The 71,758-nt window shown below is 47.0% G+C and overlaps 1 pseudogene and 7 gene segments (V, D, J or C); all 8 read left to right on the forward strand.

Annotated features, from left to right (window-relative positions):
- Positions 1 to 268: 268 nt before the first annotated feature.
- On the forward strand, positions 269 to 1,017 carry LOC131489671 (immunoglobulin lambda variable 5-37-like). The segment is given in 2 exon segments: positions 269 to 391; positions 513 to 1,017. Coding segments are annotated over 2 exon segments (462 nt in total).
- Positions 1,018 to 6,538: 5,521 nt separating this feature from the next.
- LOC131489697 (immunoglobulin lambda variable 5-37-like) lies at positions 6,539 to 7,127 on the forward strand. The segment is given in 2 exon segments: positions 6,539 to 6,647; positions 6,769 to 7,127. Coding segments are annotated over 2 exon segments (390 nt in total).
- Positions 7,128 to 15,242: 8,115 nt separating this feature from the next.
- LOC131489692 (probable non-functional immunoglobulin lambda variable 5-48) lies at positions 15,243 to 15,801 on the forward strand (annotated as a pseudogene).
- Positions 15,802 to 24,847: 9,046 nt separating this feature from the next.
- LOC131489682 (immunoglobulin lambda variable 5-39-like) lies at positions 24,848 to 25,601 on the forward strand. The segment is given in 2 exon segments: positions 24,848 to 24,976; positions 25,098 to 25,601. Coding segments are annotated over 2 exon segments (420 nt in total).
- Positions 25,602 to 36,200: 10,599 nt separating this feature from the next.
- LOC131489664 (immunoglobulin lambda variable 1-40-like) lies at positions 36,201 to 36,861 on the forward strand. The segment is given in 2 exon segments: positions 36,201 to 36,349; positions 36,461 to 36,861. Coding segments are annotated over 2 exon segments (513 nt in total).
- Positions 36,862 to 43,591: 6,730 nt separating this feature from the next.
- On the forward strand, positions 43,592 to 44,909 carry LOC131489668 (immunoglobulin lambda variable 1-44-like). The segment is given in 2 exon segments: positions 43,592 to 43,694; positions 43,808 to 44,909. Coding segments are annotated over 2 exon segments (438 nt in total).
- A 13,532-nt stretch (positions 44,910 to 58,441) lies between these two features.
- Positions 58,442 to 59,541, forward strand: LOC131489676 (probable non-functional immunoglobulin lambda variable 1-50). The segment is given in 2 exon segments: positions 58,442 to 58,563; positions 58,685 to 59,541. Coding segments are annotated over 2 exon segments (450 nt in total).
- A 4,473-nt stretch (positions 59,542 to 64,014) lies between these two features.
- On the forward strand, positions 64,015 to 64,625 carry LOC131489691 (probable non-functional immunoglobulin lambda variable 5-48). The segment is given in 2 exon segments: positions 64,015 to 64,166; positions 64,258 to 64,625. Coding segments are annotated over 2 exon segments (399 nt in total).
- Positions 64,626 to 71,758: the final 7,133 nt, after the last annotated feature.

Here is a 71,758-nt window from a genome sequence, read left to right on the forward strand (position 1 = left end):
GCTGGGCAGTCCTCCACTGACAGAAAGCAAGGACTGGGCGTCTTGTGTCCAGTGGGGCCAGGGCAGTTGTGTCCGCTCAGGACCTGGAGGAGTCCCTGGACCTGGGGCTGTGTGTGGTCCCCACAGCTGCTGCTTCCAGGCCCACCCAGGGGGAACGCAGTGCATCAGGAAGTCTCCGAGTCCAAGGGCCACAGACCCTGTGTGTGCACATGGAGAAGAGGGAGGGGTGGGTCTAATTTGCATGAGCAGCCCCTCCTCTGTGACCCTGTGGACAGGGGATAAGACAGGCCAGGGGCAATCCAGCCCCAGCTCTGTGGCCTAAGAAGGGCGTCTCTGTGTGTCACCATGGCCTGGATCCCCATCCTCCTCGTGCTCCTCTGTCACTGCACAGGTAGGGACAGGATACAGGGCACCAGGGTGGGCCCGCAGCCAGAGTCAAATCCCTGTGGCTCAGCTCCCTAATCTCATGTACCTTGTCCCTTGTCTTCCCTCTGCTGTGTCTGTGTTTGCAGGTTCCCTGTCCCAGCCTGTCGTGACTCAGCCAGCCTCCCTCTCTGCATCTCTGGGAGCCACAGCCAGACTCACCTGCACCCTGAGCAGGGACATCAATGTTGGAAGCTATTACATATACTGGTACCAACAGAATCCAGGGAGCCCTCCCCGGTATCTCCTGTACTACTACTCAGACTCCAGTACACAGTTGGGACCTGGGGTCCCCAGCCGCTTCTCTGGGTCCAAAGATGCCTCGGCCAATGCAGGGCTTCTGCTCATCTCTGGGCTGCAGCCTGAGGACGAGGCTGACTATTACTGTGCAATCGGGCACAGTAGTGCTGGTCACAGTGACACAGACACATGGGGAAGTGGGACAAATATCTCAGCCTGCTCAGATCCCTGCACTCTGACTCTCTTCCAGTTGAAAAGAACTTGAATGCACACTGACTGTCTTTGGAAGTAGCTTCTAGGTCACAATACACTTCCTCCTCCCAGTGTCCTATTCAACTTCTTTGTACTGTCAGGAAAACAAACAAGCCAACAAACAAACCGGCAACAAAGAAACCCACGATGTGCAGACATTTTGTCTGGTGGTTAAAGTGTAAAACTCAGAGAGTGTTGAGCTGGCCCTTTTTCTCTTTATAAAGGCACATCCATTGTCTTAGTTTTCTAGTCAGAGTCTGGACCATCGCGGCAGGTGGACAGTCCTCCAGAATGTGGACTCTGTTCCTCCAGGGATTGGGGCAGAGGCTCCCTTCCCTCCAAGCTCCTGTGCTCAGAGTTGGCTGAATAGCTGTGTGTTCCAGGTAGGATGTACTAAATAAGACTGGTGCCGAGGGAGGACTCAGAACAGAAGAAATAGCGGGCACAGAGCTGGCTGGGCAACCAGGCCAGCTACTTGCCCTTTAAATTGTGATGTCGGGGGAGGGGGTTAGCCAGGGGAGAAACTTTAGTTGTCAGCAAACCTCTCAGTGGTGTTTGTGAAGGTAACAAGCAGGGCTCCATCATTGCTACAAAATGCTGGGTCTGCTCTTGGGAAGGTGGGAAGTAGATTCTACAGATGTGAATTTACCAAAGCGGACACCATCAGGCACTTTGGGTACCCCTGTGGCTGGTTTCCTGAATTCCCAGGCCCTGACTCTGTCCTCCTCTCTTCTCCTGTGACATCAGGGCTCATCAGTGATCCAAGCAGCAGGGAGGCTGTGGGGCGACAGGGCAGGATGTCCCCTATCTGTGCACAAAGAAGTCCAGTCCTATATCTTTCCAGAAAGAAGTTCTTCCATTTGTGACAACATGGACGAACCTGCCAGATATTACCCTAGGAGAAATAAGCCCTACAGAGAAAGAAAAAATGCTATATGATCTTATTTATATGTGGAATCTATAGGAAAAATAATTTTAAAAATTACTGTCAAGTTTTACTGATGATGGTAAGTTAGAATAGGGTAACACATACCAGGACAACAAGGATATTTGTATAAGTACAGCTTCTTACATATAATTTGATTTTGAACTGATAATTTATAGTGATGAGAATAAACACAACAAGATTTATTATTTTAATCACTCTGTATTGTGCAATTCAGAGATACTGAGTATACTCACAATGTTTGTAACCACCACAAGTGTCCATTTGCAGAGCTTTTTCATCATCCTGAGCACCCAACAGGGGAATGGGTAATCTGGAATGGCAGAGGAGCCAGGCCCCAGGAACCCATGCCAATGCAGGAAGCAGCAGAGGGCAGAGGGCAGCTCCCATGGGGGCTCTTGGCAGATGTGGCCTGACGCGGCTGAGAGAGTCTTTAGGCTGGGCTTCTTACCCCAGATTGACCATGTGGATGCATGCTGACCACCATGGCATGCGTACCAACGTGTCCCATTGCAAGGTGTCCAAAAATACCAGCTTTCTCTCCCAGAGTGTGTCAGGAACACCAGTGAGAACCTTAGGATCTCGATTGGGTCACCTGCTGTATGATTCATGCATATGCCTATCTGAATCCCCTCCAAACTCCGTGTCACTTCTCCTCTAGGAACCTTGCAAAGGCCCTGTTTTCAGTGCACTTGCTCCCTGGTGGTCAAGGGGAACTTGCATTACCTTCTGGTCTTTGTATTCTGTGGCATCTATCTATGTGTGGCTTTCTAGGCCAGTTTCATACTGTTTGTATTCCTAGAACTTTGTTATAAATTTAAGCAGGAAGTATGGTGCCTCCAGATTTATTCTTCTTTCTCAAGAAAGCTTGGGCAATTTTAGGTCTTTTTCTGCCTCTATACAAAAGTCAGGACTTTTTTTTCTATTTGTGTGAAAAATATCATAGGAATTTTCATAGGAAGCCTTGAATCTATAGATTGTTTGGGGTAGTATGGACATTTTAAGGTTACTTTTGTTGTGGAAAACACTGGATATCGGAATTCTGGATGAAATACATAATACACACAGCTTCCATTATCTGCAATAGTCACAGATAAGATTCAGATTATTCTGTGACTTCTCATGTGCTTCAGCATTTTGTAGTGACGGATGTGAATTGATAACTTTTCTCTTAAGTTTTAGGTCTTCTTCTTCATCTTGAAATCTGATGCATATAATTACACATTAACCACTGTCTCAAGAATAAATATGAATCTTTTTTTGACATTTATTTATTTTTGAGGGGGTGCAGAGAGAGAGGGAAACAGAGGAACAGAAGCAGGCTTGGCATTGATAGCAGAAAGTCCGATGCAGGGCTTGAACTCAGGAACTGTGTGATCACGACCTGAGCTGAAATCGAAAGTCAGATGGTTAACGGATTGAGACACCCAGGTGCCCCGAATTTACTATAAATCTTTACGTCTGATGTGAGTTAAGTCTCTGAACACAGTTGATGACAAAGAAAGCAATGGCCGTATACATATCACGAAACAATCTACTAACCATTCAGAAATGAGCATTGGATCACATTCTTATTCCACAGTGGGATGAAGTCCAATTAGTGGCTTTTCTTTCACCTATTACTCCAGAAATTGTATGTTTTTCCATTTCCCCGGCCACCCTTTGGGTTCTTTCTGCTGCATAGCGACTACACAAGGCAAGGGTATTTTATAATGCCTCGGGTCACACGATGTTTTCAGACAGTGCCGTTTTCCTTCTGATTCTTTTTTTCCCTGATGTTTGGAGAAATCTCATAATTTAATGGTGATATGATTACCTTCCCCTCAAAACCAGCAGTTACATTGTTGCTACTTCAGATAATAGATGGCTTCCAAGAGCAAATGAGGATGACTTCCACAGCCTGGGGTGCCTCTGGTGTAGACTCCCCCACCTCTGGTCTTCTGCCCCATGGCTATCAGGAGACAGGGACTAGGACTGAGTCAGAAGAGACCCTGTTTGTTCATACCCAGCACGGGCTTTGAAATTTCCAGTGGACTCACTCCTGGAGGACTGACCACTAAGTTTCTCCAAAGAGACAAGAGGCCATTTCACTGGGGAGGGCAGAAAATATTCCCAGGGATGGGGTACATGTGGAATGAACTAGAAGCATGGCCAGGATGTGAGAAGCAGATGCATGCCCTCAGTCTGCCTTTCCAGGGAAGAAACTTGGGACTGAGGCCACCAGGGACATGGAGGAGATGACTCGGGGCAAGATGTCACCCTGTCACTCAGTGTCCCAGGCTCCCTGCAGTCATTGATTCTGTGTAGTCCCAATATATGCCTCTTTCAAGGTCTCCCCCAGGCGACATCAGGGTGACCAAGGGGCAGTAAAAGAGAGGAAGTTAATTTGCATGAAGCACCTCTCCTCCTCATAGGTCTACAGGCATGAAAAGGCCCAGAGGAGACCCCAACCCAAGAACCTGAGGGGGCAAGACCTGTGAGGACCCCCACCATGGCCTGGATGGTGCTTCTTCCTAGGTTCCTTGCTTATGGGTCAGGTCAGGGGAAGAGACCCTGCTTTCTTGGAGGGCACATAAAATCAAGGTTTCAGGGTGACCCTTGCCTCTCATATTAACACATGTGCCTCCTTTTGGTTTTAGGAACCAATTCTCATACTGTGGTTATCCAAGAGCCATCACAGTCAGTGTCTGCAGGAGGCATGGTGACACTCACCTGTGGCTTTAGCTCTGGGTCAGTATCTATCAGTAACTTCCCTGGCTGGTACCAACCAGACCCCAGGCAGGGGTGCCCACCCCCTTATCTACCACAAACAATCACCTGTCTCAGGTCTTTGATCACTTCTCCAGGTCCATCTCCAGGAACAAAGCCGTCCTCACCATCACAGAGGCCAGCTTGAGGATGAGGCAGATTAGCACTGTATGCTGTCTCTGGGTAGTGGCATTCCACAGTGATGTCAATCTATGGAGAAGTGCAAGCAGGGCTCAGAATGTCTCAGCCCTGAGCAGCAGGGGAGCAAGCGAGGGGGAGGATGGTCAACACCACCATGGGAAGGGAGGCTCCCTAGCCTGATTCTGCTGTGCAGTGTTTCATCCCGATGTGCCCATCCCCTCTCTCCCAGTGTGTGTCCATCTCACCAGTGTGACCCCAAGACTGGGCTTCCTTTCTACATCTGCACATATAATGAAGGGGAGGGGGTTCAGCACCTAAATATATCAACAAATGGTCAGAGTCAGCAACCTCAGCAACCTGTTCCCTGTGAGATGCTTATTCAAATGACATTAAGAGCCATGTTGTCATTCAATAATCTGCTGATGGGGACCAACTGAATAAGTTATGCAGGCCAAGCCGTCAGTCAGGCAAATACCGTAACACCCACATCCTTCCTATGGGGGACAGAAGGCGTCGCTGCAGCCCTGGTTGTCTGTGATGTTTCCACGCCTCTCAACATGTCACACCGTGGTCTCAGTTTGACACGGGACAACAGACCCACCACCTGCCCTCCATCTGCTCTCCCACCTGACATCCCCTGTGTCAGTCAGGGCATTCCTGTCTCTGTGGGCATCACCCTCTAGCCACCTAACTCTCTAGACCATCACTCCCTCTCCCACAGCCTGCTGTCCATTCAGTTACCTCCCTCTGTCCCACTTGGGGACACAACCCATTTCACCCTTCCTGTTTTCTCTGCTGTCATCTTCCTCCAACCATCCCCCGGGGTTGCCTTCTACCTCTCCTTGCCCCAAAATCTGTCTTAGAACTTCCTGCAGAACTAAATCTCTAATGAGCAGCACTGACCAGGAGAAGCCCAGCTGGAATGGAAAGACTCCCAGCACAGGGATGGGAGGTTGCAGGATGGCCCCGCAGTGGTCCTACTGGACTCCCGGGCTCTGCTCAGTCCCCATACCGTCAGCAGCCTCATCAGAGTTTGTGGAGTCCTTTCTGCCATGCTCCAGAAAGGCACAAATTTCCATAATCTGTGTCCTTGTCTGTGAAGGTTTGTGACCGCTCACCAGGTTCCTGTTCACTCATCACCCAGAGTCAGCCTGCCCCCTAGGAGCCCCCTGTGGGGGCAGATCCCCTGCTCTCTGTTCCCTGCATCTTGTCATCAGCTCCACCAGAATTCCTAGACTGTCCTGGGTCAAGATTGCTCCTGTCCTTCCCACAATAGCCCCACCCAAGGAAAAACCCGGTTCAGGGAGAGAACACCAGGACTGCACCTCCATCCTTCTCTGAAGGGTCTGTCTCACATAGTGGAAGCACAAACATTAGGGACGCAGGTAAAGGAGAGCATTGGAAGCAGTGGGAAAGAACGAGAAAGTGGAAAGAATGAGATGTTTGCCCGGGGAGCAGCAGGGGCTGCTGTGAGATCATGTCTAAGGGTTTCTGCAGGACGGGGGATCCACTGGCAGTCCTGCACTGACAGGAGGCCCCAGGTCAGGGCCCCCGTGTTTCCTGTGGGGACAGGGCAGGTGTGTCCCATCAGGGCCTGGTGGAATCCCCTGGAGTTTGGCCTGTGTGTGGTCCCCTCAGCTGCTGCCTCTTGGCCCACCCAGGGGGAATGCAGTGCATCAGGAAGTCTCCGTGTCCAAGGGCCACACACCCTGTGTGTGCACATGGAGAAGAGGCAGGTGTGGGTCCCATTTGCATGAGCAGCCCCTCCTCTCTGAGGCCTGTGCACAGGGGATAAGAGAGACCCGGGGCAGACAAACCCTAGCTCTGGGCCTAAGAAGGGGGTGTGTCACCATGGCCTGGATCCCCATCCTCCTCGTGCTCCTCTGTCACTGCACAGGTAGGGACAGAATGCAGGGCACCAGGGTGGGCCCACGGCCAGAGTCAAATCCCTCTGGCTCAGCTCCCTAATCTCATGTACCCTGTCTCTTGTCTTCCGTCTGCTGTGTCTGTATTTGCAGGTTCCCTGTCCCAGCCTGTTGTGACTCAGCCAGCCTCCCTCTCTGCATCTCTGGGAGCCACAGCCAGACTCACCTGCACCCTGAGCAGGGACATCAATGTTGGAGGCTATAACATATACTGGTACCAACAGAATCCAGGGAGCCCTCCCCGGTATCTCCTGTACTACTACTCAGACTCCAGTACACAGTTGGGACCTGGGGTCCCCAGCCGCTTCTCCGGATCCAAAGATGCCTCGGCCAATGCAGGGCTTCTGCTCATCTCTGGGCTGCAACCTGAGGACGAGACTGACTATTACTGTGGTATATATCATGGCAGTGGGAGCAGCTATCATTACTCACAGTGATTCAGATAAACAGGAAGTGAGACAAAAACCCCTGCATCTCTTTTATTGAGAAGCTTCAGTGGAGGCTTGTGTATGGGACACCACTGTGGGAACACCTGTCTTTGAGGAGGAAGGAGTGACACAGTGCTATTGCCTGAGACAGCACAGGCATCCTAGCAGTGCACACAGGTGAGGGAGTAGAGCCCAATACACATGCCCCAGGGTCTACAAAATGTAGACCCTTTATGATTATACAAACCCAGTTGGAGGTTTTAGTCACATTAGGTTTGCAGAAATGACTGAGTTTAGATCTCGTAGCTGAAGCCCAGAGGGTATCTGTGTCCTGCTAAAGGGTCAATCAGGGAACATAAAAAAAAGTCTACGGTTTGACTGAACGACCTTCCTCCCCCTGGGACCTGGCAACATAAGGATGGTTTTCCTGGAAAGAAACCTGGTCATGGCTACGCTGCCTTGTTTCTCTCTTAGGACCTGTGGCTTCAACACACATATGCCTAATTGTTGCCCCCACCCCCGCCCAGTTGAATCCACTTTTTAAGTTTGTGTCTCCCAGAATGCAACAATTCCATATATGAATGATGGTTCAACAAGGATTCCGGCCCAGGGCACCAGAGGATCCCCTCCTCCTAAATCCCATGGACCAGGCCACCAAGGAATTTCACTCAAATCACCTGTCAGCATGTTAGTATAATACCATGCTCTGGTCTATAACTGCACAGAACCCCAGACGGACAGACAAGGTTATGTATGGACAGCACACCCCCACTGTTCAACATGAGCCGCTACTGAAGATGAGACCTCTGCCCAAATGGCAAGGATTTGCCATTGTTGATCTAGCAAGCGGTAACATAGAGGCCAGTTTTAGGCGACAGACTTGAGCAATGGTCACCTGAGTATGGTAGAAGGTCCCACAGTGACGAGTGGGCTGGATGCAAACAGGCCCGTTAGACAAGTCACCTCAAAATATCTATAAGCCCTAGCTGACTCCTACCCAGACACATGTACCAAAAAAAGGAAAAAAAAAGCCAAATATTTCACACCACCTTACCTTCCCCTCTTGACCATAGCCCCTACCACTGCCTCCTGGGAGACCATCTCTGCTTTGCTGTCCTGCCTGCTGCTCCCTTACAGTGTATTCCCCAAACTTCTATCTCCTTTGCTCTGCTTGGGTGAATTCTTTCACCACCCATGCTGCTGGCCTACACCTGAATAGGTTGCCCAACAATCCAAAGTTTACTCCTAAATTAGTCTAAGAAAGCAAAAACCTTTGTTGCACAGGTGGTAAGGAGGCTGTAGTGAAAATGGCATCCCCAGTCTCACGGGTAATTATGACACAACGGTGCCACAAGCCCACTAAACTGGGACACTGGGCTGGTGCTCCTGGAATAGACTTTCCAGCACAAACAAACTTGAAGGTTGAGGTGACAGATGTTTCCTAGGGTCTGGAAACTCTCATGACTAACTCCCCCAACAGCAGGCCCATCTGGACCAAGAGAGAGACAGAGGCATAGACAGACAGAGGGAGAATGTTCTCCAGTCTGTTTGGTTGGCCAAAAAGTTGCACCCAAACAGGTACATTTTCCAGATTGTGAACACCAGGCAGAATATGCTCACTAGTCATAAAGCCAAGATATTAAGGTCATACAAGATGAAAGAGAAATCCACATCCGTTTATAATAATAATAATAATAATAATTATTATTATTATTAGTTTATTCTGGCTAGGCCTTGGTTTCTTGCAGCCACACTAATCCCTAGGAGGGATGTGGCATGGGGTTGGGAACTGAGGGGTGCTTTACAGTATACCTTCTTTCATGGAAGTTTTCCTGAGATTGACAGATTACCTAGTATCAATCTAATTTATTCCGCGACCAATTTATACTAACACATGTGTCTTCTTGAAGTGCTGAGTGCTCTAAATGCTTTGAAGACCTAAGCTCTGGGGAACTAGATGGCTCAGTTGGTTAAGCATACACCATTGGCTCAGGTGATGATCTCATGGTTCATGGGTTCGACCCCATATCGGGCTCTGTACTGACAGCTGAGAGCCTGGCACCTGCTTCCAATTCTGTGTCTCCATCTCTCTCTCTGCCCCTCCCCCGCTCACACTCTGTCTCTCTCTCTCTCTCTCTCTCAAAATAAATAATTAAACACAGAGAGTGTGAAGGTGGGGAATGGACAGAAGCCTGAGACAAAGGAGAGGTGACAGGGTGCGCATCCAAGAGGGTGTGACATTTTTCTGCTCAGGAGACTAGAGAGCAGGATGCAGCCATTTTAGCCTGTAGCAGACCCACACTTACCCACCCCAGTGAGCGAAGCAGCACCACCAAATGGAGAATGGAGCCATTACACAGAGCCCTATCCATCTGCAACCTCTGGGCACATCCCCCAGAACAGCATAAACCCCTTCCATGCGCTGAATCTGGGGACCATATTGTGCTACAAAGTTTCAGTTCTAGGAGAAACTGGATCTAGCTTCTTTCAATTTCATTTTGTTTGCTTGTTCGTTTGTTCTTTTGTTTGCTCCAGTTTTTGTTGTTGTTTTTATTTCTTTTCTTCCTTGGATAAAAAAAGAGCAAAACTTTTTACCCTATTTTATTTTCTTCATTTTGTATAATTTTAATTTTTAAAAAATATTGTAAATTTGTAAACTGTTTTTCTTTTCTCTTTTTTCTCTTTTCCATCAAGTATCTCTTATCAAGCAGACGAAAACACATCTAGCATCTAGCTTCCTTTCTTTGCTTATTTTAAAAAATTTGTTTAATTTTAATTTTTAATTTTAATTTATTATTATTTTTCCCCAAAGTGACAAGATGGAGAAATTCACCCCAAAAGAACGTAAAAGGAGAAATAATGTGCAGATATAAGTAAGATGTCTAAATTAGAATTTAAAACCATGATTATAAGAATACTAGCTGAGGTTGAAAAAAACATAGTAGACCCCTGAGAATCCCTTTTTGCAGAGACAAAAGAACTAAAATCTAGTCAAGCCCAAGTTGTAAATGCTATAACTGAGATGCAATCTTGAATGGATGCCATGACAGTGAGGATGGATGAAACAGAGCACAATCAGTGTTATGGAAGATAAAATTCTGGAAAATAATAAAGCCAAAAAAAAGAGAAAAACAAAGGCAAAAGATCACAATACAGGATTTAGAGAACTCAGGGACTTACTAAGAGGAATACGTTCACATCATGGGCGTCCCAGAAGATGAAGAGAGAGAAAAAGGGGGAGAACATACATGTGAGCAAATTATAGCTGAAAAGTTCCCTAATCTAGGGAAGGTACAGACATCAAAATCCAAAAGGACAGAGAGCACAAATTAGATTCAACAAATAATGACCATTACCAAGGCATATCATAGCTAAATTCACAAAATACACAGAAAAACTAAGAGTCATGAAAGCAGCATGGGGGGAAAAGGTCCTTAACCTCTAAGGGAAGACAGATCAAGTTCGCAGCAGATCTGTCCACAGAAATTTGGAAGGCCAGAAAGGAGTGTCAGGATATACTCAATGGGCTGAATAGGAAAAATATGTAGCCAAGAATCTTTCCTCCAGGAAGACTGTCATTCAGAATGTAAGGAGAGATAAAGAGATAACAGAGAAACAGAAGCTAAAGGAATTTGTGACCACTAAACAAATCCTGCAAGAAATTTTAAGGGGGAGACTCAGAATGGAGAAGACTCCAGGGTGCCCAGCCTCTTTGCTGGATTCAAAGATGCCTTGGCCAAGGCAGGGCTTCTGCTCCTCTCTGGGTCGCAGCCTGGGGACGAGGCTGACTATTACTGTGCTACAGCTCATGGCAGTGGGAGCGGCTTTCATTGCTCACAGCGTCTCAGATAGCGAGCAAGCGAGAGAAAATACCTGTGCACAAAGATCATGATTCCGAGCATCTTTTCAGTATGAAACTTACCTGGAGACACATGCAGATGGGATTCTTCTGCAGAAAGATCTTTCCTTGAACAGGGAAAATAGAAATGCTCATGTTTGAATGTAATGTGAGAAAAAATTGGGCATCCCGGGAAGACACTGACAGTTGACATAACAGAGGCCAACCGCACGTCCCCACGGGGTCTGGAGAAGATGCACAGAAATAAATACTGTGTCTGCACCTGAACGTGCTGCCCAGCAAACATTCATCTACACATCAGTGTTACCATGTGGTCCTTAAAGGGCTTTGTGTCACTACTGATGTACCCACAGGTGATATAGGGACAATAACCCTAGTCATAGTCAAAGTGCCCTCTGTCTGAACCAGCTATTGTGAATCTGGACCAGATCCTGCAGACTCTCCCTGCCAACACCCCGCAAACCCTCCCTCCTGTTTTCCCATCTGTTCCCGTGTCCCTCAGACGCTCAGTCTCTACCTCTGGCTCTTCAGGTCTGACCTCCATCTCCATGTCAGGATTTCAGAGGAAACTAGAAGTGACCTTGCTGTAGTTTCCTATCTCCAGGGTCCATCCCTCGGGAGGAAAATGGACAGAACATACAGCTGCATGTAGTCCCCTCACATTCCCTTCCGGTTCTCGGACAACTGGGGAGTCCCCTGCCCCTTTGTCGACCCCTTTGGATCAGACCCCCAAGCAGCTTCACCTCCATCCCTGCCCCATTACACAGGAGTGTCTGTGTTTGGAAGAAGCAAACCTCTCCCAGCCTGTGCTGACCCACATCTGCACCCTGAGAAGTGACACCGTATATAGGCACTGGCAGAAGGCAAAGAGCCATCCCTGGTTTCTGCTGAGATTCAAATCAGAGTCAGATGCACTCCAGGGATCTTGGGTCTTCTATCATTTTCCGGATCCAAAGATGCTTTGACCAGTTCAGGTTTTCTGATATCTCTGGACTCCAGCATGAGGAGAAGCTGACTATTACTGTCTCATATGCCACGATAGTGCTAATGCTTATGTAGTGCGTCAGTCCCATTGGGAAGTGAGACAAAGTCCCCCTTCACTCTCTGGGTCTGGTGACGTTACCTTTCAGGTGGCTCAGGGGGTGACTTCTGTGCTCAGATCTTCAACAGACCCTCCGTTGTCTCAGAGACAGATGATGTGACACTGTCATATCCTTTCCTTCAGTTATATTTTTACACTGACGACCCATTCTCACCGTGTTCATGTTTTCAAAGGCAAACTTTGTTGTTCAGAGGTAAAAAAAATATTCAGTGGAGATGTCCGAGAACAAAAGGTGTTGATTCCCAATCAGCTCTAGGGCTCAGTCGCAGATGGTTTGGGTCTGATTGCTTCAATTCTGGGCTTCAGTTTGCAAAAACAGAATGAGGAGATAAATGGTAGTCTACATAGAGGCAATAAACCATCAATATATAAAAATAAAAGCAGTTCCATTTATAGTGATATAATTATGCAATTCTTAAGGATGTATTTTGGAAAAATTGAAAGCCTTGTATATGGAAAACTACAAAGCATCGTAAGAGAAATTAGAAAAAACTGGGATGAATGAATAGATATTCCTTGCTTGTGGATCAATGTGCTGAATTGGGTTAAGGTAAGAATTCTTTCTTTTCTTTTAAGTTTGTTTTTCAGAGAGAGAGAGAGAGAAAGAAAGAGGGAAAGAGAGAGAGAAACCCAAGCAGACTCTGCACTGTCAGCACAGAACCCTCTGATGGGCTCGATGCCATGAACCGTGAGACCACAACGTGTGCAGAAATCATGAATAGTACGCTGTGCCACCCTGGTGCCCCAGAAATCATTCTTTCTAAAATTGTCATTCAGTAGCTGGTGTCAATAGCACCCTAGCACAAAACAGACAAAAAATGGAATATGTCACACAAATAAGCAGAAAACTATTTCAAAGAAAATATTAAAAAAAACAGTATTCAGTTATATACATGTATCACAAGAAATACACACAACGATGAAATGGGGTGTATTGTGGGGATGCAAGGCCAGTTTTATATTAAACAATCAGTCAATGTAATCTCCAATATTAACAGGCTAAATAAGAAAAAAACCCTGGGGCACCAATTTGGCTCAGTTAAGCATAGGACTCTTGATTTCAGCTCAGGTCATGACCTCAGGGTTCCTGAGGTCAAGTGCTCCATGGGGCTCCACGCTGACAACATGGAACCTGCTTGAGATCCTTTCTCTCCTCTTCTCTCTCCCCATCCCCAGCTCAAGCTATCATTCTCTCTCTAAATAAATAAATGAATACACTGAATTTTAAAAATTATTTTAAATAAACCTGGTCTTATCAATCAATACAGAAAAAGCATTTCACACAATGCAAAACCTATTCATGACCAAGAATGAGAATGAATGAATGAATGAATGAATGAAAAAGACATCATTTCTCAGAGAATGAAAATAGAGGAGCACATCCTCAGCTTGATAAAGAAAATGATGAAACACCACAGCTAACACACACTGAGGTGTGGCTCTGAAAGCTTTTCTCCCAGGGTGGCAACCAAGGTCCTCATGTCCAGTCTCAACACTGCTGTTAGCCATAGGACTGGATGTGCCTGACCAAAGCATAAGGCAAGTCAAACAATGAGAGGCATACAGACTAAGGAGAACAAGAGCCAATTGTCCCTATTTTCAGGCCAGAGGATGGTATACGGGAAAAATACAAAGGGAGCTATGAATATGTATGTAAATATATGAATTCAAAGGGTAATAAGCAATTTCGGGAATGTGGTGGAAAACAAGATCAACGTAGAAAGATCATTTAGTTGCGTCTATACGAGCAATAAACTTTTGAAAAACAAGGTAAAAATAACACTTCAAACCACTCCATGATGAAGTCTTTGGGTGAATATTTAACAAAACATGTACGGGACATGGATGCTGAAATCTCGACAATGCAGGGAAAAGGGATCAAAATGGATCCAAAACCGTGGAGGGATATGTTGTCTTTAAGGATTAGTAGAGTCAATATAGTAGAGATGACAATTCTTCCCAACTTGTAGAGAACAGTAATTCAATTCCTATCACAAGACAGAGTGGTGTGGATGGAAGGTAGACACAGTGGCCAATGTAACAGAACAGAAAACTCAGAACCAAACTCACAAAAGCATGGATAAGAAATATTTATGGATACTTATGGATAAGAAAACCTTATTGACAAGGGTGCAGAAGACTTTCAGAGGAGAAAGGATGGCCTTTGAACAAATGTCCACAGAACCACTGGATATCCATCGAGAGAAATGAATCTCACCGAAAACTCTGACCTCATAAAAAAATTCACTAAAAGGCTTATTGACATACTGTAAAGTATACAGTTGTAAACATAAAAATGGAAAAAGTCGTCAGGCTCTAGGGTTTGTATAAACATGTTTAGATAAGACCCCATTAGCACAAGCCATAAAAAAACTGATACATTGGACTTCATCAAAGATAAATTCATTGTTTTCCCTTTCCTTGATAAATCACTTAGCCAATAAATGAGCTAAAAAATCGCAGATTAAAACAAAACCCAATTTATTGGACACTCGTTGGCATCCATCGCTACAATGCATAGGAGCTGAGAAACATTCCCAAGGTTTACAGATGCTACCTCGCACACCAGTGCAGGGATATGATGTCTGCAGTATCTTCTGCCAGATGTCAACAACTTACCACTAACGGGAGGTAATGTTTGCAACTCACAGAGACCAGGACTCCTTCTGGGCATGCAAAACACTGCAGTCATCAAGGGCAGTATTATGGGATCACGTTGGCCATGATTCAGCTCAATGATGTGTGAACAAACGGAGCTGAGGAAACCAGCTGGGCTCTCAGGGCTGTTGGACACAGTGAGGTATGTGCCTGTCAGTCAAGAGGGGGCGCTGTGGGAGTACCCTGTGGTGTCTTCACAACTGCTCAGAACCTGGGCCTGGGGACTGGGCTCTGGGCTCCCTCATGGGAAGTCGGCACGTGTGTCCCTTCTGGTGTGGCAAGGTCCCCCGAGCAGGGACCTGTGCGTTGTGCATGCAGTGCTTCCTCCCAGGGGTCTCCCCAGTGGTGAAGCCAACCTCCATCGTCCCCAGGGTGTGTCCTTCAGCTGGGCTGAAGCACCAGGGCTCAGGGAGGGGCTGGGCAGTCACTAGATGGACTTCATTCGCATGGACAGCTCCTCCTGTGGCAGAGGGTGGAGGAGAAAAGGAGGCCCGGGGCAGCCCAGCCCAGTGTAGGTACTACGGTCTATGTCATCATGGCTTGGACTCTTCTAGTCCTCATGCTTCTGTCTCAATGGACAGGTAGGGGCTGGCCTCAGGGACACAGGGGGATCTCAAAGGGTGCTTGCCATGTTCAGCATCCTGGTACATTTTGCCTGCATTTCAGGTTCCATCAGTGACGAGTGTCTGTGTTTGCAGGTTCCCTGTCCCAGCCTGTGCTGACCCAGTCGTCCTCCCTGTCTGCATCTCCGTGAACAACAGCCAGACTCACCTGCACCCTGAGCAGTGGCTACAATGTTGGCGGCTACTACATAAATTGGTTCCAGCAGAAGCCAGGGAGCCCTCCCCGGTATCTCCTGTACTACTACTCAGATTCAAATAAGCACCAGGGCCCTGGGGTCCCCAGCCGCTTCTCCGGGTCCAAAGATGCCTCGGCCAATGCGGGGCTTCTGCTCATCTCTGGGCCGCAGCCTGAGGACGAGGCTGACTATTACTGTGCTACATATCATGGCAGTGGGAGCAGCTTTGGATACTCACAGTGTCTCAGATAACGAGGAAGTGAGACCAGAACCCCTGGGTCCACAGTCCTTGCCTCCGAGCCTCTTTTATTGAGAAGCTTCTGTGGAGGCTCCTGTAGGGGAGAGTCCTCTATGGTGAGACCTGTCCTTGAGGGGTTTGAAGTGACACACAAGAAATTTAATAGAGAATATATGGGAATCAACAGAGACCTAGAAAGTCAAAAGACACGCAGACAAAATGAGATCTGTGTTTTTCTGAATTACATGGAAGGAGGTAGGGGTCTAGTATTCAATGCAAAGAAATGCACATCACAGACTGAAGAAGAATAGAGTAGATGTTAGGAAAACAATGTGTGCAGGGCCCCTGGGAAATGATGGGACACAGAGGACTGTGACCAAACAGGCCTTGCTGGCCGCCCCTCCCCCCCCACGGTCTCCCCCACCATGTCCATATCTAGTGCAGTTGTCTGTGGTGCCAGCTGGCTTCCCAGAGCAGGTGCTCGCACTGAATTTTTTAATCAGTTGAAGAGACATGAAGAGCTTTTCCTGTGTGTGTGGACCTTGACTGCTTTTTAACTCAAAATAATCTTCATCCCAGGGAGCCTGGGTGGCTCAGTCATTGTCTATCTGCTCGGGTCATGGTCTCCCGATTCGTGGGATCGAGCCCTGCATGGGGCTTTGTGCTGACAGCTCAGAGGCTGGAAGCTGCTTCAGATTCTGTGTCTCCCTCTCTCTCTGCCCCTCCCCCACTCATGCTCTGTTGCTCTCTGTCTCAAAAGTAAATAAACACACGAACATTTTTAAAAAATAATAAATAAAAAAACTTCATGCCCAGTGGCTCATTGAGGGGAGGCCTGCCCTTGTGTCCTGCAGTTCCAGTAAGAATTTGCTATGGCCGAGGTCAAAGTTTGTTGTCTGCGCGCTTCTCTTGGATTTTGACGGTTCCCTGTCTCACACATGGGTCTTTCATCCATGTTGAGCTTATTTTTGTATATGGTGTAAGAAAGTCGTGCAGTCGTTCTTCTGCACGTTGCTGTCCAGTTTACTCCACACCATTTGTTGAAGGCACTGTCTTCTTCCCATTGGATGTTCTTTCCTGCTTTGTCCAGCATGAGCTAGTGTATAGTGTCCTGGACTTGACACTTTCCAAGTTCCTCTGTCTCCCCAGGAGTCATTGTCAACCTGTGCTCACCCAGCCTTCATCAGCGTCACAATCGAGGAAACAGAATCCCCATGAGCAGGAAACCCAGTGACAGCGAGTGTCACTGGAGTCCCATCAGCAGGGCAGGACTTGCTTTGAACACCTGCTCTCCTGGGATGAGGCTGATGCTCAGGGATCCGTGAGTGAGTCTCTGTCCCCATGGGCGGCTGAGCCCTCAACCATGTCTGGGTTCCAGGTAGCGCCCGAAGCTGATCAGCGCATTGATTCTGGGACAGCAGCCTCAGTGCTGCTCCCTTGGAGCTCAAGGCCCACAGGGACCCGAGGCACACTCTGCATCCTCTCAGGGCTGGACTGTCACCCTCAGACACTCCAGTGACGCCTCCAGCCAGGATAGGCCTCTGCTGAAACGTCTGTCTCAAGTCAGGGCTACAGGGCCTGTGACCTCAGAGACACAGTGCCCCTTATCTCCACCTCAGCTGGCGTCAATATGGGATCTTTGAAAGAATTTTCTGGGTCAAATTGGCCTTAGCTAGTGGAATCATTCCTCTAATCAGCGGTGGCTGACTGAGCAATTTTTCTATCCTGAACACGGTGAACACAAGACACAGTGACTATTGCTTTACCCACCCTGAGAGGAGTCTGACCCCTTATCGTTCCATGCAGCAAACTCTGTGTTTGTTCATTCCACCAGCGAGATCAGTGTGAAGTTCACTGGAACAGGCTCCTCATGGTGTTTCCCCGGGAACCATGTTGGGCTTTCCTACTTTACCTGTTAGACCAGCCCTAATATGCAGAATTGTCATTAAAATAATAATAATAACAAAAATGAATCAAGTGATTTAAGCAAGGTATTGGCCCCTATTCAACCAAGAACTAAATGTCACGTATTTTCCATTATGTTTTCATGCATTTGGCAAGCACTATTTTAAATCGTATTCTGTCTGCAATAAACATGGGTCCGGGGAAACACACTCGCAATTGAACCTGTACCTTCCCATTGAAACTGTCACTGAGTTTAAATCACTCTTTTGGAGCTGAGTTTTTGGAAAAAATGACACACATTCATTTTAAGGTAACAGTTGTCTAATAGGTGATTAACACATAAAGTCTGCAAGGAGGTCCCTGTCAGAACACCTGCAGCTGTCACTCCTTCTCTCCTAGAACTCCCTGCAGGTTTGCCCTTTATGCTCTGAGGTCAATGCCACACACAGCCTCGCTTGTCAGGGCTCTTGCAGAGTTGGGTCTATGTGCTTGCAGAACAGATATTAGGAGGGAATCCGTGCCCACAGTGTGCGGAGGATTGTTTCTAAGCTGGTGGAAATGGTGACAGATGACCGAGTTTTTTAGGGCTTAACCCTTCTAGGAACAAACGAGGGCTTCTACACAACCCGGAAAGGAGTGCTCCCCAACTCCTCAGGGCTGTGTGAACACGAGTGGAAGGGGAGTTCCGGAAACCAGGGAGGAATCCCATAAGAGGAACGGCCAGCCTCCTGGACAGAAGGGAACACCTGTCCATGGAGACCTGTCACTGTTCTGAACTTGATCATGATCTCAAAAGAGTGTATCCCAGAGATACCAGCTCAGTCTTGACCCATGAATGAGCAAGGGAGCAGTGGGGAGGCTGGAGCTGTCTCTCTGATGGGCTCTGGTCACCATGTCACACAATGGCGTGTCTGTGACTGGACACTAGGGGTCACTCAGGGCCTGGTTCTGAGGGGTCAGGGTTATTGACTCTTTGGATCTGCCACCTGGCACTGCCTTTGCCTTCTGCTCAGGCCTCCCATCTGGGACCTCCCCACCCCCTGGCCCCAAACAGCCCCTGCCCTGCCCACCCCTGACCTCCTCAGGATGAGGGACCAACTGGGGTCTGTGAAGGGTCAGAGAGCTGGGGGTCTCATGCATGGATGGGCCCTCCCTCTCTCAGAGGATGAAGAGGGGAAGGAGGGGTTAGGGAAGATCTGCTCAGCAGTGGGGTCACACAGGGCAGGAAAGGTGATGACCTCCACCATGGCCCGGTTCTCTCTCCTTCTCATCCTACTTGCTTGCTGCATAGGTGACTGGATGCAGAGACAGGGGAAGGGGCCCCGCTTCCTCCTCTTTCTCTAGACCCCAGCCTCATCCTCTCTGTCTCTTCTTCTTCCAGGGTCCTTGGCCCAGTCTGTGCTGTTTCAGCCATCTTCAGTGTCTGGGTGGGTCCCTGGGCCAGACACTCACCATTTCCTGCACTGGAAGCCCAGCCAACACTGGAGCCGGTTATTGTGTGTTTTGGTACCAACAGCTCCCAGGAATGACCCCTAAAGCCATTCTCCATGAGCACACTTGGCCTGTGGGGGTTCCAGACCGGTTCTCTGGCTCCAGGTCTGGCAACACAGGCTCCTTGACCATCACTGGGCTCCAGGCAGACGACGAGCCTGATTATCATGGCTCAGTGTGGGACAAGAAACTCATTGCTTATGCAGTGCCCAGTCCTTTGGGGAAGTGAGACAAAAATCTGCTGTTTCCCCAGCAACGGGGGTCCTCTTGCAGCCTCCCCTCTTTGGCCAAGTCAGCTGCTTCCTTCTTTTGGTGTAAACTGTAGTCTGAGAACAATTTCAAGGAACTTTGGTTACCAAATCATCCATGTTCTGTTAACTTCAGGTCCCCAAGCCTGTCCTCGGCAGGAATACATTGTAGGAGATTCTCCTTCCGAGGAGAAATTCCTGGGTGTCAGGGGCCAGCTGCCCTGGGGACAGAGTCTGTGACAGGTCAGGACAGAGCCAGGAACAAAGAGTCCAGGTGTGTCTGGGTGTTGATACAGTGCTGCCCAGATAATGTGCATCCATAGCACTTTCTGAACACCTAGTGTGTGCCACAAATGACTCTAGGGATGTGGAACCCATGTGGACGTGACAGGAAGGGTCCCCATGTTCAGGGAGTTGACAGTGTCTGGGAGAAGAGAGAGGACACAGAACCTAAACGTGTTGTAAAGGAAGGTTGTGTCCCAGGATCTTGAGGAGGGGTGAGGTCTTTGGGGTTAGAGCTGGAGCACTGTAGAGTTTGATAGTGAACCCCAGACCCGATGCCCAGAAATGACATCCCAGTTGTGCACAGATAAGGAAGGATTAGCAGGGGAGCAAGAAGGTGTGACTTGGCAGGGGCTGTGGACTGAGCCATAGTCAGGTTTGGGGCTCCGGATGAGAGGTGGAGGGCTGGGGAAGGTCAGGGGCCTCAGGCCGGGAAGGAATCAGGGGCTGAGGATGGTGAGGGGAAAGAGAGGAAGAACATGAAGACTGCCTCTGTGTGAGCTGCTGTGGAGTTACATCAACTTTCTCTGAAGTTGTTCAGATTTACTTTGCACGAATCCTGGGAAAAGGGCAGTGTTAGTCCAGCTCAGTGGGTGGGACAAAAGTCAAAATGTTAGGTTTGAGACTTATAGCAGACATTGTAGGAAGCTATGGAAATCAGGTTCTAGTCCAGGTTTTAATGAACAGGGTTAGAATCAAGTATTTACCCATGTGTTTATCGAAAAAAATTTTTTCCTCTACAACCACCCTTGTTTTTACTCCTTATAGCCAAATGGACATTCATTTGTTTGCAAAATAAGTGTGGTTTCAAAAAGAACTTGGTGTGATTATTATTTACCTAACTACAGCAAAATAACTGTTGACCGTATACACTCTTTAAAACCTGCTTTGCTGGGACTTTTATAAGAAAGCTCTACGGTGAACATTTAGCAGCCCCTGCAGGCCAAAAGTCCAGCCAAACTGGTGCCAAAAACCTGCCATCAGACTTAGCCTGCAACGCCTACAGAAGTGGGTAATTTCTCTGTGCTCAGGGTCCCAGTATATCCCAAGTTTCCTGAACCTTCCAGAAAATGTCCTGCTTGACGCACTGGAAGAGTTGCTGGGAACTCTGTAAGCAGGTGGCAGGCTGATACTTCCAAGAAGCTGCATTGTATCCATAAAGTCAATGTTAGGACAAAATTACTTTTCTTCTCCTTCAACACAAAATGTATTCCCCTTCTTCAAACTTTTTCCCCCAAAAAACACATGTCTTACTTTCCTGGAACACATAGTCATTTTCCTTATTATTGTTAGTAGTCTCAATTATATTTGTTAGAATTCCTAACTCTAGATACCTCAGTTTTCTAGTGAAAATTAAATAGGAAGCAACTGTGAACTGTTTGCTATGCCAGTATTCTTTATATTAGCAACTTTATGAGTACATTTCACAATTTCTAGAAACATAATAAAATATTTGAATAAAGAACAACCCAAGTTTACTAATGGGCCCATATTTATCTTTATAGTTTTTCTGTACTAAGACAAAAGTAGATAAAGACATGGTTAGTATGAGTGTTTTATTATTTTATCTTATTTACCTTGCAAACCAAATAAAGAACTACAATTGTTAGGAAGCTATACTCTCCGTAGCAATTGGTAGATTACATGCAATCCCTATCAAATGTCCAAATGTCTATTTTGCACTCTAAGAAAAGATGATCTTAAAATTTCTGTGGAATTGCAGGGACTCAGAACATCCAAAAAATCCTGAAGAAGAACACATTTTCAGGACTGACAACTCTAGATTTCAAAACTCACTGGGGCACCTGGGTGGCTCAGTTGGTTGGGCGTCCAACTTCTACTCAGGTCATGTTCTCACAGCTGGTGGTTTGAGCCCCGCATTGGGCTCTGCGCTGAAAGCTCGGAGCCGGGAGCCTGCTTCGGATTCTGTGTCTCCCTCTCTTTCTGCTCCTCCTCAGCTCACACTCTGTGTCCATCTGTCTCTCTCTCAAAAATATATAAACATTAAAAAAATTTTTTTTTAGATTTCAAAAGTCACAAAACTAACTTACGAAGCTACAGTCAAGACCAATGTGGTACCGGCCTATGGACAGACATACAGATAAATTAAACATATCCCAGAGGCCATAAAGAAATCATTCATCTATGGTCAATTGATTTTCAAAAGGGTTCTCAGAGAATGTAGTCTGAAAAAAAGGTCACTCCAACCAATGGTGCTGGACCAACTAGATATCCACACACAAAAGTATGAAGTTAGACCCTTACCACATACTATAAACAAAAATGGATGTAAAATGGATCAAAGATCTAAATTTTAGAGCTAAAACTATAAAGATTATAGAAGAAAGCAAGAGGGAAATCCCCATGATTTTTGAGCTTGGGAAGAGATTCTTCACGTAGGATATCATAAGAAACACCAAAAAAAGGGAGGGTGGTGATCATCAATTGGGCTTCTCAAAAGTTCCTATTTTTGTACACCCAAAGATACTATCAAGAAAGAAAATGCAACCCTAAGTACAACCGCATCTCCCAGAGGCCACTGAAGGAGATAAGAAATGCCTGGGACAGCCTAGCTCTAGCCATGGGTTCTCAGTAGGACTGTGACCACCATGGTGTAACCTCTTCTCCTGTGTTCTCTCCTTACTGCACAGGTAAGGACGGTCCTCGGTGACCCAAAGCAGCCTCTGAGCCTATGTCCACACCTTTGGATCAGACCTCCAAGCAGCTTCACCTCCATCCCTGCCCCATCACCCATGAGTGTCTGTGTTTGCAAGTTCTTTCTGCCAGCCCGTGCTGGCTCAGACACCCTCCTTGTCCACATCTCTGAAGAATCTAATAGACTCATTTGCACCCTGAGAAGTGACATCATTGTTGTTTTAAGAAATATGCATAATGGTGCCAGTAGAAGCCATGGAACCCTCGGCGGTATCTCCTGCGATTCAAGGCAGGGTCAAATACCACACCAGAGATCCCAGTGCCCTGTCGTTTTCTGGATCCAAAGATGTTTTGACCAATCCATATGTTCTGACATCTCTGGGATCCAGTGTGCAAGGAAGTGACTCTTAGTGTCCTATATGACAAGATAGTACCAATGCTTACACAGTACTTTAGATCCATAGGGAAGTGAGAGAAAATCTCCCTCCACTCTCTAGACCTGGTGGCATCCCCTGTCAAGAGGTTCCAGGAGTGACTTTTGTTGTCAGATCTTTCAAAAGATTATTTGTTGTCTGGGAATAAGATGATCTGAGAGTGCCATATCCCTTCCTTCAGTTATGTCTTCAGAGTGATTCTTATCTGTCCTGTGTTCATATTATCAAAGGCAAAACTAGTTTGTTCAGAGTTACAAATGACTCAGCGGAGGAGAGCCTGGCTGTCTCAGTGGTTAGAGCATGCAACTCTTGACCTTGGGTTCGTGAGTTCAAGCCCCACTTTAGGTACAGACGTTACTTAAAAATAAGCTGTTGAGGGCCAACTGGGTGGCTCAGTTGGTTGAGCGTCCAACTCTTTGATTTCAGCTCAGGTCATGATCCCAGGGTGTTGGGATCGAGTCCTGTGTCAGACTCCACACTCACTTTCTCCCTTTTTGCTGACATAGAGCTCTTGCTGAGCTCCTGAATTCCCTGGTGCTGGGCAGTACCTCCCCAATGGGTAGATCTGAACAGATCCCTTAACAAGGAAGATAGACAAAATGACTATTACACATGCAAAGTGATTTCCAACTTCATATGTCATTGTGGTACTACAAATTGAACAATGACGTACCAGAGGCCTCCCATGACTATGGCTAAAGTTCAATACAGTGTCAGCACCAATACTACCGAGGATGTGGGGCAGCAGGAACTCTCATTCACTGCTGGTGGGAGTGCAAAAAGCCCCATCACTTGGGAAGATTCCTTGGCAGTGTTTTCTACGGCAAACAAAGCCTTAACGATATAATGCAAAAAGAAGAGTCCTACAGCTTACTCTAAATGAGGTTCTTGTGTGCAAACGAGAATATGCACCTAAATGTTTGTTGCTGTCTTATTTATGATTGCCAAGACTCGAAAGTGATCAACGCACCCTTAGAATGGGTAAACAGTATCTGTATGTCCACACATGGAATAGGACCAGGAGAAAGACATGAGTTATCAGGCCACAAAACACATGGGTGAAACTTCCATGCATATGTGTTAGTGTCAGAATCCACCGTGAAGAGTCTGCAACAGTGAGCAGGGGGGATGAGGGGCAGGGACCCAGGCCCCAGCTCCAGGCCCTGGGTCACTGTGCATCCCGTGTCCACCAGATGGCACTGGTGCTCCCCCAATCCCTCAGCTGGCAGGTTCCCTCTCCTTGTGTCTAGCAGGTGCTCTTGATGATTTGCACAGACAGGATTGCAAGTCTCCCAGAACACGCAGGTGAGGTCGCAAGATGGCCTTGCAGTGGTCCCTGCTGCATGCCCAGCCCTGCTTTGTCCCCCCACCTGCAGCACCCTCATCAGGGTTTGCTGTGTCTTGTCTCCCCTGCTCTGGAGGGACCCGGCATGCCCACATTACATGTCCTCCTGTGTGAGTGTGTGTCCCCTAGGTGAGCTCCTGTCCACATCCGGCACCCAGAGCCAGCATGCATCGTCTGAGCTGTACCATTGGGACAGATGGTTTCTATTCCCTCTTCCGTGTGTCTTGTCCTCAGCTCCATAGTGGTTCACAGGTTGTACTGAGTCAGGACTGCATGTGTCCCTCTCATCAGACCCCATCCATGGACGATACCTGATGTACAGCAGGACCTTTCTCTTTCCCTGGAGGGTTACTCTCAGGTGGTGGAAACACAGGCACCAGGGAAGCCTGCACTGGGAAAGGAGAGGTTCACCCAGACACCAGCAGGGGGCCCAGTGACAAGGTCTGGGGCTTTCTGCAGGATGGGGGCTCCCTGCTGAGTAGCCCTCCAGGACAGAAAGCCCCAGGACTGGACCCCTTGTTTCCAGTGGGGACAGGGCAGGTGTGTCCTCTCTGTTCCTAGAAGAGTCCCTGAACCTGGGCCTGCTGTGGTCCCAACAGCTGCTTCTTCCAGGCCCACCCAGGGGGAAACTAGTGCATCACATAGTCTTCCTGTCAACGGGCTGCAGGCCTCTAAGTGCACAGGAGCAAGCAGCAGGGGTGGGTCCCATTTGCATGAGCAGCCCCTCCTTGTGAGTTCTGTGGACTGAGGATAAGAGAGGCCCAGGGCAGCCCAGCCCCGGCTCTGTGGTCTAGGAAGGGCGTGTGTCACCATGGCCTGGATCCCCGTCCTCCTCGTGCTCCTCTGCCACTGCACAGGTAGGGACAGGATCCAGTGTCCCAGGGTGGGCCTGCAGCCAGAGTGAAACCCCTGTGGCTCAGCTCCCTAATCCCATGTGCGCTGTTCCTTCTCTTCCCTCTGCTGTGTCTGTGTTTGCAGGTTCCCTGTCCCAGCCTGTCGTGACTCAGCCAGCCTCCCTCTCTGCATCTCTGGGAGCCACAGCCAGACTCACCTGCACCCTGAGCAGGAACATCAATGTTGGAAGCTATTACATATACTGGTACCAACAGAATCCAGGGAGCCCTCCCCGGTATCTCCTGTACTACTACTCAGACTCCAGTACACAGTTGGGACCTGGGGTCCCCAGCCGCTTCTCCGGGTCCAAAGATGCCTCGGCCAATGCAGGGCTTCTGCTCATCTCTGGGCTGCAGCCTGAGGACGAGGCTGACTATTACTGTGCAATCGGGCACAGTAGTGCTAGTCACAGTGATACAGACACATGGGGAAGTGGGACAAATACCCAGTCTGCTTAGGCCACTGTAGTCTGAGTCTCTCAAGTCTAATGTAAATTGAATGCACAGTTACTATACTTGGGTGTAGCTACTGGATCTGACTGTCCTTCTTCCCAGTTTCCTATCAAACCTGTGTGAACTCTGTGGAAAATAGGAAAACAAAGAAAGACAAAGAATAACAATAATAAAGCAAACCAAAGACAACAAAAAAGTGATAATGATGCAGAAATTTCGCCTTGTGATTCACATGTAAAAATTAGAGCCTGTGGATTTCGCTTTTTTTTTCTTCACAAGGGTACATCAACTTGCCTTAGATTTCTGGTCAGAGTCTACAGCCCATCCCCCAGGCCGACAGTCCTCCACTGCATGGCCTATGTTCCTCTAGGAGTCAGAGCAGAGGCCCTCCCTTCCCTCCAGGCTCCTGTCCTCAGGCTGACTGAGTAGCTCTGTGTCCCAGCGTGGAGACACTACGGAATCACAGACACAGAGCTGGCCTGGCCCACTGGCTGGGTACCTGCCCCTCATTTGTGATGTCGGGAGAGGGTGACTGCCCCTGGGGGAAACTGTGTGTGCAAGTCAGCAAATTTCTCCGTGGGGCTTGTGAGGGAAAGGGGGGAGTGCCACCATTGCAGCAAAATTCTCAGTCGGCTTGGGAGATTTCACAGTCGTGAGGTTCCTACAGCTGACACCATCAGGGCCCACGGGCAGCCTTGTGGCTGGTTTCTGGAGCCCAGAAGAACGGACTGTGTCCTTCTCTCCTCTCCTGCCACATCGGGGTTGTCCGTGATCCATGCAGTAGAGGGGCTGTGGGGCACCATGTTGCATAAAGGAAGTCGACCCCCTGAGCCTTTCCAGGAGAAAGTCTTGTCATTTGTGACAACATGGATGAACCTGCGGGACATGACCCTGAGAGAAATAAGGCCTACACAGAAAGGCAAATGCTTTATCTCATTTACGTGTGGAACCTACAGGAAAAAGATAATAAAATCACTGTCAATTTTTAGTGATGAGGATGAGTTAGAATAGGGTAACACATATAAAGATGGGAAAGAGATTGGTGTGAGTGCAACTTCTTAAACATAATTTGCGTTTTCAGCTAGTAATTTTTAATTATGAAAATACACACAACAGGAAATTTACTCTTTTCATCACTTTCTTGTGCAATTCAGAGATATGAAATATATTCGCCATGTTGGGTGACCATCACGACTCTCCATTTCTCAAAGCTTTTTATCATCCCAAACAGTAACTGTGCACCCAGGAAGGGAATGGGTCAGCTGGGTGTACAGAGAAGCCTGAGCCCCAGGAGCCCATGCCAATGCAGGAAGCAGCAGAGGGCACAGAGCAGCTCCCATGGGGCTCTTTGCGGATGTGGCCTGACCCAGGTGGGATCGTTCGTTAGGCTGTGCTTCTTACCCCAGAATGACCACGTGGGTGCACGCTGCCGCCCATGGCACGCAGATCCATGTGCCCACTGAAGGGGGTCCAGAAACTCCACTTTTATTTCCCAAAGTGTGTCAGGGAACATCCGTGAGACCTGAGTTACGCCTATGAGGCATCTGCTATATGATTCATGCTTATTCTTGTCTGAATTCCCTGCAAAATCCATGTGTGCTCTCCTCCACAGACTGAAGAAAGGCCTCATTTTCAGTCTACATTCTCTGTGCTTGTCAAGGGGAACTTGCACTTATTTCTGATCTTTTTATTTATATTATTTGGGTACTTTCAGCTTTATTTATTTATTTTAAGAGAGAGAGAGGGAGAGAGAATCCCAAGCAGGCTCAGAAATCGGCTCAGAGCTCAATTATAGAAGTTGAGGTCATGACCTGAACTGAAATCAAGAGTCTGACACCCAACTGACTGAGCCACCCTATTTCTGGCCTTTTGAATCTGGAGCATTGATATATGTGTCTCTTTTGGGGCCGATACCATACCAATTATAGGTAATGTAGAAAATGCAAAGTTTGATAGATGATAGAGAGATAGAATATACTCACGTGATCTATAGCCATGCACCGTCATTGATCTACCTCATCGAGGTCAGTGCAGAGGGTAATGGGGACTGGCCCGCCAGAATGGGAAGTGAGATGAGAAGACTGGGCTGTCCCCTCAGGGCTCCCGAAAAAGGCTGTTGAGGGGCGTGCATGCTCTCCAACCTTGACTCACTGGGCGGAAACATCATCCCCCAGCGGTCGATGACTCTTGGCCCCAACAACACAAGTCTCTAAGCAGTGGGAGGAGCCCAGGGTGATTCATGCTGAGGAGGCCCTGTGTCTGCAGCAAGGACTGAGGTGTGGTGGCACGTGCAGAAGCCCTGAGGGAGGAGAAGATCTGGCCCCTGTGTGGGGGTGGACAGTATGCCAGGCTGACTGAAGTCCTTAGTGCCCTGGTCTCTCTCTCACAGCTCCAGGATGTCCCTTCCAGTCCTGGGTGCGGCTGGACACTGAGACAGCAGGGGGCGCTGTAGGCCTGTGCCTGAGTGGTGTGTGTGTGGGGAGGGGTCCCATCTGAGAACCCAGGCCTGGAGCCCTGCCTTGTTTCCCCTGCAAAATTGTGCCTAGAGGAGTTTCCCTAGTCCCACCCACCCCACACTCAGCTGTCACCACATTCAGTCCCAGGGGAGGGAGAGATTTGCATGAAGGCTTCCTCTCTCTCTTCCAGGAAGGGAGAGGATAAGAGAGGCTTTGTGCAGGTCTCTCCCTTGAGGGCTCAGGACCACAGCCTGGGGTATCTCCACCCTGGCCTGGACCCCTCCCCTCCTCACCTTCCTTGCTCTCTGCTCAGGTTACTGGCTGTGGAAAGCAGAAGAATTGCTTTCGGGGGACCCCTAAGTTGCTTGTTTCCCCCATTTTGAGAACACACTGTGAGTAATAACCTGACACTGACCTGTGTCTCCACTGCTGTGTTGCTGGGTCCTGGGCACTGTCTGTGTTGACACAGGAAACCTCTTCCTCAGGGTCTGTGGGCTAGAAGGTCACCCTCACCTGCACTGGAATTAGCAACAATGTTGGGTCGTATTATGTGTGCTGGTACCCACAGATTCCCCACCGTGTCCCCAAAACTCAGATGCTCAGAAGTACCGGGCCCTCCGGGATCCCAGCTGGGTTCTCGAGAACAGGGCCTCTCTGATCATCTCGGGCCTGCGGCCTGAGGACGAAGCTGGTCATTACTGACACAGTGCTCTAAGCCCGTGGGCAAATGATACAGCAACGTGCCCCTGTTTCCCATGGTCACTGCCAGTGACAAATAAACAGGGAGACCGAGGACACCCCGGAGGGTCTGGGGGTCTGACTGTCTGAGCACAGAACAACTATGAAGAGTCAGTGACAGTAGCTTCACCTCATGTTGTTTTCTTCTGAAAATAAGACAAATCTCTTAAGATAATTTACAGGCATAAAGTGCAGTGATTTAAATGGTACGATTCAGTGGTCTGTAGTATGTTTCCTGAGTTTGGCGAACATCATCAGGATCAAACTGACAACATTTCCATCACCTGCAGAAAAAAATCCCTGACCCCCCAGCAATGAGTCCATGGCCCCCCTGCATCAGCCCTTTGGAGCCAAAAATTCCTTTCTGTCTGCAGTGATTTTCCTGTTGTGCACATTTCACAGGTGCCGAATCACAGACCACGTGCCCCCGGAAGCGCACCTTTCATGGCATCAGCGTGTGCATTGTTGTAGGAACATCACGGGCACCATATTTAAATATAGGGAACGTTTCATCGTTTCCTCTAGAGACGTGTTCATCTTGTGCCGAGGACACGCGGATCTATCTAGATGGCTGCAATTTTAATAGAGACTGTCGAAATAACATAATTATTTTCCATGATGGTGTGTAATCACAGATTCTTTTTTAAAAGTTTATTTTCCGATGGCTATTGTCCCCCATTGTCATTTTTTATTTTCTACATTTCTGCATACTGCAGTTTTGTTCAATAATTTAGCCGGTGTTGTTTATTATTATGAAAAATAATATTATGTGTTACGGTCCATATTTCAAGTTTTTGTCTCATACCTTTTTCCTTTCCTTGTGGTGGGGAGGTGGGCTCTGTGGCCTTTCTCTTTTTCCCATTCCCTCATGCCCGGCAGACTCTACATGTCTCCTCCGCCCTCTTTTTCCTTCGTGAGATGTTTCCAGAGCATCCCTCCTGACTTGACTTTCGCACCCATCTGCCCACAGCACTGCATCTGAGACCTCCCATTTCACTATTGCTCACCCTGGATGCCCGTCCTGTGGTCAGGGCTTGGGTCTCTCCACTTGCTGTCCTGTGTCTTCACTCTCAGGGGCTTTTTCGAGTGATGGTGGTTCAGATCCACGGCTAGCTTTCCCCTTCTGTCACCCACAGCCTTTTTGGGAACTGACTTCTCTTTCCACTGACGCTCATGATTTGTGGTGTGAGCCTGGGCACGAGGCCACCAGGGATTCTTAACAACAGATACCTTTAAAATTATTTCATTTTTTTCTAACTTACTTTGATCTAAAGGGTGAAAATGAGCAGACAAAGATAATTTTAAGAAAACTGCTACTTAATATTTCTCTGAAATTTCTTATTAATAGACTTAAATGTCACTAAAACCACAGGTTGAGAGTAGAGAGAAGTAGGCAGGTTTCCAAGTTAAGGGATGAAATATATTACTTAGAAGTGTTGGAGCTACTTTGAGTTCACTCCTTGGTGAGGTACAGGCAGAGGCTTCAGCAGATGCTGTCACACAAAGGAAACTTTATTTGCCACAGATAAGGGGATCACGGACAAGAAGTATCAAAGCTGTGACTCCCTGAGTGGAGGCGAGTGGGTTCCTTTCATTTGGGGTTAGGATGGATACCCAGAAAAGGGAGTTTTGTCATCTTATGCAAGAGTGGGCCTGAGGTTGTGCAGGAATATGGAGCACAGGAGCTTGTGTCCCCATCATGTGGTAGGTCAATGAAGCTTGTCCTCCTCCTAGGGCAGAGACTTAACATTATAAAGAGGCAGAGGTCACTGGAGGACACTCCCTGGTCCATCTGCACTGGTGGAGCTGTTGCAGGAGATAAAACTGGTCTAGCCTCCCAGGCTCTTTCTGCTGTTTGCCTCTGAAATAGATGAACATTCCTGTGAAAAGAAGGGGTGTCAGTAGGGGTCCTGCTGGTGACTGTTTTAACCTCATTAACCTGTGGGGCAAGTTTTCAATCCTGCAAAAACAACTCAAGCATGTGCTTTAGGTCAAAGTTTACTTTTGTTCCTGCACTGGGACTTTTCCTCTGGTCATTGTCTCTGAAGCACTCAGGCTATTTCCTGGCCTGGTGGAGACTGGTAGGTTGGCATCCCCTTTGGTCCCCTCAAACCCTGAACTGCTGACCTTGTTGCATTTCTGTTTTCTTTTCCTCCCAGGAAAGTGCTCAGTATGGGTGCTGGGCAAGTAGAACCTGCAGGGCACAGACCACAGAAAATAGCTGGGGGCCTCAAATGAGTGCTCTTGGGGCAGGAAAGCTGTCTCCTCTTTATATACAGAGATTTTTTCCCACCTGGGGACCCCTTCAGTTCTGCTTTCAGAAGGCTCAGGGTATTTAGTTTAAAAACACTGTGCTAACAAGCGGCCTTGGGCGGTTTAGTCATTTAAATGTCTGACCTCAGCTCAAGTCATGATCTCCTAGTTTGTGATTTCAATTCCCAACTCCACCTGTCTGCTGTCAGCAAGGAGCCTGCTTTGGATCCTTCATCCCATCTCTCTCTGCCTCAACCCTGCCCTGTCGTGCTCTCTCTCTCAAAAATAAATAAACATTAAAAAAATATGGCCCTAATAAGATAATTCAGTAAACTCATGAGAAATGTATAAAATAAAGTTTGTATTAATTATTTCAATAATAATTTCAGTAATAACGAGACCTTGTTACATTCTAAAAATAACGAAAAGGATTCTTATCATATTGCGAACAATGTCAAGATGAACAGAGAGCTGGTTCTGAATTCAGGCTCTGCTGTTTGCCACTAGAAATTCATTCAATACTTGAGAGACAAGGGACGATGGGAAAGGAATGGGTGCTTCCTCAGGAAGCCAACAACCTGGGGAGATGTGGACAAATGTCTCAAAGATCATGTTCTCTGTCTAGGAGAAGTCCTATACTTTCGTACGGCAAGGTGCAGGGAATCGTGGCGGCTCTCCATGGGGGAGAAGCAAGTGTTCACGTGGCTAGTTCTATGTGGACATGAGCCTGTCATTGCCAGATCTGTTGGCATGATTGGCAGCTGCTCCAAATGTGGTCAGGCCTTCGCCTCTGGGAAAGGTCAGTCCTTCACTCCTTCCTCAGGGACAGTGGCCTGCAAATCGCAAGAAAGTAGGGTAGTTCTGTTGCAGATCAAGGGTCTTAGGTCAGCGCACAAAGAGTGTCTGTGCTTGAAACAACTTCCCCCGAGAGACCAGAGGGAGAGCTGTTACATTGAGATGTGTGAAATCTATATCTGAAGGGAACTGTAAACTGTCCCGAAGAATGTGAAAGCATATTTGAAATAGTGAACTGTCGAAGAGTCTAAGTCTAGCGTTCTCTCTTGTCTAGCAAGAGAGGGGGACACTGGATGAAAAGCGAGAGATGGCTAATGAGCAGGAAAAGACAAGAGCCCCAAATAAGGGTCCTTGCTCTGTATTTATTAAGATCAGAAGGCTTACAGATTTGATGGGTGTGCACAAAGAGACGAGGAAATTGTGAGCATTGACTTGCGGATGTGAACAAAAAGGTTTTTGAAGATATACAGTGTTTGGGGTTTGGGCCAATAGGCAACAAAATCCTGGCACGGGGCAGATGGGCAGATGGTTGTTCCCATGGTTGTTAACGGCACCCTGTCTGTTTATCTGAGCCTGCCTAGGGGCTAAGGCAGACAGGGGGAACAACCTCAGGGTTAACAAGGCACCTTTTCTTTCATTAACCATCTCTGCTCTGGGCTGCTTTGCCTGCAGTGCAGCGGTCTGTAGCTCAATGTACCTCTTTACCTAACTTGGTCCTTTCCTCCAGTGAAAGCAGCTTTTCTGCTATAGTACTAAGTTGGAGAGTGCTTCTGCCCTGAACGCCTAATCTTGCTTACCTCATATACCTTTGTATGGGGAGCCTTTGTGCCTGTTCTTATTTTAGGCCTTTTCCCTTCCCTCTCTATTGTGGGGGCTCTGCAACCCTTTCTATCTGGGTGCCCGTACACCCGCCTAGTCTTGGGGTGCCAATCTGGTTTGCCCAAATTCAGTTGTGAGCATCCTATGGCTTTATATTTCTTTATGTCTATTAACCCCTTGGTGTAGGCCCGGGGGACTCCTAAGCTCATCCCCCACAGTGAACATCTTCTTTTGTCGTCAAAAAGAAAACAAAACATAAGCCTGTTAACAATTAGTGGGTGACGCCATGAAACTTACATTCGAGCTTCTATTTTCCAGTGTGGAGTCTGGGTGGAAAATACTTTCTCAATTCAAGGAGATTGAAGAAGTCTGACTGTGCACTGTAGATAGGGACAGCCCTAACAATGGACTACAGCGAGGAATGTGAGAAATGAAGGATCACAGGGTGTCTGACTTGGGAGGCCCTAAAGAGAGTCTCATACATTCTCAGTGGGAACAGTCATCACGGCCATGTGCCCCTGCAGCCAGTCAGCTGGGGGACTCAGCTGGAGAGGGAGCAGTATGTGGATTTGAGGGGGTGGGTGGTCAGTGAGGCGAGTGGGACTAAACCTGGAGGGGTATGTGGGATGGATTGTGATCATGCTAATGATCACCCAGGATTTTAAGAAAGTGAGGAGGGATAGGGAGTCTAAGGAAGTGAAGAAACCAGCAGGAAAAGGGAGAGAGAAAATGCCATTTCTTCCATGTCTTAAGTATCCTCTCGCCCACCCTCATATTGGACAAGAGGGAGTGGTATCTGTCTCACCAGGCCTCCTGCCTTGTCTCCTTGACACCAGAGTAAAAGTAGAAATAAATCAGTTGTGATAATAGCCAAAGTATTAAATGACAGCTGAGGGGCCCCTGGGTGGCTCCATCAGTTAAATATCTGACTTCGGTTCAGGTCATGATCTCATGGCTACTGAGTTCAAGTGCCATGTCGGGCTCTCTGGTGACAACTCAGAGCCTCCAGCCTGCGTCCCATTCTGTCTCCCTCTCTCTCTGCCCTTCCCCCACTTGGGTTCTGTCTCTCTGTCTCTCACATATGTATAAACTTTTAAAAAATTAAAAAAGAAAGACCGATGAAAGAGTCTCCCTCACTCTCTCAGGTAGGATGATTCTCTTCTACTTCCTGCACAGCTCAAGACCTATTTGTGCTCATGGAAAAGAATGAATGAGTATATGAATGAGAGTGATAAAAGTTTTCAGAGAACAAAATATAGAAGAGTACATCTTCAGTTTGGTAAAGAAAACTATAAAACACCTATCTTTCGGTGAACACACACAGAGATGAAGCACTGAAAGCTTTCCCACCTCGGGTAGGGAGCAAGGCCACCATGTCCTATCTCAACACTGCTGTTCCACATAGGACAGGATGTGTCTGTCAGAACCATAAGGCAAGACAAACAATGAGAGGCATTCAGATGAAGAAGAACAAGAGACAATTGTCCCATTTCAGGTGAGAGAATGACCTACAGGAAAACTACAAAGGAACCTACAATTAGGTATGCAAATATATAAATTCAAAGAGTAATAAATAATTTTGGAAACATTTTAGAATAAAGATCAATATAGAAAGATCATATAGATGTATCCATACTAGCAATAAACAGGTGAAAATAATTAAAAAAAAACTTAAAACCACTCGATGAACTATTTAGGGGCATATTTCACAAAACAAGTATAGGCCACAGGTGCTGAAATCTGGACAATGCTGGTAAATGTAATCAAAGTGGATCTAAAACAAGGAAAGATAAGTTCCGTTCATGGATTAGAAGACTCATTATAGTAAATATGCCAGTTCTTCCCAAATTGGATAAAAGTGTGCTTGAGTTCTTATCCTAGCAAGTCAGGGTGGTATGGATAGAGGATAGACACATTGGCCAAGATAACAGAACATAAAACCCAGAAACGGACCCACAGAATGAAGGATAAACAATTTTTTTCTTTTACAAAGTTGGAGAAGCCTTTCAGAGGAGAAAGGATGGACTTTTGGACAAATGGCCACAAAACAGTTGGATATCCTGAGCGAGAAATGAATCATACTTAAAACTCACTTTATATGTATTAAAAATTACTAAAAGGATTATAGAAAAAAACTGTAAACAAAAAGCTGTAAAATAAAAGGAGAAAATATTCAGGATCTAGGGTTTCTATAAAAAAGTTTAGGCAAGACACTGTCAGGATAACCCATGAAAAAACAATAAAAGAAAAACAAAAATGACACTTGTTAAATACGACTTCATCAAATATAAATGCATTGTATTTCCTTTTCTTCTTAAGGTAGTAAGCCAAGGAAATTACCTAAAAATATAGAAGATTAACATAATACTCAATTCCATGGACAGAGGCTGGAATCCATTGCTTTAACGCACAGGAGTTTTCAAACATTCACGAGATAGACATATTCTCAATTGCAGGCCAGAGGAGGGACATGAGGTCTGGAGTATCTTCTGCAATGAACTGGCAATTTACCACTTAATTGAGGTAAATGCCTCCAAATCCTATGGACTAGGGCTTCTTTGGAGAGTGAAAAATGCTACAATGATCACGGGCAGCACTACAGGGTCACATTATCCAAGATTCAGCTCAATGATGTGTGAATAAACATAAGTGAGGAAACCCGCTGGGCTCTCAGGGCTGTGAAAACACAGTGGGGTGTGTGCCCTTCAGCCAGCAGGGGGCGCTGTGGGACTGCCATGGTGTCCCTACAGAGGGGCTCAGTGAGGACCATACACGAAAAGGAACCTGGGACTGGGGACTGGGCCTGTACTTCCTGAGGGAGACTCAGCAGCTGTGACCCTTCTGGTGTGGCAGAGTCCCCACTTAAGCAAGGACATGCGTGTTGTCTCAATAGGTGCTTCCTTGCAGGGGTCTCCCCAGTGGTGAAGCCAACCTCCATCGTCCCCAGTATGTGATGTGAGGTGGCAAGAGTGACAGCTGACAAAGATGTTCAGTGTGGAACCCTGTAGGAATGCACACGAGGGAGGTGGGCTTCTACCCACAACCTGGAGAAACGGTGTCCCTGTGTCCTCAGTGCTGAGGGAGCTTCTGGGAAAGGAAAACTCTCAGACCAGAGAGGAAGCAGGGAAGGGGGAAGAAGTCGGCCTCCTGCCCAGAACTGGCCATGTGTCAATGTGGACGCATCGCTCTGTGGCCCTGATCCTCATCTGTGTGGTTGTACAAGAGTCACCACGTCAGTGCTGCCCCATCAATAATAGCCACAGGCGCTGTGGACAGACTCACTATGCAGAGCCAGAGGAGAGCACAGTGTGTCCTCCTCGGGGGATGGGAGGCCACACAGGGGACACCTGGCCTGTCCCGAAGGAAGGGGATGGTGGATAGAGCAGTGGGAAGGCAGGAACTCTGATGAGATCTGCTCACCAGGTCACATACGCTGTGTGTGACCACCAGGGGGTGGTCATCACCTGCTTCTGAGGGTCGGCCATGATTAGAGCTGGGACCTGCACCTGGACAATGCCTGTGTCCTCTGCTCAGGACTCCAAACTGTGACCTCCCCTCTCCTGGCATGGCCCCAGAGACCACCTCCCCGTCCAACCCACCTGACATCCTCAGGCAGAGGGACTTGACCCAGGGTCAGTGAAGTGTCAGAGAGCTGCTGGTCTGATTTGCATGGATGGGCCCTCCCTCTCTCAGAGGATGAAAAGGGGAAGGAAGGGATTAGAGGAGATCTGCTCAGCTGTGGATCCACAGAAGGCAGGGTCGGTGATGACCTCCACCATGACCTGGTTCCCTCTTCTCCTGACCCTCCTCATCTACTGCACAGGTGACTAGATGAGGGAACAGAGGAAGTGGTCCAGGGAGGACACGTGGGCCTTGGTTTCTCCTCTTCTCTCTAGATCCCAGCATCCCCCTCTCTTTGTCTTTCCCCTTCCAGGTTCCTGGGCCCAGTCTGTGCTGACTCAGCCGCCCTCAGTGTCTGGGGCCCTGGGCCAGACGGTCACCATCTCCTGCGCTGGAAGCGTCACCAACATCGGTAGAATTAGTGTGAACTGGTACCAACAGCTTCCAGGAAAGGCCCCTGAACTCCTCATCTATGCTAATAACAGACGACCATCAAGTGTCACTGACAGATTTTCTGGCTCCAAGTCTGGCACCACAGGCTCCTTGACCATCACTGGGCTCCAGGCTGAGGACGAGGCTGATTATTACTGCCAGTCTCTTGACATTACTCAAGGTGCTGACACAGTGCTCCAGGCCTGTGGGGAAGTGAGACAAAAATCTGCTGTTCCCACAGCAATGGGACTTCCTGTGCAGCCCTGACCTTTTGGCCAAGTCAAGTGCTTCTTTGTTTGTTTCGTACAAACTAGGGTCTGAGACACTCCACAAACCATATGTCTACAAAGTCTTTCCACATTCTTTGCAATTCCTCCCTGAAGCCTGTGTTTCGGATCAATATACTGTGTGATTTTCTCAAACTGAGCACAAATTCCTGGGTGCCAGGGGCAGGCTGCCTTGAGGACAGGGTCCATGACAGGTCACAGCAGAAACAGGAACACAAATCCAGCTCTGTCTGAGTCAGGACACATCAGGAGTGTCCGCTATGTGTCCTGGTAACAAAAGCTCCCACTAATTGCCCCTAAATCCTCATCTATTATGATAGTTGGATGCATTGTGGATTCTGATTCCCTCCTTAGCTCCATGTCTAGCTCCATGCTGCTCCATGTCGCAGCAGGTGCTACCTCCCAGGGCTCCCCGGGCAGGAGTTCCACCCCCATCCTCCCCAGTGTGTGGTGTGAGCTGAGCTCCAGCACCAGGGCTCAGGGTGGGGCTGGGCAGTCACTGGATGGACCTCATTTGCATGCACAGCCCCTCCTGTGGCAGAGGGTGGAGGAGAAAAGGAGGCCTGGGGTGGCCCAGCCCAGTGTGGGGACCAGGGTTCTGTCACCATGGCCTGGGCGCTGCTCCTCCTCCTACTCCTCCTTCACTGCACAGGTAGGGACAGGCCTTATGGACACGGGGTGCTCCCCACAACACCCCCCCTCTGCTCAGAATCCTGAACTTTGGTTTCCATTTCTAGCCAAATCCGCAAAGGGTGTCCGTGTTTGCTGGTTCCCTGTCCCAGCCTGTGCTCACTCAGCCACCCTCCCTCTCTGCATCTCTGGGAACAACAGCCAGACTCACCTGCACCCTGAGCAGTGGCGACACTGTTGGCGGCTACCATATATACTGGTACCAGCAGAAACTAAGGACCTTTCCCACGTATCTACTGAGATTCTACTCAGACTCAGATAAGCACCAGGGCCCTGGGGTTTCCAGCCGCTTCTCTGGGTCCAAAGATGCCTCGGCCAATGCAGGGCTTCTGCTCCTCTCTGGGCCGTAGCCTGAGGACGAGGCTGACTCTTCCTGTGCTACAGCTCATGGCAGTGGGAGAAGCTCTGGCTACTCACAGTGACTCAGATATGGAGAAAGTGCGTCATACCCCCCTGGGTCCACAGACCTTGTGTCTGAGCCTCTGTTATTGGGAAGCTTCTGTGAGGCTCCTGTGGGGGAGACACCTCTATGGTGAGAGCTGTCCTTGAGGAGGAAAGACTGACACACAGATGATGCTCTTGCCTGAGACAGCACACGTGTCCCAGGAGCCCACACGAATCAGGGAATGGAGCCCAACTGCACATGCCCCTGGAGAAACTTAGCAAGAACAACTATTTTACGACCAAAATCTCTGGCTCTCCCTCTAGTCATATCTCCTTTACTACTCGCAGAATATTCACTTCACACACTCATGTTCATCAATTATATGTTTTGTATCTGTTTTCCCACATCTAAAAATTCTTTGGGATACACAGTGAGTGTCCTACAGTTTAACTGAATTTAACGCTTAGTTTATCTGCGGGGAGATAGTGTCAGATCCACAGGTGAAGGGCTCAGCACCCGGAGGCTGCTCCCCATTTTGATGCCAACAACAACTAGTAGATGGCCTGTACCCTCTGTCCAACGTGGCTACACGTCGAAGGTTTCCACGACTCCCTCCTCGAGTTCCAGTAATTTGCCAGATCAACTCACAGAACCGAGGGAGACACTGACTCCTATTGTCAGCTCATTAAAGATATGATGAAGGGGTCAAGTAAACAAATAATGAAGAGACACCTAGTGCTAGGTCTGGGAGCGTCTTGAGCACCAGAGCTTCAGTCCCTGTGGAGTTGAGGTGCATCTGTTCTGGGATTGGATGTGTTCACCAAACCGGACACTCTTCAAACACTTTACTTTGGGATTTTATTGAGGAATTGGGTAGACGTGATTGGACATTAACTGCACTGTCAGTCTTCCCTCCCTGTCTCAAGTATGGGGGGTGAATAATTGCAGGCTCTGATCAAGGCTTGGTCTTTCTGGGGACCAGCCCCATCCAGGAGCCATCCAGAAGCCCACCCAGAGTCATGTCATTAGAACTAAGATGCTTCTAGTGCTCTTGTCACTTAGGAAATGACAAGAATTTCAGAAACTCTGTGTCAGGATCCAGGGCGCAGGGACTCTTATATAGTTTCTAAGATCACACAGTTTGATTGTCTCAACTGGACAAGGTGAACTAGATAGTCATGTTCATCCACAAATCTCAGGCCAGAAACTGTGACTCTTGTGTTACTGACAACACATCTATACTCGATATGTTAATAAGCACCTTGGTCATAGACACAATCTTCTCTTTCACCCATCTGACAAAAAGTGAGTCACAACGTCTTCAGACTCACCTCACCCCTCCCCCTCCCGACACAGGCTCCTCTTCTCCCTTCTGCTCCTGCCTCCCTCAGGCCTTCAGTCTCTCCACATGGCTCTTCAGGTCTCAACCCCATCTCTATGTTAGGATTTCAGAGAGAAGTAAAATCTTACAGTAATTTCCTCTCTCTAGGGTTCATCTCTAGGGAGGAGAAGTCACAGATATTGGACTGGCAGGAAATCCCCTCATCATCTGATTTTCGCTCTCATCTCTGCTTATAGTTTCCATGCCCACCAGCCTCAGTAAATCTCTGTAATTTGACAACAACATTATTGTGTTTGTGACAAATGAAGGTTCATTCAGCCTTTGAGTATTTGCCCACAAAAGCCATTAGTACAATGACTTTTCCCCCTTCAAACTTACTGAGGTTCCACAAAAGGTAACTGTTGACATAGCCAACAAAGGAAGGATGGGCTACATAGTTCCAGACATGACAAATTTTCCTGTTTTTGAGAATATTTGTTTCTGAGGCCATCAGGAGACTAACGCAGCCACACAATTTTGTTCCAATCATTGAGGTCTCACGTATTAGCCTTTTTCCAAAATAAAAAAGGCACTCTTTCATGGTCACCTCCAAGGAGGCATCCAGGGACCTTGGGGGCATAGTGGGGTGTGGCTGTGCTGTGAAGGGCAGGAGGAAGGGACTGTGTTGTCACTCCTGTCTTGTGCTTCCTGAGACCTGAACCCACAAATGTGGGATATGTATCTGTTGGGGTGAAAATGGACTGAAGACCCATCCCCAAGATCCAAATTCATGATTCAATGGAATTCCTATCAGAACTAATCTGCACCAAATTCCTCTTCCTTGTGTACATTCCATCCTTGTGCAAGGGAAGTGACCTTCAAGACACTAGCCTTCTTTAGCTCCAAGCTCCAGAACACAGGAGGCTCTTTAGAGAGCCAGACCCAGTGATGGATTTGCATGGAGAACAACACTCAGGGAGTGGAGAGAGGACATTAGAGGGACAGGGGTACACTTGTCTACGTAGTTGGCCTCTGAAGGAAAGACTTACTGAGGATACATGGAGCATATTCTCTCTCTCTCTCTCCTCTCTCTCTCTTTCTCTGTCTGTCTTACACACACACAGACACACACACAGATGCACACACTCACACACACACACACACACACACACACACATCTCTCCTCTGAATGTATAGTGTCCTAGATTCTTCAGTTTCCCAGCTTCTCTTTCTCTCCAGAAATCATAGTCAACATGTACTCAAACAGTACCACCAGCGACAGAATCCCAGGAGGCAGAATCCCCATCATCAGAAACACCAGCAACATCCAGTGTGACTGGGGTCCTGTCACAAGGGCAACAAGCACATGCTCTGAACACCTCCTCTCCTGGGACAAGGTTGATGCTCGGGAATCCCAAGGAGACTCTCTGTTCCATGGGTAGCTCAGTCCCCGACAATCTCTGTGATCCAGCCAGCCCCCAAGGCTGATCAGTTCATTGATTCTCGAACAGCAGCTTCATTGATGCTCCCATGGAGCTCAAGGTACATGAGGACATGTGAGGGTCACTGCTTCAGTCTTTCCAGCGACACCTGCACCAATCTGGATCTCTGCTGAAAATTCTTCTGTCCCAACCAAGGGCCACAGTGACAGTGACCTCAGGGACACAGTTCCCCTTATCGCCATCTCTCCACCAGTCACATATGGAATCTTTGATAGAAAGTTTTCAGCCCAGTTCTGGCCTCAGATAATAGAAATTCATTCCTCTACTCATGGAGGTCTAGGTCTGAATGAGCTTTCTTTCTATCCTGAATATGCTGGACACAAAGAACAGAGGTAGAGCTGTGTTCACCCCAGAGACAAGTCTGACCCCAAATCGCTTTTCCTGGAAGCTCCCTCAGTGTTTGGTAATTGCATCACAGAGATGGTTCTGGAGTTCATAGAAATAGGTCCCTCATGGGATTTCACTGGACATCATGTTGGGCTCTCCTACCTGCAGAAAAATTCCACCATGCTATACTAATGACAAAGAAAACATGATTTTTGAAAAACTTTATCGACTCCTATTCAACCTCCAAGAGAATGCATCCCTTCTACATTGTTCCCACAATTTCTATCTATTTTTCTCTGTAGTAAATACAGATCTGTGAAAAGTACCCTAGTGATTGTATCTGCATATTCATAAGAACATTGTCATTGAGTTTCAATCATGTCACTGAGAGAATTTTTTTACACAAAAGCATACACCCATTTATTTTTTAAAATTATTTTGTTGTATTTTTTTCAATATGAAATTTACTGTCAAATTGGTTTCCATACAACACCCAGTGCTCATCACAGCAGGTGCCCTTCTCAATACCCATCACCCACCCTCCCCTTCCACCCGCCCCCCCCATCAACCCTCAGTATATTCTCAGTGTTTCAGAGTCTCTTATGGTTTGGCTCTCTCCCTCGAGTTCTCTCCCTCAAACTTTTTTTTTTCTTCTCCTCCCTCATGGTCTTCTGTTAAGTTTCTCAGGATCCACATAAGAGTGAAAACATATGATATCAGTCTTTCTCTGACTGACCTATTTCACTTTGCCTAATACCCTCCAGTTCCATCCACATTGCTGCAAATGGCCAGATTTCTTTCTTTCTCATTGCCAAGTAATATTCCATTGTATACGTAAACCACATCTTCTTATCCATTCAGTACTTGGTGGATATTTAGGCTCTTTCCGTAATTTGGCCACTGTTGAAATCGCTGCTATAAACATTGGGGTACAAGTGCCCCTATGCCTCAGCACTCCTGTATCCCTTTGGTAAATTCTTAACAGTGCTATTGCTGGGTCATAGGTAGATCTATTTTTAATTTTTTGAGGAACCTCCACACTGTTTTCCAGAGTGGCTGCACCACTTTGCAACCCTCAGTGAAAGACAGTTCCCATGTCTCCACATCCTCTCCAGCATCTATAATCTCCTGATTGGTTCATTTCAGCCACTCTGACTGGTGTGAGGTGGTATCTCAGTGTGGTTTTGATGTGTATTTCCCTGATGAGGAATGACGTTGAGCATCTTTCCATGTGCCTGTTGGCCATCTGGATGTCTTCGTTAGAGAAGTGTCTGTGTATGTTTTCTGTCCATTTCTAAAGTGCACACTTGGCTAAGTGGTGACTAATACATAAACTGTGTCATTTGATCCCTGTCAGAGCACCTGCTGTGGTCACTCCTCCCCTCTTGGAACTTCCTGCAGGTTTGTCCTTGGGCTCTGGGTTCAGTGCCACACACAGGACCCCTGCAGACTTGTGTCTGTGTGCTGGGGTGACAGATCCTGGGAGGGAATCACTAACCACATTGTGTGGAGAACTGTTGTTTCAAATAAGCAGACATAGTGACAGATGGCAAAGATTTTTAGTGGACAGTGCCCCTAGGAATACACACAGTTGTTCCTTCCCACAGCACTGAGGACAGAAGGAGAGCTTCTGTTCAGCCTGTGGGAACCTCAGAGCAGGAGAGATCTGGAAACCAGGGAGGAAGCACATAATAGGAAAGAACACAGAATCCTACACAGAAGGGACCACGTGTCCTTTGGTACTCATCACAGCTCTGGACATGATTCTGATCTAAGTGGCATTTTGTAGAAATACCACCTCAGGGGCGCCTGGGTGGCGCAGTCAGTTAAGCGTCCGACTTCAGCCAGGTCACGATCTCGCGGTCCGTGAGTTCGAGCCCCGCGTCAGGCTCTGGGCTGATGGCTCGGAGCCTGGAGCCTGTTTCCGATTCTGTGTCTCCCTCTCTCTCTGCCCCTCCCCCGTTCATGCTCTGTGTCTCTCTGTCCCAAAAAAAAAAAAAAAAAAAAAAGAAATACCACCTCAGTCCTGACCCATGAAACATACAGGGAAACATGGCCTGGCTTTTCCGGAGGAGTCTGAGTAGAGCAGAAAGTCTGGTTTGAGGATATAGGAGGCTACCCAGGAGGATACCTGGCCTGGGCCTAGGAAAGGGGCAGTGGACAAAGCAACGGGGGACAGGAGCTCCTTTTATGGGCTCTGGTTACCATTTTGCACAATGATGTTTCTGAGTCTGGACACAAGGGGGCTCACAGGGCCCATTTCTGAGGGTTCAGGGGTGATGAGACCTGAGACCTGTCACTTGCACTGCCTGTGCCTTCTGCTCGAGACTCATAACTGTGACTTCTGCACAGCCTGGCCCCACACAGCCATTCCTCTGCCCACCCCCTGACATCCACGGGCAGAGGCACCTGACTCGGGTCCAGTGAGGGCTCAGAGAGCTGGGGAATCATTTGCATGGACAGGCCCTCCCTCTCTCAGTGGATACAAAAGGGAGAGATTAGGGGAAGTCTGCTCAGCTGTGGGGCACAGCAGACAGGACTGGTGATGGTCTCCACCATGTCCTGGTCTCCTGTCCTTCTCACCCTCTTCACTCACTGCACAGGTGATTGGATGTGGGGACAGGCAAAGGGGCTCTGGGAGGACACGTGGGCCCTGCTTCCACCCTCTTGTGTCCAGACCCCTGCTTCACCCTGTCTGTGTCTCTCCATTTTCCAGGGTCCTGGGCCCAGTCTGTACTGACTCAGCCATCCTCGGGGTCGGGTTCCTTGGGCCAGAGGGTCACCATCTCCTGCACTGGAAGCAGCTCCCACATCAGTAGCAATTTTGTGAGCTGGTACCAACAACTCCTAGGCAAAACCCCCAAAACCATAATCCTTTGGGATGATAGCAGACCCTCGGGGGTTCCTGAACGATTCTCCGGCTCCAAGTCTGGCAGCACAGGCACCCTGACCATCACTGGGCTCCAGGGTGAGGACGAGGCTGATTATTACTGCTCAGCATGGGATGATAGTCTGAGAGCTCACACAGAGCTCCAGGCCCGTGGGGAAGTGAGACAAAAACGTGCTGTCCCCACAGAAATGGGACTTGCTGTGTAGCCATGACATTTTGGCCCCATCGGCTGTTTCTTTGTTTGATATCAGCTGAGGTCTGTCACCCGCCTCAAAGAATTTGTCTACAAATCTTTCCACATCCTCTTAAATTTCTCCTTGAAGCCTGTCCTGGGGAGCAAGATATTTTCTGATTTTCTCAAACTGAGCGCAAATTCCTGGGTGCCAGAAACAGGCCACCCTGAGGACAGTGACCATGTCACGTTAGGGCAGAAACAGGGTCACAAAATCCAGAGTATCTATGGCTGATTCGTACATTTGGGTCTTTTGAAATGAGTCCCTGTCCGTTCCCATCCGTGCTGAGATCCAACCAGTGATTTTTGGTATCCACTTGCTATTTGTTATTCACTTTGTTAATACTTACTTGCAGAAGGATGTTGAATGATAATGGTGTTTAGGTCACATTAGCCTGTTCACCTTGTAGAAATGTCCTCCCCTCCACCACCCCATTATTTAATTCCCTGGTTGTGGGAGTGAGTTCTATATGTGTAGGAGAGAATGTGCTATCACAATATAAAGGCTTCTATCTGTTTCCATTTTATGTGGTTTTTATTAGGACTTTGCTTTCAATTTTTCAAAGAATCTTTCAAGGTCTACTGAGATCATGGGATTTTCATCTGTTTATTTACTAATATGATGCCTTATCTTAGAAGATCTATTAATACGGAATCCCACTCTATATTTGCAATAAATCACGTATAGTCACTTTATATGACTATTTTAGTCTGATAATGGATTCTCACTATTGATATCTTACATTTAGAACATTTGCATCAATATTTCATAATATTCTACAATTTTCCTTTTTCTGTACTTTTAAAACAAATTTTAATTTTACTTTATGACAGAGGGAGACACAGAGCGTGAGCACGAGAGGGGCAAAGATAGAGGGAGACAGAGTCTGAAGCAGGCTCCAGGCTCTGACCTGTCAGGTCAGAGCGGGATGTGGGGCTCAAACTCAAGAGCCAAGCCTTGAGATCATGACCTCAGCCAAAGTCAGACACTCAACAAAGTGAGCCACCCAGGCATCCCCCCTTTTTCTGTATTTTATATATCAAGTGTATGTATTTCTTTCTATAAGAATATATATATTTCTTTCTATAATAATATATATATGTACATATATATATATATATATATATAGAGAGAGAGAGAGAGAGAGAGAAGTGCAAACAAATGAAACTATGAAACAATGAGCTCTGAAAGTTGTTAGTGTATTTTGTGCAGTTAACCACATCTTATGCCTTCTTATGGAATAGTTCCTAATAATATTGTCTTTTTTTCCTAAGGAAATTGGTCTGTTTATTCATTTTTTTAATGGAACCATTTTTACTTCTTCTTAAATTATGTTTTTAATTTATTATTAAAAGAGGTTGACAGTATGATTTTTCCACTTTTTATTTTTGTGCACATGCCATTTCCCATTTGCATACTTGTGTATTATTCACTTCCATGCAAAAGCTAGTAAGTGGGTTGTTCTGCATTTAAAAACCTGATTTTGAAGTACTAATTAGATTCAAATACACGTTATGATTCTGTGGACACCAGGGGGCGCTGTGGCCTGACAAGACAGCAGAGACTGATGCCCCCCTCTCTTACATATGGGAAGAGCCCGAGCCTGCTTCAATAGGAATGGGAGCAATGACCCTTTTCCCAAGTATGATTCTCCTGCACTGTGACCCATCTAATCCCATGGGAAAACCGGGTGCTGATCTTCCTTCAGCCCATAGGAAACCCAGATCATCTCTTCCTTTCCCTTGACTAGAACCATCATCAGCCCAGAGTGATGCAGGGGCCAGACATGCCCCATATCTGCATGAATGACTCCATTCCCAAGAACGAAGGGAAAGAAGGAGAGAAATCCTGTCCTCAGTCCCCATGGTGGCCCTCAGGAGGCTCTACTGTCATATTTCCTGTATGGCTCCATGTTAATTTGCAAAATACAATGCATATGAGAACACTACTTGCTACCCAAGTGCAGCTCAGAGAGAAGTTCCTGCCCTCACTTGCAGAACGTGGTTTTCCCACCCCCCCAGCCCCACCCCATGCAGGATTCCAGAACTGCCATCTGCTCCTACTCTGGAATCCAGAGCAGCAGGAGCTGCAAAGTCAGCAAAATTACGGTCCCTGCCCAGGTGACCAAATGTCAGGGAGGGCAGGTGAGGGCGGGACTCTTCCGATGGGAAGAGAGGCTGTAGGTTGTCCCGAGAGGAGTCAGGAGGTGGAAATCTCCCAAAATGGGAGACACAGGTGAGTGACCGATGACAGCTTGTTCAGCTCACAGGGGCGTCTCTGACCTGAGAGTGGCCTGAGCTGTGACTGGATCAATCTTCCTACAGGTTCTCTGTGCCTGTCCATCTTCCTTATGCCCTCAGACATTCATTCCGCCACATTCTGCAGGTTCCTCAGACACTCCTCTGTGGAGGGGCAGGGGCTCTGCGTGGGGAAACTGCAATGAACCAGGCAGAGGGGGTCCTTTCTCTCTGCTTTAGATATTCTCCTAATCCCCCCCTTCACTTCCTTGCTTCACCTTCTCTCCTCTCCAGGGCATCCACCAAATCTTTGAGCTCCTTCCCATCTCATGATTGACTCATTTCCCCTCACTCTCCTCACCTGTCATTCCCAGAGGTGGGATAGGCCCACACATCATAGGAAGGACTGATGGTTTTTGGCAACCTCCTTCCCTACGGATTCATATAGATGGTCCCCATGAACCCTGAACATAAATTACCCTCTGGTGAACATCCTTGAACGTTTGTCCGTGTATGTGTCATATGCTACTGATACCTATGTACACTTGACATTAACACACATGTCAAATACTATCTTGTATTTGAAAATATGCACTTTATGGTTACTGGTCTTTTACTATAGAGGACAAATACTTAATGATTTCTATAACTTGTTAAAGGGTATTTAAAAATGCCTCAGTAATGTAGCAATGAATCGATAAAATAAAAGTATAATTACCAGGGAATAATTTATAATCAGAAACTTATAGGTTACTAACTGCACAATCCCTGTGTAAATATAAAAGAAAAGACGAATAATTGGAGTGGAATACGGTTTTTGTCTCCACCTTCAAATAATCCAACAGTCCAAGGTGGGTGTCAAAGCTAGAGGGCTTCTTTTAGATGATGTTGATCTAAGAGAAAAGGAATAAGGGTTCAGAGAGGAGGTGTGGAGAGATGCTGGAGGCTGGAGGAAGGAGTGAGAACTGGCCAGCCAGCAGAGAGGCGCTGGGTGCTGGGAGGTCTGGTGTCCTCTCCCAGGGGCCAAACCCTGAAGAATCAGAGTTCTGGAAGCAGAGCTCTCCTCTCAGTCCTGACGGAACCACTGGGGCAGGAACACAGAGACGGCTCCTTCCTGAACCTTCGTGTTACTCCCTCATTGTACCAGTCAGAGATTAGTTGGTGCTTATGAAATATATATTTCACAAATAACTATACAAGTTCTGAAATATATAAATGAGTTATTATTTCCCAAACGAAAAAAATCTTTATGCTTTTCTGTTTCCCTATAAGAAACGGAGGCAGCACAGGATCCACTTAGTTCTTAAAGCCATCCTATGCTCAGAGTCTGCCCTGTGAGATCGCTCATTTCATGGTCAGGCACGCAGAGCTCCCCGCTCATACTCCCTCCTGCTCCAAAATGGGGAGCAGACTCTATCATCACCCCAAACCTGGGTCTGTCTAAGATCTCCTACAGGAGTTCACATAGTAATTCCCTACAACACTCGGGTGGTTTTCTCTATGCCTACAAGAAGCCCCAAAGGACATTTAAAACCAATTCCATGTAGGATAGCATCAAAAAGAATAATAATAATTTCAGGAGGCAAAATAAACAAGTAGCAAAAGACTTGCAAACTGAAACCTGCAAAAGATTGCTGAAAACATTAAAAAGATTAAATACGTGAAAGAACACTGTGACCGTGGATTGGGTGACTTAATATGTGAAGGTGTAACCAACAAGGTCCAAATCCATCTCGATATTCAGTGCCATCCTGCCATGAGCTTGCTGCCCCCAGTTTAATCCCTCAATATCTACTGCTCACTCCTTCTGGTTCCTTTGTTGGGAAGATGTTGGGTATACATCTGTTCTGCGGACCCAGATCTTAGACACCCAACCCCCATGAATTACATAGAGTAATAGGTCATGAGTGTTTGCGGTCCAAGAGAGATAGAAAAACCCCTCAGAAGGGAGGAGGCCTCCATTTATAGTAATGTTCTGTTTATACCTATCCTCATACTGATGAAAATTACAAAATGGGGGTGCCTGGGTGACTCAGTCGGTTAAGCGTCTGACTGCAACTTAGGTCATGATCTAGCAGTCTGTGAGTTCAAGCCCCACATTGGGCTCTGTGTTGACAGCTCAGAACCTAAAGCTACTTTGGATTCTGAGTCTCTCTCTCTCTCTGCCTCTCTCTCTCTCTCTCTCTCTCTCTCTCTCAAAAATAAATAAATATTAAAAAAATTTTAATTACAAAACTGATATATGAAGTATATCAGAGTGTCAAATATATAAGCACTTGCCAGGCTAAATTTCAAAGGAAAACGTGAATGCTGAAAAATAAGGAGCAAAAGACACATTTCCCTGACAGCATCCTGTCCTCATGGCAAAGACAGGCATCAAAAGTCCTTGCAGTGTGGGCTGAAGGGATCTGTCAGGAGAATCTAAACCCCCCACCGCAACAAAGGTTAAACTAGAGGACGCGTCCAAGAGAACTATTATGAGTTTGAACCATCTTGGTACTCTGAGAACTTTAAGGCTTTCATGAAGTTTAAGATGACACTAGACTGGTTTTGACCCTAGGCACCTGGAAGGGCAAACCCCAATGTCAGGTAATACCTGGTAGCGTTAGCACTGTGCAATCAATACACCATGTATTTAACCACACGGAGGTCATCGGTGACCCAGAAAAATTGCAACCATTCCTAAAATAGACAGAGGGCATCTCTTCATCCTACTGCATTTGGGAATGAAGGCATTCTAGATCCAATTGCAAAAGTCTGGACATCATTCCAAGAGTGCTAGGAAGTTTCAGAATGACTGGACGATTTGGTGTCTAAGCCCAGCAGGTGGCACTGTGGGACCGGTCCTGTGAGGACAAGCTTCTGGAGCTGACCAACTAGGGAACTACTCTAATAATTCTCGCACACTCATCAGGCAGTGTCCCCACGGCAGTGTGACTCTGCAGCCCCTGTGCCCCTGGAGCCACATGAGCCCTCAGCTCTGACTCACTCCCTCGCTCCATGTTTCATCCTCCAACCCCATGGAGTCAATGCCCAGGGGGGAGGGTAGGTAGGAGTGTTCAGGTAGGGACAGACAATCCCACACCTGGAGAAGTTCGCACAATGAACAAATCACCTGCCATGCTACCTGCGTCTAGGGTAAAAGACCCTTGGGGAGGGGAGGATGGGACTTCTCTGTCCTGTCGTGAGTCCTCTCCTCACCTCCTGCCTCACAGACAAGGAGATCCCTTTAGGGCTGAAGAGAAAAGATGTTGGGGTGGTGGAGGGTGGGGGTGGGGGGGCATTTGCACTCCTTTGTTCCTGTCATCTCTGTATGGCAGTCATCACCCCCATTCTTTCTGTCACCTTATAGCTTCTAGCTTTCCTTCAAGGGTCTCTGTCAGACTGTGCTACTTTGTCATCCAGGGCATCTGGGTCCTTGATAGGGGCAAAAAGAAAAAAAAAAAAAAATATATATATATATATATGATATTTATTATAAATAAATATTACATATTACAAAAGTATGTATACTATATAAGCAATATATAAACACATATTTTAAATATGTGTAATATGTTATATTGAATTATTACATATGTAACTGTATTATATAACTATTAAATATAAGTATCTTGTATAATATAAAACACTACAGATTGCATATACACATTATATGTATGTTCCATGTTGCAATTTACATATCATATATTATAATTTATATATTTAAGTAATAGAACTTAGAGAGAGAGGGAGAGGAAAATGAAGTTGCTGTCTCGGAACTAAGCTGAGTTCTTTCCACTCAGAGTGAAATTTAGAGACTGCCAGGTGTGTGGTCTCACAGAGGAAACTGGATTTGCAGCAAAATAATGAGATCACGAGGAATAACTTGCAAAGCCTTGAGTCTCAGAGCAGGAGTGAGCGGGTTCTTTTTATTTAGTCATCAGGATCAATATTCAGAAAGGGGACTTTGTCACCCTGCGAAAGGTGGCCATCGTGTCGCACGGGCACACTTAGAAAACAGGACCCTACCTGCATCCTAGGTTATGTCCGTGCAGCTTGCGCTCCTCCTCGTGTGGAGACTGACATTATAACGAAGCAGAAGTAACCGTCCCGCAAGGGGAAGGGGCCAGGGGCCTGCTCCCAGAGCCAGTATAAACTGGAGGAGGTTTGGGCTCCTGACCTGGGGAAAGGAATGCAGGGCCTTGCTTTCTCTGACACAGCGCTGGGAGTTTGCCCTCTGCTGTGTTGTCTCTGATGTGGTGAAGCACTTTCCTGGCCTGGTGGAAATTGTTAACCTTTGTATTCCCTTTGTTCCCTTAAAAACCCTTAATTACTGATGTGTTGTTGCATTTGTTTGTAATTCTGACTCATGTTAAAAGCCACTAGGGGCTAGCTGGATCTTTCTGTCCCTTCCAACTTCGTGAGGGACTCCAGGGCCCTGGGTTCTTCTCCCACATCCAGTTTTTAAATCCTTCTTTGCTCCACTGACTCCAGGCCTTCCCAGCAGGAAAGGATTCTTCTCACCCGTGGTGCCTTGAACCTATCTGAGAGTTGCTTGGGTTGACTCAGGGCTCCCTTCACGGTCAGGGATCCTGGCTGATTACTGTGACTCTGCCATTTATTAGAATGAATATATAATCAATTCATTAGTTTTCAAACTGCTATGATTTCAGTTGCTATTTCTAAGCAATATGATATTGGTCATTTACTTCTATATTACATGGTGACTAATGGAAGCTGATTTTGTATTTTTCAGATGTGTCAATTACTCTTTTTGATTCTTCCCCTTTGTCTTAAGTTATAGATAGATACTCTTTATCTTCAAATTTGGTGCATATACAATTGCATACTTTTCCCCAGTATATCAAAGAATGTTTTGATAAAGAAGCACTAACTGATTGAGTAGGAACCTTTGTGTGATGTAAGTTGGACTGCCAAACACAGACAATGAGAAAGGCAAACAGTAACCATGCAAATTATATGAAACAGACAACGTACCAGCGATTCTGAAATGAATAAAAATCAGATTTTCTTTCATGCTGTGATGAGTGCTGATCTGACATGTGTGGACAATACTTAAATGTGTATTTAAGGAATGAATGAGTGAACAAACGAATGAATGAATGATGCAGACTAAGCTGCCAGTCAAGCAGTTACTGTAACACCCACATCCTTCCTATGGGGGAGGAAAGGCATCCCTCATGCCTGTTGTGATGTTTCCACAACTCTCCACATGTCACACCATGGTTGCCATGGGACACAGGGACAACAGACCCCATCACCCTGCCTCCCACCTGGTTCCCATCTCACCTCACCTGTGTCAGTCAGGGCATCCCCGTATCTGTGGGCATCACCCTCCCTCTGACCTGACACTCTGGACCATCCCTCCATCTCCCACAGCCCGGGGTCCAGCCAGTCACCTCACTGTGTCCCACCCGGGGACATCTTTCTCATCTTTCTGTTCTCATCTTTCTCCAGTTGACCCCCAGTGACTCCTTCCAGGTCTTCTTATTTCAAGTTCAGTCCTAGGACTTGCTGTGGAGGTAGGTCTCTAACGAGCAGCATTGCAGAGGCACAGCTGGAATTAAAAGTACCAGAAATATGGAGACGAGGTCACAGGATGGCCCAGCAGTGTTCCCTACTAGACCCAGAGGTTTATTTCAGTCTCCGCACATGCAGCAGCCTCATCAGAGTTTGCTGTGCCCTGTCTGCCTGGCTCTGGAAGGGCCCAGCGTTCTGACACTGTGTGTCCTCCTCGGTGAAGGTGTGTGTCCCCTCAGCGAGCCCAGTTCACATTCGGCTCCCAGAGTCAGCCTGCCTCCTCTGAGCCCTGCCATGTGGACAGATCCCCCCTGCTCTCTGTTCCCTGTGTCTTATCCTTAGCTTCACAGAAGTTCACAGGCTCCACGGGGTCAGGACTGCACGTGCTCCTCCTGGTAGACATTCCTCCCATCCACGGAGGAAACGTGATCAGGGACAGCACAGGAAGACTTCTGTCCTTCTCTGGAGCGCTGCACACACATGGTGGAAACTCAGGCATCAGGGAAGCAGGTGAAGGGGAAGATTGCCATCCTTGGGCAAGAAGGAGAGCTTCTCCCAGAGACCAGCAGGAGGTGATGTGGCATTGTGTGTGGGGGTTTCTGCAGGAAAGGGGATTCGAGCTGGCAGCCCTCCAATGACAAGAGGCCCTGGCGCTGGGCCCCTCCTTCCAGTGGGGACAGGGTAAATGTGTCCTATCTAGGCCTGGACCAGTCCCTGAACCTGGGCCTGAGTGTGATGCCAGCAGCTGCTTCCTCCAGGCCCACCCAGGGGGAAACTAGTGCATCAGGAAGTCTCCCTGTCCAAGGGCCACAGACCTGTGAGTGCACAGGAGGGAGAGGCAGAGGGGGGTCATATTTGCATGACCAGCCCCTCCTCGGTGAGGCCTGCAGGGAGAGGACAGGAGAGACTATGGGCAGCCCAGCCCTAGCACTGTGGCTAAAGTAGGGGCTGTGTCACCATGGTCTGGACCCCTGTCTTTCTCCTGTTCCTCTGTCACTGCACAGATAAAGCTAGGCCTCAGTCCATAGGGTGGGTCCATAGCCTGAGTCAAATCCCTCTGGCTCAGCTCCCCAATCACATGCACCCTGTCCCTTCTCTTCATTCTGCTGTGTCTGTGTTTGCAGGTTCCCTGTCCCAGCCTGTGCTGACCCAGCCGCCCTCCCTGTCTGCATCTCTGGGAACAACAGCCAGACTCACCTGCACCCTGAGCAGTGGCTTCAGCGTTGGTGGTCAAAACATGTACTGCTACCAGCAGAAGGCAGGGAGCCGTCCCTGGTATTTCCTGTAATACTTAGACTTAGAAAAGCAGCTGGGACCTGGGGTCCCCAATCGTGTCTCTGGATCCAAAGATGCCTCCACTAACACAGCAATTTTGCTCATCTCTGGGCTGCAGCCTGAAGACGAGGCTGAGAATTTCTGTGGTACAGATCACATCGGTGTGAGCGGCTACCGTTACTTACGGAGTCACAGATAACAAGGAAGTGAGACAAAACCCCTGGCTCCTTGTCCCTGGTCCTCTTCATTGGGAAGCTTCTGTGGAACTCACTGTCAAGTGTAGGACAGTGGTGTTTATCACAGTGACAGAGACACATGAGGAGGTGGATGAAACCCTGAGGCCTTAGGTTCCAAGATGTGAAACAATTATTGAGATGATTAGTACCTTTACTAGCAAAATAGCAATAGAACATATTCCCTGGGGTTTCTGGCCTGAAATCTGTAACTCTTGCCGTTTCTTACACACAGTACCCATGGAGCCTCTAAAAAGTTAAACAAAATGTATATTAATACTAATAAATGTTAACGTCACTACTATATTTTTAGCTTACAAAACATGGGTAGAGCAGAACATGAAATCCATCCAGATGACGGCATACACGATCATACTATGTTTTATGAGATTTACATTGACATGTATATTTTCAAGACAGAGGGTAACCTGCACTTATCCCAGGCCCTGGGGTGTGCTTTTGCCTCCAAATAAGAAAGCCAACTAAATAGATAGAACTTATGATGACCCTCTCCTCCAAGGTAAAGATTTCACCAAAAAGCAGTGTTTGTTTACCAAACCTGGAGTTTAGCGACTGCATTCTCTGAATGTACAGCATTTATTTTTTGTATTTATTTTCATTTTTTTTGCTATTTATTTCTTTATTGGAGAATTTTTTTTTAATTTTTTAAAATTTATTGTCAAGTTAGCTAGCATGCAGTGTATACAGTGTGCTTTTGGTTTTGGGGGTAGTTTCCCGTGATTCATCGCTTACATACAACCCCCAGTGATCCCTAACACAGTAGCTCAGTGAGGCCCATTCCCCACCCAAAGAAGATACAGAGCTGGGACTGGGCCCAGTGCTCCCTGATGGGGACTCAGCAGTTGAGTTCCCTCCGGTCTGACTGAGTACCCTGAGCAGAGACTGTATATTGTTTGCTTTGGTTTGGCTTTCCAAAGAATACATTTCTTTATTAAAGGTACCCAATTACATCGTTTGGTTCAATTATCCTCATACACTTATACAATGTCTTTTTTTCTTACAGTTTCAGTAATGTCTGTCTTATGTATTTATTTTTAACATAATTGTCAGAGACTTTATATTGTCACTGAATACGCTTCGTCTCCCCAGGGTTGAAGCCAACCTCCATCCTCTTTAGTGTGTGATGTGAACTGAGCTTCAGCACCAGGGTTCATGGACAGGCTTAGCAGTCCCTGGATGGACCCCATTTACATGGATAGCCCTTTCTGTGGCAGAGAGTGGAGGAGAAAAGGAGGCCTGGGGAGCCCCAGCCCAGTGTGGAGACCAGGGTCTGTGTCATCATGGCCTAGACTCCAATCCTTCTAGTGCTCTTCAGGACAGGCCTTGGGGATGCAGGGTAGCCCTCCAGCCTGCATCAGTCACTCAGTCTCAGACAGTGGGAAACTTTACCCTTGTCCCAGGCAGTGCTGACCCACCCACTCTCTCTCTCTCGGCATCCGTGAGAACAATAACCAGGCTCACCTGCACCTTGGGCAGTGGCTTCAGAGTTGGTAGCTATGGCGTAAGCTGGTTTCATTAGAAACCAAGGAGCCCTGGTAAGTCTCGTGTTATTACTCAGAATCAAGGAGTTCGGATCTGCATTTCCCAGCTGCTTATCTGGATCCAAAGATGCTTCAGCCAATGCAGGGATTCTGCTCACCGGTGGGCTGCAGCCTGAGGCTGACTCTTACTGTGCTCTATGTCATGGCAGTGGGGGCAGCTACCGTTACTCACAGTGTCTCAGATAATGAGGAACTGAGACAAGAACTCTTGGTCCCCCAGACCTTGTTTCTGCATCTCTTTTCAGTGAGAAGCTCATGTAGAGACACATGTAGAAGGGATCATCTGCAGAAACATCTGTCCTTGAAAAGGCAAAAGAGGGACACTCTTGTTTGAATGTAAAGTGAGAGGAAATTGGGCATCCCAGGAAGACACTGACAGATGAGGTAACAGAGCCCAACTGCACGTCCCCACGAGGTCTGGAGAAGATGCACAGGAGTAAATACTGTGCCTGCACCTGAACGTGCTGCCCAGCAACATTCATCCACACATTAGTTCCACCACCTTATTCCATAGACTGTGACCTTGTGTCAGTACGGATGCATCCACGGCTGATATAGTGACAATAACCCTGGTCAGAGACACAGTCTCCTCTCTCTGAACAAGCTAGACATGAACTTGGACCAGATTCTACAGACTCTCCATGACAACAGCCCCCACACCCTCTCACCTTTTCCCCCCTCTTCTCCTTTGTCCCTCAGGCTTCAGTCCCTCTGGCTCTTCAGGTCTGACCTCTGTCTCCAAGTTAGGATTTCAGAGAAAGCTGGGAATGATCTTGCTGCAGTTTCCCATTTCTGGGACCCATCTCTAGGGAGGAGAATGACCAGATAATGGAGCTGCATGAAACCCCTCATATTCTCCTTCCTGCTGTCACTCAACAAGACTTCTGATCCAGGGAAGTGTTAACAAGTCTTCTCTCCAATGAATCCTCACTGACTAAATAATTCCTCCCCCAGGGAACTGGTATTTGAGATATCTGCCTTTAAATATTTTTTTTTTAACGTTTATTTATTTTGGAGACAGAGAGAGACAGAGCATGAACGGGGGAGGGTCAGAGAGAGAGGGAGACACAGAATCCGAAACAGGCTCCAGGCTCTGAGCTGTCAGCACAGAGCCGAACGCGGGGCTCGAACTCACAGACCGCGAGATCATGACCTGGGCCGAAGTCGGCCGCTAGATATCTGCCTTTAAATGCAAGGTCTATGACCCTGGAGATGGGCAAATATCTCTCAGGATGTAGAGAAGGAATAAGAGGGGCGTAAGGCCACCTGGTTTCATTTTAGGTCACACACCCAGACACACACACACACACACACACACACACACACACACAAAACCACACACACAACCTTCTCCTTTCTCTGAGGGTATAGTGTCCTGGATTCTGTAGTTTCCAGGTGTCTCTGTCCCTCCAGAAGTCAGGGTCAAACTCTGCTTACCCAGCCATCCTCAGTGTCAGATTCTCCATCACTAGAAAGCAACAGGGACATTGAGGGTGACTGGGGCCCTGTCACCAGGGCAGCAGGACATGTTCTGGACACCTGATCTCCTGGGATGAGGCTGTTGCTCAGGAATCCCAGGGCAAGTGTCTGTCCCCATCAACAGCTCAGTCCCCAACCATCTCTGGGCTCCAGTCAGTGCTTGAGGCTGATCAGTACATTGATTCTGGGAGCAGCAGCCTGAGTTCTGCTCCCATAGAGTTCAAGGCTCATCGGGATGTGAGTCACAGCCTCACCTGGTTCTCAGAGCTGGGCTGTTGCTCCCTCCGTCACCCCAGTGATACCTACCAACAGGCTGACCTCTGCTGAAATGTCTTCTTCCCAAACCCAGGGCCTCAGGGCCTGTGATGTCAGGGACAGAGGCCCCCTTGTCTCCGCCTCTCCACTATTCAGGTGTGGGACCTTTGACAGAAACTTCTGGGTCCAGGTGAACTTGGATAATAGGGACTCATTCCTCTAGTCATGGGCGGTTGCATGAATAAATGCTCTGTCCTGAACATGCTGGACACAAGGTAGAGGGGCTACAGCTGTGCCCACCCAAGAGACAAATCTGACCCCAACGGCTTGTTCCTTGAAGCTCTGTGTTTGAATCCCATCACTGAAATGGCTCTGAAGCTCATAGGAACAGGCCCCTCTTGGGGTTTTACTGGGCACCGCGTCAGTCTTTCCTGCCTGCAGGGCCAAAACAATGATTTAAAAAAAAACAAACTCAAGAGAAAAACATCAAATGATTTCACAAAATGTTTATGGAACTCTATTAAATGAGAACAGGGGTCATTCCTTCTCCTTTGTTTTTCCACCGAATTTTTAAACCATAATTTCCATCCATATTCTCCCTGTGAAAAGCACAGATCTGTGAACAATGTACTAGTGATTCACAAGGGCGTTATCTTTGAGTTTTAATCAATCCTATTGAGACGAATTTCATGTAAAAGAACACTCATCCGTTTTTAGGTGCCAAGTTGGCTAAGTGGTGACAAATACATAAACTGTGTCACTGGATCCCTGTCAGAGCATCTGCAGCTGTCACGTTCCCGCCTGGATCTTCCCACCTATTTTCCCCTTGTGCCCTAAGGCCAATGCCACACACAACCTCTCCTGGCAGGGATCCTGCAGACTTGTGTCTGTGTGCTGGGAAAAGGAATCCTAGGAGGAACCATTGCCCATAGTGTGTGGAGAACTGTTATGTCAAACAGGTGGAAGTAGTGACAGATGACGAAGATGTTCAGTGTGTACCCCCTCTAGGGTTACACACGAGGGCTTCTGCTCACACAATGCAGAGAATTGCTGCCAGTCTCCTCGGTGTTGTGGGAACCTCAGGGTAATGAGACGTCTGTAAAGGGGGGAACAATCACACCACAGGAAACACCTAACACAATGCACAATGGGGACATGTATCCGTGGGGACTAGTCACTGATTTGGACATGATCCTGATCTAACAGGAGTTTGTATAAAACCCCATGAACAGCCAGGGAGCCCTAGACACATTCAGCCTGAGGAGTCTGAGTAGAGGATAGTCTCCCCTGAGATGATGGGAGGCCATATTAAGGGGACACTTGGTCTGGCCCTAATGCAGGGGACAGGAATCAGAGCAATGGGGAGGCATGAGCTATTTCTGTGTCCTCTCCTCACCATGCACACTATGATGGGTCTGGGTCTTGACACCAGGGGGTGCACCGGTCCTGTTTCTGAGGGGTAAACGATGATCAGAGCTGTGACTGCAGAACTGGCACTGACTGTGCCCTCTGCTCAGGGCTCAAAACTGGGACCTCCCCACACCCTGATTCTACACAGCCCCTCCCATCCCCACCCCTCCTGACATCATCGGTGCCAGTGAGGGGTCAGACAGCTGGGAGTCTCATTTGCATGGAAGGGCCCTCCCTCTCTCAGAGGATGAAGAGGGGAAGGGAGAGATTAGGGGAGGCTCTGCTCAGCTGTGGGGCCACAGAAGGCAGGATCAGTGCTGACCTCCACCATGGCCTGGTCCTTTCTCCTCCTCACCCTCCTCGCTCACTGCACAGGTGACTGAATGTGGGGACAGGGGAAAGGGACACACTTTCCTGGGAGGACAAAATGGGCCCTGTTTCTTCCTCTTGTCTCTAGACCATATCATCACCCTCTCTGTGTCTCTCCCCCTTCCAGGGTCCTGGGCTCAGTCTGTGCTGACTCAACCGCCCTCAGTGTCTGGGGCCCTGGGCCAGAGGGTCACCATCTCCTGCACTGGAAGCAGCTCCAACATCGGGAGTGGTGAATATGTGAGCTGGTACCAACAACTCTCAGGAACAGCTCCCAGACTCCTCATCTATGGTAATAGCAATCGACCCTCGGGGGTCCCAGATCGATTTTCTGGCTCCAAGTCTGGCAGCACAGGCTCCTTGACCATCACTGGGCTCCAGGCTGAGGACGAGGCTGATTATTACTGCTCAGCGTGGGACAGCAGTCTCAGTGCTCACACAGTGCTCCAGACCTGTGGGGAAGTGACACAAAAACCTAGTTACTCATTTGTGAAGAGCGTGAATAATCCAGCAGCTGCGTGCTCAGCTTAGTCTGTAAGTTCTGCTTATTCTTTGGCTGATGCCCTGCGCCCCGCTCCATCCAGTTGCACCCCATAGGAGTGAGGCTCCTCCTCTCCCTTCTCTCCTCAAGGTCACTCAGATTAGTTCATTCATAGACAGATGGTCGCTATGGTACCAGAAAGTCCTGTCCTCATGAACTATGACAATTTACTTCCATGCTAGTTTATATTCATTTATTGTCTTCTGATCTTTCAATGAGTGAAACATCTTCCCTGTTCTGAGCCTCTCGATGGGGCCCTAGCACTGTCCCTGCTCTGCTAGATGGGCAAATCAACTCTCTTTGCATCTGGTACCATTTTGCTTAGCTTTAACCAGATGACTAGTTTCGCTTGTACGCTGATATTTGTGGGGAATACAGGAAACGTGCCGAACTGCAAATTGAAAAGGTGAAATAAAAACAATCTGCCCAGAGGAAATCTTGAATGTGAATGTCTGTAGAAGCTTTCTTCATAACCATCACATGTAAAAGCAATGAAAACTCTGCACACGGATGTTTATACCAGCTTTTTACATAATCTCCAAGACTTGACGTGACACAGATTTCCTCCAGTAGGATGTACATTGTACACTGGGAACTTAGCCAGCTGTAAAACAAATGACCTCTGACGTCACAGTAACATACACCAATTGTAAATACATATTTCTCCAGAAAGGAGAACATTTAAAGTGCTGCATAACACAATTGTAATTGGATTACATTTTAGAAAAGGCACGACTCTGGAGTGTTTGAAGGTCAGTGATCGACAGGAGGCGGAGGAAGGAGCAGGAGGGTGAATGTGTGAAGCACGGCATTGCATTTATGGTGGTGACACTCTCGTACAGGACACCGTGATGGCAGCCACACCGTACTGCTGTGTTGTCACAGATCACTATACTCTGCAGCACAATAACAGCACCTTAGGGCATGCATGTAAAGTCATCTAGGAAGTCTCGGGTCTCTAATAGGGTGCACAGTGTGACATCATCCAATCTACTGCTACGAGGGCGTGAACCTGCTTTGCCGAAGGGGCGGGTCGAAAGGGTGCTGACCTGAGGGACTTTGAAAAGGAGGGGAGCCTGTATGTTCAGAGACAAAAGAAACCACATGTAAGGCCCATACTCCAGTTGATGGAGTTGTATCCCATGGGCTGAGTAGTCAATAATCGTGATGTGTCTGGGCTGTGCACTGGAAATGAACAATGAAGTCAATGGTTGCAGATGGTGGGAGGCAGTGTTCTCTCTTCAGGAATGGATGCTAATGTTTTATGGGGGTCTTAGTTTGTCCGTAACCGAAGTGGTGGCCAGACCCACCCTTGTGGTTCTTATTATGCCTACGAGGTATTCTTCAGCTACAACCATCAGGAATCTTTGAAAAATACAGGTTTATTACTTACAAGACCTGGAAACTACACAGCACACTTGGGGCTACAGATTGAGGTCCTGGGCAGAGAAAGAGAAGAGGAAGTGGGGGTGGGGAGCAGTGACCAGAATGAAGTGCCCCTTCCCCTGGGAGCTGAGGGGGTTGAGAAAGATCCTGTAGGTCTGCCTCCCTGTGGTTGGAGGTCCTGGGGATGTGCAGGTAGGGTGAGAAGCTCCTGTTCTTCAGCCCCACTTCATGATGCCCACTGTCCCAGGCATTTCAGTCTGATCTTGGATGCTCCACCCTCACGGACTCTCATGACCTGTCCCAAACTCACCCTTGAGTCTACAGGTCTGCAAACATTACCACCAATCATATTTTCACTGTCATCAGCCCTCCCTGGGCATCAACCTGGGAAAGACAAACCTACACCCGGCTCACCAGAAGGTAGGACATCATTAATACACACATGCCACACGAATGATGAAGGGACTGGGTACCAGAGCCAGCCTGGACTTAGGGACTCATGGGGGATCCTCTCACCCATTCTGTACAGGGGTATGGTACCCTGGGTTCTGTCCCAGGCTCCTGTCCTTCTTACACATCCACACCTGGGTGGAGACTGCTCACCACGCCTGGACACCAGCCTCAGGCACAGTCACTGCTTGCTGCCACCAAGGTCAGGGTCCACCATTTATGAGCTTGAAATTCACTATTTCTACTTGTTTCCCAGATCTTCAACTAGTTTCTTAATAGAGAACCATCTCCTTATCTAATGCTTGCCTGCAGTCAAAGGCAGCACCATCTGACAGGTCAGTCAGAGCAGGAACCCCCAGTTCACACTATCCTCTTCCTCCTTCTCTCCCCGAGTTCCTTCTGCCTCACAGTCCTGAGCGTCTCCTGTGAGCACAGCCTCCTGTGTCTCCACCTCCTGTTCTCCTGTCTCAGTTGCTCCCCCTGGACCACATAGTTTCCTAGGTCTTGCCCTGTCGTGTCCACCCTCTGACCCCTGGTCCACAACGTCACCAGATGGTTTCTCCACTCTGTGAAGTCACATCCCATCATGGTTAGAGCAACTTCATGCCCTGTTTTGATTTTCCCTTCTGTGAGCTCATGTGGAGAACACAGTCATCCCTTTCTTTCTCCTGAGATGTAGGAAATGACAACACAGATACATGTAATGTGAGAGTAGTTGGAACCCATTGCTTTAATGTACAAGAACTCTGGAACACTGAACATGAAGGTAACGTGCTAAATCTCTCAAAGTTCATACATCAGTGAAAGCCATACTGATGATGGAGTGTTTGGATTTGTTTTATGTTCAGGAAGGGAGGAGGATGAGGGACAAAGAAAGGTGGAAGAGTCAGCAAAGTGAGACCTTGTGGTTGGACATGGATGCAGGCTATTCTTTACACTTTTGTTTATTGTTTTTCAACTTGAACAGGGCCATGATCTATCTATATCTATATCTATATCTATATCTATATCTATATCTATATCTATAATCTACTTATCTATCTATCTATCTATCTATCTATCATCTATCTATCTTTCCGTCTCTAGCTTTTTTCTTATGAGGGATGATGTATGCATATCCTGCTATAAATAAAGTTCTACTCAGAGTTGCCAAAATATGTGTTTCATCCATGATCTCAGGTTATCTCGCATCTCCTCCCAACAGGCTGAGGAAGAGGCAGCTTGGAGACCTTGGAGGAGATGGGAATTCAGGATTTTAAGTAATAGGAAAGAAGGGAAGTTGGAGGCAGAGATCAAGGGGCGTGGCTGTTCAGGGAGTGGAGAAGTTGGGGGGGGGGGACCAGACCATAATGAACACCTTGGGTAAGAAAGACTTTGGGTTTTATGCCAACAGCACTGAAGGACCTGTCTGAGTTCGACGAGAAAGATCCCTCTGACTGCCTTGAGACAAACTGTCTTAAGGAGGTGGGTGTTTCTGGTCACAGAAATTTACTAAAAAAGGCTTTGAGTCAAGAAGTGTGGGAACCATTTGCACAGTGAAAGTTGAGGTGGATCCATGGTGCAATGAGAAAGTGAGGGTTTATGGAAGCAAATGCTCAGACATTGAACACATCTGAAAAACATTAAAGTCTCACATTTAACCTCTATTAAACTAAGACAATGTGTAATAAAATACAGGTAGGGAATTTTCTTTTAATATAAGGAAATGTTATGACACCAAAATAAACTCCTGACAAGAGATACATGACACAGATATGCAGAACCTACAAATTTGGGGAATATAAAGTCAACTCCTAAGATTAAAAAGTATGGGACACTCTCCACTGGTAAATGTGAAGCTAACCAAAGCTATTGTATGTATGTATGTATGTATTTATCTACTGATCAATAAATCAAATGTAATTATTAGCAACACATTCAATTCATTTTTTTGAGATGTTGGCTGAATTATCCTCTTTGGAATATGCCACTAGGTGAGTGTATTCCTACAAAATTCTCTTTCTATTCCTTTCCTGGGAACAACCTCTACAATTTCTTCCAAGCAGCTCAATTGTCCCCTCTTCTCTGACGCCTGACCTGATGCACACCTGGGTCATTCAGCTTTGTCTAGAACATCCTGTAATTAATTATATATGCACAGGGCTTCTCCTGGAGGGAGAAGTTACAATAATTAAGCACAAGGATCAGAATCATGGTACAGGTATCTTTACCTTTTGAAAGTTCTGTTTAAGCCACTTACCTTCTAGGAAACATTTACATTAGTACCTGTCTTTGCTGCTAAAAGAAATCTGAGGAGGATTTTCAGTTTTACAAAGGAAGAAGAACCAAAATAGCATCCAGCCTTTGTTTTGCAGGAAGCCTCTACAGAGACAGGGCACAATCAAGCAGCATCAAGGGTGCCATCTAGCTCCTCTCCTGAGAACTGCACACACAGCATCTCAGCACCAGGGCACCAGAGCTTTGAACTGTGTACGTTATGTGCTCTTACTCTCCATACATTTTGTGCATCTGAGAACAAGATGTGTCCATAGGTATTAGAGAAGCCTAGGAAAGGTTGCTTTTTGAGTCAGGAAACATGCAACCAATTGTCCATATAAATTAATGTTAATGGCTTCTTTGCCTTCTGCCGTTTGTGGCTAAGGTTCTTAGGGGTGATGTACTTTCAGATAGCAGGGGGAACATGTGCTAAGGATTGGACGACGGATGTGTGCAAAGACAGGGACCTGGTGAGCTGCAGAAACCAGCTGGGCTCTCGGGGCTTTGAGACACAGTGAGTGCTGTACCCTGTGACCAGGAGGGGTGCTGTGGGACTGTCTTGTGCTTCCTACAAAGCTGCTTAGTGAGGACCATTCAGTCAAGGGCACCTGACCCGGGGACTGAGCCCTGTGCTCCTGATGGGGACTCAGCAGTTGCGTCCTCTCTGGCCTGGCAGAGTCCCCTGAGGAGGGACCTGTGTGTTGTTTCAGCAGGTGCTTCCTCCCAGGGATCTCCCCAGGGGTGAAGCCAACCTCCATCCTCCTCAGTGTGTGGTGTCTGGCCGGGTTCCGGCATCAGGGCCGAGGGAGGGGCTGGGCAGTCACCAGATGTGCCTCATTTGCATGGACGGCCCTCCTCTGGCAGATAGTGGAGGAGAAAAGGAGGCCTCGGGCAGCCCTGCCAGCTGTGGGGACCAGGATCTATATCACCATGGCCTGGACTCCTGTCCTCCTCATGCTCCTCTCCCATTGTGCAGGTGGGGAAAGGCCTCACGGAAACTGGGCAGCCCTCAAAATCACTCCTGCTGAAGTCGGAATCTTGAGAAATGTCTCCCTGTTTCTTTGCAGGTTCCCTGTCCCAGCCTGTGCTGACCCAGCCGCCCACCCTGTCTGCATCTCCGGGAACAACAGCCAGACTCACCTGCACCCTGAGCAGTGGCTACAATGTTGGCAGCTACTACATAAATTGGTTCCAGCAGAAGCCAGGGAGCCCTCCCCGGTATCTCCTGTACTACTACTCAGATTCAAATAAGCACCAGGGCCCCGGGGTCCCCAGCCGCTTCTCCGGGTCCAAAGATGCCTCGGCCAATGCGGGGCTTCTGCTCATCTCTGGGCCGCAGCCTGAGGACGAGGCTGACTATTACTGTGCTACAGCTCATGGCAGTGGGAGCAGCTACCTTTACTCACAGTGTCACAGATAACGAGGAAGTGAGACAAAAACCCCTGAACTCACAGACCTTGTCTCTGAGTCTCTTTTATTGAGAAGCTTCTGTGAAGGCTCCTGTAGGGGAGACACCTCTGTGGTGAGACCTGTCCTTGAGGAGGAAGGAGTGACACACAGATGATGCTATTGTGTGAAGACACAAGATGATCACAGATGTCACAAGAGCACACGCAGGTGAGGGAATAGAGCCCAACTTCCCATGACCCAGGGTCTGTGGAAAATTTAAAAAGTATAAATATTCAATAATTGTAGGTATACGTAGAGGCTTTGGCCACCACCGTCATGATTAAATTGACAACATTTCCATCACCTTCAGAGAAAACCCTGACCCACCAGCAGTGGGGCCATTGTCCCCCTGCACTCAGCCCTTTGGAGCCAATAATTCCTTCCTGTCTGTAGTGATTTCCCTACTGAGCACATTCCCCGGGTGCCGAATCACAGAACATGTACCATTGTAAGCGCTCCATTCACTGGCATCGTTGTAGGAGCATCACCACCACCATCTGGAAATACACGGAAGGCTTCACTTACTTGCTTGTCACCCTTGTGCGAAGGCCATGCTAGCTTCTGTATGGCTCCAATTTTAATGCACAGGCTGTCAAAATGATCATTGTTTATTTTTCCATAGTGGCCTATAAGATAATTAGGAATTTCGATTTTTAAAAAAAAATTTATTCTCCGATGTCTATTATTCTCTTGTCACTTTTTATTTTGAGCATTTGTGCACACAAACGTTTTCCTCAATATTTTAGCCAGTTGTTCTATTGGGTTATGAAAAAGAATATTATGTGTTAATTAATTTTTCTAGTTTTTGTCTCATATGTTTTTGCTTTACTTGTGGTGGGGAGGTGGACTGTGTGTCCTTTCCCTTTTTTTCTACTCCCTTGTGTCTGGAAGATGCTAAATGCCTCCTTCCCCCAATTTTACCTCCACTGAGATATTCACAGAGCTCCCCTCCCAACTTTCTCACCCCATCTGCCCACAGTTCTGCATCTGAGACGTCCTGTCTCCCTCCTGCTCGTCCTGGATGCCAGTTGTGTGGTCAGGGCTCGGGTCTCCACACAGGCTGTCCTGTGTCTTCACACTCAAGGGACTTTCTTCCTCTGGCGGTGGTTCATGCCTGCTCCTAGCTCTCCCCTTCCGTCTCCCACAGCCTTTTCTGGAACTGACTTCTCTTTCCACTGAAGCTCATGTCTTGTGGTGTGAGCATGGGAGTGAGGCTGCCAGGATTCAGTCATTAGTGCTGCATTTATTTATTCATTTATTTTCACTAACAGGTTGTGAAAAGTTGATACATAACCTGTCTTATGTTAACAGGATGTAAGTCTTGTGTAGTTTCCTGTCGTCTTAATTGTGTTGGTGTTTTTAAGAGCTTTAATGGGTATTTTGGTTTTTCTGGGTGGATATCACTTCAGCTACCCAGAATTGTTTTTGAAAAACTCATTTATGTAAAAAAAATCATAATAAATCATGATTTCCTTTGAATATAGATACTTTCTAAATTAATTACTGTGTTTTATTTTTTTTTAATTTTTTTTAACATTTATTCATTTTTTTTTTATTTTTTAATATATGAAATTTACTGTCAAATTGGTTTCCATACAACACCCAGTGCTCATCCCAAAAGGTGCCCTCCTCAATACCCATCACCCACCCTGCCCTCCCTCCCACCCCCCATCAACCCTCAGTTTGTTCTCAGTTTTTAACAGTCTCTTATGCTTTGGCTCTCTCCCACTCTAACCTCTTTTTTTTTTTTTTTTTCCCTTCCCCTCCCCCATGGGTTTCTGTTACGTTTCTCAGGATCCACATAAGAGTGAAACCATATGGTATCTGTCTTTCTCTGTATGGCTTATTTCACTTAGCATCACACTCTCCAGTTCCATCCACGTTGCTACAAAAGGCCATATTTCATTCTTTCTCATTGCCACGTAGTATTCCATTGTGTATATAAACCACAATTTCTTTATCCATTCATCAGTTGATGGACATTTAGGCTCTTTCCATAATTTGGCGATTGTTGAGAGTGCTGCTATAAACATTGGGGTACAAGTGCTCCTATGCATCAGTACTCCTGTATCCCTTGGATAAATTCCTAGCAGTGCTATTGCTGGGTCATAGGGTAGGTCTATTTTTAATTTTCTGAGGAACCTCCACACTGCTTTCCAGAGCGGCTGCACCAATTTGCATTCCCACCAACAGTGCAAGAGGGTTCCCGTCTCTCCACATCCTCTCCAGCATCTATAGTCTCCTGATTTCTTCATTTTGGCCACTCTGACTGGCGTGAGGTGGTATCTGAGTGTGGTTTTGATTTGTATTTCCCTGATGAGGAGCGACGTTGAACATCTTTTCATGTGCCTGTTGGCCATCCGGATGTCTTCTTTAGAGAAGTGTCTATTCATGTTTTCTGCCCATTTCTTCACTGGGTTATTTGTTTTTAACATTTATTCATTTTTGAAAGGCAGAGAGAGACAGAGCGCGAATGGGGGAGGGGCAGAGAGAGAGGTACACAGAAACAGAAGCAGGCTCCAGGCTCTGAGCTGCCAGCACAGAGCTCGACGCGGGGCTCGAACTCACCATGAGATCATGACCCGAGCCGAAGTCGGCCGCTCAACCGACTGAGCCACCCAGGCACCCCTACTGTGTTTTATTTTTTACTTGGATCTAACATTGCTATAAAAGGCAGAAGTGACGAAAGATAATTGCTATCACAATTTTTACTTAATATTTCTCCACCGTTTCTTATTAATACATTCAATAAATATAGCTAAAACCACAGGTAAACAATAGGGAGAAAGTGTCAGCTTTTGTACTTAAGAATGAAATATATCAGGTAGAGGTGTCTGGGAACTACTGCGAGTTCCTTCCTTGGTGAGTCACAGGGAGAGGCTCCACCAGATGCTGTCACACAAAGTAAATTTGATCTGTGGCAAATGAGGAAATCAGGGGGGATAACTTCCAAAGCTGTGACTCCCTGAGTTGGGGTGAGTGGGTTCCTTTCTTTCATTCAGGGTTAGAGTGAATGCTCAGTAAGGTGACTTTTGTCATCCCATGTAAGGGTGGGCATAAGGTTGTGCAGAGGTACTGCGAACATAAGCTTGTGTTTGCACCCTGTGGTATGTTAGTGAAGCTTGTCCTCCTCCTAGGGCAGAGACTTAACATTATAAAGAGGCAGAGGTCCCTGGAGGACACTCCCTGGTCCATCTGCACTGGTGGAGCTGTTGCAGGAGACAAAACTGGTCTAGGCTCCCAGGCTCTTTCTGCTGTTTGCCTCTGAAATACGCGAACATTCCTGTGAAAAAGAAGGGGTGTCGGTGGGGGTCCCGCTGGTGACTGTTTTAGCCTCATTAACCTTTGGGGCAAGGTTTCAATCCTGCAAAAACAACTCAAGCCTGTGCTTTAGGTCAATGTTTACTTTTGTTCCTGCACTGGGACTTTTCCTCTGGTCACTGTCTCTGAAGCACTCAGGCTATTTCCTGGCCTGGTGGAGACTGGTAGGTTGGCATCCCCTTTGGTCCCCTCAAACCCTGAACTGCTGACCTTATTGCATTTCTGTTTTCTTTTCCTCCCAGGAATGTGCTCAGTATGGGTGCTGGGCAAGTAGAACCTGCAGGGCACAGACCACAGAAAATAGCTGGGGGCCTCAAATGAGTGCTCTTGGGGCAGGAAAGCTGTCTCCTTTTATATTGTTTCTTCCCTGGGGACCCCTAATTTTCTGCTTGCAGATGCCTCAGGGTATTTAGTGTAAAAATATTGCAGTCACTAAAGTCATGAGAAATATGTAAAATGAAGTTTCTATTATTTCAACAATAATTTAAATAACAATGATACTTTTTAATATGCTAAACATAATGAAAATTGTTCTTAAAATTTTTTTTCAACATTTATTTATTTTTGAGACAGAGAGAGACAGAGCATGAATGGGGGAGGGTCAGAGAGAGGGAGACACAGAATCTGAAACAGGCTCCAGGCTCTGAGCTGTCAGCACAGAGCCCGACGCGGGGCTCGAACTCACGGACCGCGAGATCATGACCTGACCCGAAGTCGGCCGCTTAACCGACTGAGCCACCCAGGCGCCCCTGAAAATTGTTCTTAAATACTACCAACAAAGTAAAAATGCTAATACTATCAGAGAACTGGTTCCTAACTCAGATTCTGCTAGTTGCCGCTGGAAAGTCAATACTTGAGAGACAAGGGATGGTTGGAAAGGAATGTGTGTTTTACTCAGGAAGCCAGCAACCTGGGAAGATGGTGAACAAATGTCTCAGAGACCTTCTTCCCCATCCAGGAGAAGCCCTATAGTTTTATAGAGGAAGGTGCAGGAAATGGTGTGGGCTCCATGTAGGAGAAACAAGTGTGCAATCGGCTAATCCTATACAGACATGACCCTGAATAGACTTGCTGGCATCATTTGCAGCTGTTTCCAATGTGGTCAGGTCTTCTCCTCTGGAAAAGTTCATTCCTTCATTACTCAAGGCCAGTGGTATGCAAATTTCAAGGAAATTAGGTTAATTCTGCTAAAGACCAAGGGACTTAGGTCAGCAAACAAGGAGGGTATAAATTTGAAGCAAGTTCATCTTTAAGACCGGTGGGAGTGCTGTTACACTAAGAGCAAATATCCTGAGACTGTGTGCAATCTGCATATTAAAGGACGATGTAAAATTCCCTGAAGAATGTGAAAGCATATTTGAAAAAACTTGTGAACATCTTATTTGTGTCATCAACAAGAAAACAAAAGATAAACATTGTTAACAGTTAGTAGGTGATCCTATGCAACTTATCTTCTAGCTTCTATTTTCCAGTTGGGAGTCGGGGTGGAAGATACTTTCTCACTTCAAGGGAACTGAGGAACGTCTGACCACACATTGCAGACAGAGAAAAACGTAAGAATGGATTATAGAGAGAGACGTGAGAGATGAATTATCACACAGTGTCTGAAGTAGGGACGCCCTAGAGTAAGTCTCCTAAATTCACAGCGGGAGCAGTCAGCATGGCCATGTGCACCTGCAGCCACAGTCCGCTGGGGGATTCAACTGGGGAAGAGGGAGCATGGTGGATTCCATGGAGGCGGGTGATTAGTGAGGTGAGTGGGACTAACCCTAGAGGGGTGTATGGACTGTGACGATGATAATGCTGACCCATGATTTTATGTCTGTGAGTGAGGAGGAACAGGGAGTATAAATAAGGAAGTGAAGGAACCAGCAGGGGAAGGGGGAGAGAAAATGCCATTTCTTCCATGTCATGATTATCCCCTCACCCTGACTCCTGCCTTGTCACCTTGATTTCAAAGTAGAAGTAGAAATAAATCAGTTGTGATAACAGCCAAAGTATTAAAATGTCAGATGATAGCGGGCTCCCTCACATTCTCAGGTAGGTTTGATTTTCTTCCACTTCCTCCTTATTGAATGTGGTTTCCCCCGTTCTTCTAATTCCACACGTCCTCCACCAGTGAGTCCACTCCCCTCCTGATATCCCCACCCACCCCATTTGTTGATTCGCTACAAGCATTCATGGATGGCCCCCACCTTCTATTGCCAAATATTGACCTGAACCATTTTTATCTACACATAATTCCTTATATACTCCACGTTTTTGAAAAAGAGGAAATTGAATCAATTCTATAAAAGTTATGAAACCAAATGACTGCATTGACATCATCATCCAATAGAGACTCCATATGTCATCATTACTTCTCCATCCCTCATCCCCAGAGGCCTTGCTGGTTACCTCTCCTGGATGATCTCACTAATGATTATATTTTGATTCATTCCCTCCTCCTGATTTCCCCGTGTAACATTTCCTCCAAAACTCTCATGGTCTCTGTTCTCCCTCAAGCCTGCATGCTCTCCAACCAACTTCCTTCCTTCCTTCTTCATGGTCAGATATCACAGACTTGTATATTCCTCCCACAGGCTCTGCTGTCTTGTGACCTTGGGAATTATCACCCACTATATCTTCCTTCATCCACGACACTCCTCCATCTAGATTCTTTCCAAACCACACCCAGATCCCCACTTCTAGGAACCTCATCCACAGAAACTTCTGCGTGTTGGAAATAAACACATAGAGGATTGTCACTTAGCAAAGTTGTAAAAGAAAAAAAAGACTCACCATGTATTTCTATCCATTGAAGTCCATTGTGACACTGAGAATCTATTCAAATGAGTGAGGTAGGTGTATTGTAGACTTTTAAAGATGCCTTCATTGTATACTTGGTAAATGTAGAAGAAGACAGAAAATATATATACACATATACACATATATATGTATATATGTGTATGCATACATATATATGTGTGTGTGTGTGTATATATATATATATATACATATATACATAATATCACTTAAGCACACTTGTGTAGAGATGGCATGCATTTGATAAAATATATATTTATTTAAGAATGAGGGGAAAGTCTGAAAAGATACCCATATGAAACTGTTTACTTGAGATAGCTGTAAAGGTAGCTGAATGGAATTAGCAAGAAAAAAACTTTAAAATCTGCATATACACCAATATAATGTTTGGATGTGCTGTTTTGTGTCATATTATGTTTGTTTTGTATGTACCATTCTGAGTACTTAGGTCAAAAATATGTTTTGTTTTGTTTTGTTTTGTTTTGTTTTGTTTTGTTTTGTTACAGAGTACTCAGTAACTGCAACCTGAGGCCCAGGTTGGTTTAAATGACTTTACCACTGGATTTCAAAATCTGCATATTGGGAGTCACTGACTGATTAATATCATAAATCATATAAGATTTGAAGACATCAATTTAAACATGAAAAGATTTTATGCAAAGAGAAGTACACTTTTGTAAAGAATTCAAAAATGAGTCCAAATAGAAGTTTTCAGAAAAAAAGCTTGCAAGAACATTGAGGACAATAGTCTGGGAACGTATAAGTAGCAGCATGAATTTAAAATGTTGGAGAAAAGCAGAAACATAGAAAGTTAATGGTTTTCCTCTTAGTCGTTTTACTTTTAGCTTTGTTGTAGAATAGTGTATACAAAAATACTGCCTATTGAATACATACATATTTCTTAATGTTTCTTTACTTATGTTTATATTTATGTTGAGAGGGAGAGAGAGAGAGAGAGAGAGAGAATACCAAGCAAGCACAAAGCTAGACATC

The sequence above is a fragment of the Neofelis nebulosa genome, chromosome 11 (genome assembly GCF_028018385.1).
Source record: "Neofelis nebulosa isolate mNeoNeb1 chromosome 11, mNeoNeb1.pri, whole genome shotgun sequence".
Classification (NCBI taxonomy): Eukaryota; Metazoa; Chordata; class Mammalia; order Carnivora; family Felidae; genus Neofelis; species Neofelis nebulosa.